The 72,089-nt window shown below is 42.8% G+C and overlaps 1 pseudogene; it reads right to left on the bottom strand.

Moving 5' to 3' along the window:
* Positions 1-41,086: 41,086 nt before the first annotated feature.
* LOC126106989 (5S ribosomal RNA) lies at positions 41,087-41,204 on the bottom strand (annotated as a pseudogene).
* Positions 41,205-72,089: the final 30,885 nt, after the last annotated feature.

Below are 72,089 nucleotides of genomic sequence, written 5' to 3'. Positions count from 1 at the left end.
TACAGTTAATTAATTGTTTGGGGGAAATAAACCTTGAATTGTAAGTCCCCTTTTCATTAACGGAATCTCATCCAAATCGTCCGCTCAGCACAGTTACTGTTTATCCTTGATGGCGACCGTGCCAGGACGTGAATACACTAACTGAAGATTCCACTTGCCGCCTTGGCCTCTATTTGCCCTACGTGACACTCGAGAAAAGGGCCCGCCTCCAGTGGAATTTACACAAGGCTTTGCGCCCAGCGAGAGACGCTACAGTGGTACTCGTAGTGTTCGGTGCCCGCGCCGCTCTCAAGGCGAGGAAACGTGATGCCGGTGGTCCACAGGACAGCCGCTCGTCACGGCAGTCGAAAGGGGCGGGCGGGAGGCGGGGCGCGCGTCCAGCGGCGGCGTCGGCGGCGCGTTATCGGGTTTCCGCGCTGTTAGCATAGCCAGACACAGTTGCTTGCTCGCCCGTCGTCCCGTGAAGGCTGCCTGCTGCCGACGCGGCCTCGCCGGCACGGACGCAGATGACCGCAGCCAGCGCGGCCCCTCAGGTGGCCGCAGTGACTGGGCGGGGCCTTCTCGAACCGCGCGCCGCCTGCAACCTTGAAACTGTTGTCAATAAAAATTCTCTATTTAAACTAGACTGAACTGCATGTGACTGCTTTAGTCTTTAATAAAACTTGCATCTGACTGCGTATTTAACTGAACTGAACTTTATCTGACTGCATGAAAATATTGTTGGAAAATTAATACTCAAAATACACATCTGACTGCATGAAAGTTTAGTGGTAAAAATTAATGAAAGTTACCAACCTGCATCTGACTGCGTCTGTGGACTCCTTCCCGTTTAGCCGATAATAAAGCATATATTCAACTCAGCCGTAGTGCAATGGCGTAAAATTGTCATTCTAGATAACATTACTCATTTTGGCCCTGTTTGTTACTTAATACAAATTCTGTCCTGATCTGAATAATTTGCCAACTGTGCAATGGCATATAGATTATTTTACTCTGATAAAATGAAATTATTAGCTTTACTCGTGGGAACTTTACTTTAATGTACCTTTTGGTTCAATGCAAGCACAGGATGCGGAGAACGACATAAGGTGTGAGATGAAACTCTAATTTTATCTAAAAAATACACTCCTGGAAATGGAAAAAAGAACACATTGACACCGGTGTGTCAGACCCACCATACTTGCTCCGGACACTGCGAGAGGGCTGTACAAGCAATCATCACTCGCACGGCACAGCGGACACACCAGAAACCGCGGTGTTGGCCGTCGAATGGCGCTAGCTGCGCAGCATTTGTGCACCGCCGCCGTCAGTGTCAGCCAGTTTGAAGTGGCATACGGAGCTCCATCGCAGTCTTTAACACTGGTAGCATGCCGCGACAGCGTGGACGTGAACCGTATGTGCAGTTGACGGACTTTGAGCGAGGGCGTATAGTGGGCATGCGGGAGGCCGGGTGGACTTACCGCCGAATTGCTCAACACGTGGGGCGTGAGGTCTCCACAGTACATCGATGTTGTCGCCAGTGGTCGGCGGAAGGTGCACGTGCCCGTCGACCTGGGACCGGTCCGCAGCGACGCACGGATGCACGCCAAGACCGTAGGATCCTACGCAGTGCCGTAGGGGACCGCACCGCCACTTCCCAGCAAATTAGGGACACTGTTGCTCCTGGGGTATCGGCGAGGACCATTCGCAACCGTCTCCATGAAGCTGGGCTACGGTCCCGCACACCGTTAGGCCGTCTTCCGCTCACGCCCCAACATCGTGCAGCCCGCCTCCAGTGGTGTCGCGACATGCGTGAATGGAGGGACGAATGGAGACGTGTCGTCTTCAGCGATGAGAGTCGCTTCTGCCTTGGTGCCAATGATGGTCGTATGCGTGTTTGGCGCCGTGCAGGTGAGCGCCACAATCAGGACTGCATACGACCGAGGCACACAGGGCCAACACCCGGCATCATGGTGTCGGGAGCGATCTCCTACACTGGCCGTACACCACTGGTGATCGTCGAGGGGACACTGAATAGTGCACGGTACATCCAAACCGTCATCGAACCCATCGTTCTACCATTCCTAGACCGGCAAGGGAACTTGCTGTTCCAACAGGACAATGCACGTCCGCATGTATCCCGTGCCACCCAACGTGCTCTAGAAGGTGTAAGTCAACTACCCTGGCCAGCAAGATCTCCGGATCTGTCCCCCATTGAGCATGTTTGGGACTGGATGAAGCGTCGTCTCACGCGGTCTGCACGTCCAGCACGAACGCTGGTCCAACTGAGGCGCCAGGTGGAAATGGCATGGCAAGCCGTTCCACAGGACTACAGCCAGCATCTCTACGATCGTCTCCATGGGAGAATAGCAGCTTGCATTGCTGCGAAAGGTGGATATACACTGTACTAGTGCCGACATTGTGCATGCTCTGTTGCCTGTGTCTATGTGCCTGTGGTTCTGTCAGTGTGATCATGTGATGTATCTGACCCCAGGAATGTGTCAATAAAGTTTCGCCTTCCTGGGACAATGAATTCACGGTGTTCTTATTTCAATTTCCAGGAGTGTATATTCAACTCAGCCGTAGTGCAATGGCATAAAATTGTCATTCTAGATAACTTTACTCATATTGGCCCTGTTTGTTACTTAATAAAAATTCTGTCCTGATCTGAATAATTTGCCAACTGTGCAATGGCATATAGATTATTTTACTCTGATAAAATGAAATTATTAGCTTTACTCATGGGAACTGTACTTTAATTTGGTTCAATGCAAGCACAGGATGCGGAGAACGACATAAGGTGTGAGATGAAACTCTAATTTTATCTAAAAAATATTTACTGTTCAAACTTTTAACTAAAAAAAACTTCTATAGCATTGATTTACGAGAAAGTTTCACAAAACGCTTATTTCATCAACAATGGGATTTCTATCTAGCTTTTAGACATTATTTAACCAAAGAAAACCTATTTTATTAATTATTCTTTCTAGTTTCCCCAGGTATGTGCCGAGTTTCGCTCAATATCTAGCTTATTATGTGCGTAGCGCCAATTCTTACATTGATGCTGTCACGACCCGGCTGCCTCCTGCAGGCATCTAGCTCCGACTCGAAACACGTCTGCTGTCTCTGCGCATCTCCTCGGCACTACTCAAACTTTTACCGTGTGCACCTAGCTCTGTTAGCTGTCAATGATCTTACTACTCGAAGATGTACTACTCGTCCAACCTTGCGGTTGGGAACTATCGACATTGTTCACTAGCTCTATCCTGATCGAATCTCAGCACATACCTTTCAACCAGAGCACCTGCCGTGCCTCCTCTGGCAGTATCATTCAACTTTGCCACGTCCCGCTGCACGGCACAAATACAGGGTGGCGCAGGGAAACGGGAAATTTCGAAATAACGTCATTTCCGTGAATAAATTCATAAAACTAGTAATTTATTAACGAAAGTGAATGTATTCAGTATGCCATTATTCAGTATGTCTTTACAATCAAAATGTCCAAAAGTGTCTCTTTACTTTTTAAAGATGACATCGGAAAGATGTGCTCCCATTCGGCGTTCACACTCTACCAACAGCCTGTTATGAAAACTCTGGAATGCGCGGTGTAGCAAATCTTGGGGAATAGCAGCGATTTCGTTTTCAATGTTCTCCTTCGGTTCATGGATTGTTGCAGGACGTGTACGGTACACCTTGCCTTTAAGATATCCCCACAGGAAGAAGTCGCACACAGTAAGATCAGGGGATCTCGCAGGCTATGCAATGTCACCGTTACGTGAAATAATGCGTCTTCCAAACAATTCCGAACTGCTGCCATCGGTTGTCGAGCAGTGTGTGACGTGGCTCCGTCCTGCTGAAACCACACGTTTTCGACGTTAAGATTAAGCTCGTACAGTTTCGGTGTAAAGAATGTTTGAAGCATTTCAACATATCGAGCGGATGTTACTGTCACTGCACTACCATCCTCACATTCAAAAATATAAGGGCCGATAACACCATGTTATGATACAGCACACCAATTGTGACCTTGGCGCTATGTAGTTGTCGCTGGTGAAACTCACAAGGATTTTCCTGTGCCCAATAACTAAAATTCTGTTTGTTCACGAATCCGTTCAGGTGGAAATGGGCTTCGTCTGATATACATAAGTTACCAAGGAAATTCGCGTCCTCGTTGATTTTAGCCAATATCTGGCTACTAAACTCCATACGTGACGCTGGGTCTCGTTCATGTAAGTGTTGTACAAATCTGCAACTTATAGGGATGGAAGTATAATTCGTGCAGTATTCTCTGTAAGCTTCGTCACTTAATCCCTAGCGATGATGCATGCTGTCGAACGGAGCGGCGAGGACTTCTCTCGACTGTAGCTCTAGCAGCTGCAATGTTCTCTGTGGTACGTACCGTTGGAATGCCACCTGGAGGTTTCTTTTTCAAGGCAGATCCTGTTAAAATTACGCACCCACGTTGTAATCGCATGCGCAGATGGGACACGTCCATGACGTCCGAGCTGGTAATGCTGTCGAAATGTTCTCTGCGCGGCAGTCGCACTATCACCATTTTTGTAAAACGCTCTCACAGCTACTGCACGTTCCGCACCAGTCCAGTTCTCCATGGTTACTAAATAGCAATGCGTTCACATCAATTGTGCAAAGTTTCGAACATCTGCCGGCGCTACAGTGCTGCCAACTGTAACGTTCAAAATTTCCCGTTCCCCTGTGCCACCCTGTATTCCTGCAGCCTGAGAAAGAAGAAGATATACAATCGCACCAAAAAGTATTGGCACACGTGCGTTTTTATCGTTCCTGGTTACAAACGACGCACAGCACATGTACACTCAGTCGCAAAAGTATTCGGACAGCACGCAACGGCGCATAATTTTGCAGTTTACCGCATGAACAAATACAGAAATTGCACTTTGTAATGTATTTGGGACTCTGGGTACGATGTCACAACGTGAAACACGCGTCAAATACGAAGAACTGTTGTTGGACATGTCTCTGTTACGTAATATTTCCTGAAAACGGCATGGGAAGGTGCAACAAAAGTATTCGGACAAAGACGGACAACGTGAGAGAATAGTTCATTCCGAGACGCACAGAGGGTGAAGCGACTGCAGTGTGTCGGACATTTCCGCGAGACGACAGCGATGATTAGTAAACACGTATCGCGAGCCTGTGCAGGTCGACGATGGGACGCAGAGGGAAGTGTCCTACGTTCGAGCAAAGGCAACTTGTTTATCATCACGCGAAGGGGAAAAGCTGGAGGCAAATTGCCGCAATAGTGAACATGGAGAAAAGTACAGTTCACGACATTATTAAACGGGTCGAGAAAGAAGACCGATTGGAATTCCGCTGCAGTACAGGACGGCCACGGACATTTTCACAGAGAGATGAACGTGTGATTGTGCGAAAGGTACAACAGAATCCGAAAATATCTGCCACACGAATTGAAAGCGAGGTGGAGGGAGACCTCGGTATAAAAGTTCATCCCGAAACCATGCGGAGAGTACTACGACGATCGCAGGACCGTGGTCGAGTGGCACGGCGAAAGCCATTCATAAATGCAGTGAACCAGAAGAAACGTATGCAGTTTGCGAGGGAATACGCCGAATACGATCAGGCTTGGTGAAATCGGGTGATATTTTGCGACGAATGTAAATTTACATTATGGCAAAGCGACGGAAAGGCAAACGTGTGGCGAAAGACCACACCAGGAATCTCAAACCAACAGTAAAGTTTGGAGGTGGGAGCATCATGGTGAGGGGATGCATGTCCGGCAATGGTGTGGGTGATTTAGTGTTCATTGATGATACGATGAACAAAGAAGCGTATTTGAATATCCTGCGAGGACATTTGAAGCAGAGTGCACGACATCTAGGTATTGCGAACACCTTTTATTTTTATCAGGATAATGATCCCTAGCATACCGCGCATATTGTACAAATGTGGTTGCCCTTCAATTGCCCGAAAGTATTGCATCCCCCTCCCCAACACCAGACCTTAACCCAATCGAACATTTGTGGGATAAATTGAAACGGACCATCCGCGCGGACAACATCTGTACGAAGGAGACCTTGAAAGAGAAACTGCGCCAAGAATGGGCAAATATACGCCCAGATTTCAGGAAAAAAACTCGTGGAAAGTACGCCTAGTATATTGGAGGAGGTATTGAAAATGAAATGTGGACCCACAAGGTATTAACATATTCGTCGTACAACTTACGAACATTTATTGGACAGTGTCCGAATACTTTTGTAGCACCAGGGTGTGAAGGATGATTCATTTTTGTCGTTAATTTTTCTGTTTTGGAAACGAAATAATACAATAATTCTTTTGTAATTAATGTTGTTACGCATATATATTGCTAATAAATATGTCTTGGTTTCATAGTCAGTGTTTCTCGAGTACTCATTGTGAAACTTACCACTGTCCGAATACTTCTGCGACTGAGTGTACGTGCTACCTCACATACTAGACATTACAATTCTGCCCACAGTGCCTACCATTAACAAAGAAATGCAGTGTTAAGGGCAAACGTGTATCTCCTCTGCACACAAAAAGTATTGGCACAGAGAGTGGCTTCTGGGTATATTGCTGGGTTTTCAGGTACCGGAACGCCATCTGTTGACGCAATAGACACTGCGTGTACGAGCAATCATTCATAAATATAAAGAGACTGGACGTCCAAAAGTGCTTACAACCCGAGAGCGTCGCCGTATCATCGCACTTGCTCGGAAGGAACCTGCTACAAGTGCATTAACTATTGCTGAGGCTGTTCAGAAAACGTCCAACAAGACGGTTAGTATTCTAACTATACGAAATGTGTTGAATGAGGCTGACATGCATGGACGTTCTCTCAGGAAAAAGCCATACATATCAGAAATTAACTGGCAGAAACGCCTGCAGTTTGCCAAGGACTTCATCAGCAAGCCGGTGGGGGTTTGGAACACTGTGATATTTAGCGGCGAATCGAAGTTCAATGTGTTCAGATTTGATGCAAGAAAGAAAGTTTGGCGCAAGCCGCATACGCACCTCGACATCAAACACATGCATCCCACAGTCAAACACGGTGGGCGCGCTATCATGGTCTGGGACTGTATAGCGTCGTCCGGCGTTGGAAATCTACCTGTAATCCACGGTAAAATGGATCATACATCGACGTGTTGCGAGGTAATTTACACGCTAGTGCACAGACATTGGGCCTTACTGGGGTGTTTCATTCCCAGCAAGACAGCGACCCAAAACATACCGCCACGAAAACCCGGGAGTGGTTTTCTGTACAATGCCCCCAGAAGGGTTCTAACACTATCTCAGAGCCCTGATTTGACCCCTTTGGGAACCTGTGTGGGCTCATCTTGACACACAAGTCGGAAAAAGGCGTCCGTCCGGTAAAAACGACTTGGAGAAAGTGCTCCTGAAGGAGTGGTCGAAAATTACCCCTGATATCACACGGAATTTAATACAAATCATTCCTAGGAGTTTACGTGCTGTTATAGATGCTAAAGGGATGCACACTAGCTATTAGAAGGTGAACATCAATGAAGAAAAAGAACACACTGTCCGATTCATACGCGTGTGCCAATACTTTTTTCGATGCAGAAGTGCGCTGTTTATTTTCATAACACTGTATGTTACTTTACGGACATGTGAGTTGGACATATTTGTAACCTGTGTAATGTAAGATGGCACGTGTGTGGGCTCTGTTCTGAAATACATGTTTCGTTTAATACAATCACTAAAATGTAACTCTGCCAATACTTTTTGGTGCGACTGTACATTTCCAACTTGTAACAAATCTTATACAGCTACGTGAACAAAACACGAGCTTATCGAGTATCTGACCAGATGTGAAGATGATGTTTGATGTTTGGTTTGTAGGAAGCTAAACTGCGCGGTAATCAGCGCCCGTACAAAGTCCCAATTTTTACACACTCCAATTTTTTTTTACACTGTCCACCCTAGCCAATGTCACGAACGATGATGACGAAACGATGAGGACAACACCCACGGATGTGAAGATCTCGGTTATATACATTGGTAAATGACAGTCGATGAGAAACAGGTTCACTGCATATGAAATAAGTTATGTGATGTGCTTTATTCGTATATTTCCATCATAAACTGACAAACGGCAGTTCCTGATCGAACGGTCGTTTCCGATTAAATATTTTTATATTTCACTCGACAATGTGCGTGAGTTTTTAAAATCGATATTTTAAAAAAAATATGTTTCTGATTGTAGCATTTTTCTCGTATTGCCGGCCGCTGTGGCCTAGCAGTTCTAGACGCTTCGGTCCGGAACCGCGCTGCTGCTACGGTCGCAGATTCGAATCCTGCCTCGGGCCTGGATGTGTGTGATCTCCTTTGGTTAGTTAGGTTTAAGTAGTTCTAAGTCTAGCGGACTGCTGACCTCAGATGTTAAGTCCTATAGTGCTCAGAGCCATTTGAACCATTTCTCATATATTACCTTTGTATGCTTTTTTTCACTGAAGCTAAATAATACGGTTCAGATGATGATTAATTATTGAGCTTGTATACCTTACACAAAAACATCAAACGCTAGTGAAACGTACGCGATAGTACTACGCGTAGCAATTCTTTTCAGCTAATTGTCCGCCATGTATGGACGCCGTGAAAATAATTAATCTAGCAGTAGAATGTAAAATGGGATCCGAAGTTGCGCCGACGACGATTCCATTCCACATTCGTTCCACTGAAGGAAAGACAATGGGTAATAAGGGAATTTCTAACTACAAAATGAACGGGTAGAAAACATTTCAGTTCTCACCAGAACAACCATATACAGGCTGAGTCACCTAACGTTACCGCTGGATATATTTCGTAAACCACATCAAATACTGAGGAACCGATTCCACAGACCGAACGTGAGGAGAGGGGCTAGTGTAATTGTTTAATACAAACCATACAAAAATGCTCGTAAGTATGTTTTTAAACATGGCTCTGAGAACTTTGGGACTTAACTTCTGAGGTCATCAGTCCCATAGAACTTAGAACTACTTAAACCTAACTAAACTAAGGAAACCACAGAGAAAGAAATCGAGTGGCGTCTCGGCAGCGAGGTGGACGTGCGACTGAGTCTTAACGGCCAATCCGCCGACCAGGAAGGCGATTTTCGAGGAAACCTCAAACTTTCGTGGGGAAATCAGATGGTGCACCGTCCTGCTGGTAGTAAACCATCCCACCCCGGTCATCTTCATCTATCTATGGAATTAAAAAGTTTTCAAGCATTTCTTGCAAGCACGCTTCGCCCCTGTGAAAGTGCCCACTGTAACTGCGCACTGAGGTGGCGCTCCTGGTGGTGAAACAGGGTACTTATGCACTATGTGAATCAAACTTGAGGCTGTTTTCTACAAAATGACACATCTACCGATTCTATAAGTTATCTCAATAAATTTCTATATTATTCCAAAGCTGTAAAGTCCTTTTTCACTCACCCTGTATTATGCGCATATGAACAACACGTGAGATTTACAAACACTGTTGAAAACACAACGTCGTGTGTCACACCAACAAAAGCAGTTGAAAATGCCAGAAGCTGTTCTAGCGCACCTTGCTTCATGTGATTCTATAAATGGTCACTAGACTGAAACACCGCTCACGAAACACAATGTGTCCCTGCGTTCACGATCCTCCAGGTGCAACACTCTCCCCTACTCTGCTAGCTATTGTGTAGTGCACTGCAGCGGGTACTTTACGTAGTAACACTTATCAAGTTTTCTTCTCGTCCCATTCACAGATGGTGTGTGGGAGCAGCGTGTGTTTGTATGCCTAATATTCCGAGGAGAAAGAAATGTCAAGCAGCGAGGAGTTTTAGTTGATACCACAAAGGTAACTGGACCTTGAAACTGTAAAACTCCATGTTTTAATTTAACCTTAGCAAGTATTTGACTCCGGTGCTAGCCCCATGACGCTACTCGCTTTTATGTGATATTTGACTGATGAATAAAGAGAAACGCCCTGTAACTACAATTAATGAATTATGAGGTTGTAAGCCAATTTTCATAGAGCAACGAAGCATGCAAAAGGGCGACTGTTGCAAGGCGTTTTTCTCAGAGTGTATTGCTGACTGCTGAATGAGCACTAGTTTGGATACTTATATACTATGGAGGAGTGCTGTCATTGGATGTGAGGGTGAGGAGAAAGGGTATTAGGACTTCACTTTGTTGGTCTTTGCATTGCGTATTGTCGTTGGCGGAAATGGGCGTTTTCCACTGGAATTTCCTTTACTGCTTGCCATTGGTGGAAATCGGTGAATGGGAAACTGAGCGGCGACTGCAGGTCAGCGTCGTTTACTAACTGCGTAGTATCGACTAGGGCGATTAAGCACTCTGTGTTCCCTCCGCCGCTGTGGCGTACCGTGCTCTGCGAGAGCTGTCCTTCCGCAAAGCTGTCACTGCTGGCAGCTAAGACGCTGGATGTGGTGCCACCGCCAGACACCACACTTGCTAGGTGGTAGCCTTTAAATCGGCCGCGGTCCGTTAGTATACGTCGGACCCGCGTGTCGCCACTATCAGTGATTGCAGACCGAGCGCCGCCACACGGCAGGTCTAGTCTAGAGAGACTCCCTAGCACTCGCCCCAGTTGTACAGCCGACTTTGCTAGCGATGGTTCACTGTCTACATAAGCTCTCATTTGCAGAGGCGACAGTTTATCATTGCCTTCAGCTACGTCATTTGCTACGACCTAGCAATGCGCCATATTCAGTTACTATAATTACTATGTATTCTGAACAGATAATATTGTGAATCATGTACCGTCAATGTACGTTCATCATTAATGGATTAAAGTTAGGTATCAAACTAATTACGTCCGCTTTCTGAATTCTCATTCCTTGTCCTGTTCCAGACCTCACGTCAGTATAGTGCTTCCCTCCTCACGCCAGCCTGCGTGACCTAAAACGCGTGCGTTTCGGCCTCCATTCGTAACACGGTGTTGGCTCTTATGCTAACACAAGACTGGAAGTCGGTACTCGTCTTCTCTATTCGTGTTGTCGGGTCGCTTGGCTATCTCTACAGCCTCTTTAATCTTCCTCCTCAAACTTCTATTTCGCCAGCACGCAGACCACTCGAAATTCGATCTTCATCCTGCACTCTTCGTTGTGATCTGCCACCGCTGATTTGTTGTATTGTTTGAGGCGGATACATCTCTCGTGTACACTTAACCTTGTGCTTATTGAACGCCCAGTCTCTAGCCCAGAATGTTTTTTTTTATTTTGTTGTTGCTACGAAAAATAGGCTCAATGCAAAGGCCAATAAAATGAACTCCGAATACCCTTTCTCCTCACCCCCATATCCAATGACAGCACTCCTCCATAGTATATAAGTATCCAAACTAGTGCTCGTTTGCCGGCCGCGGTGGTCTAGCGGTTCTGGCGCTGCAGTCCGGAACCGCGGGACTGCTACGGTCGCAGGTTCGAATCCTGCCTCGAGCATGGGTGTGTGTGATGTCCTTAGGTTAGTTCAGTTTAAGTAGTTCTAAGTTCTAGGGGACTTATGACCTAAGATGTTGAGTCCCATAGTGCTCAGAGCCCTTTTTTTTGCTCGTTCACCAGTCAGCAACATACCCTGGAGAAGGCGCCGTGCAACAGTCGGAAACGTCGTAATTTTGCAGATGACAATGCGGCCTCAAACCCAGAAGAACTTTATTGACTGTGACAACGGCCGCAGAAGCCTACGTTTACATTTAATGGAAGACAATTTGCAACAACGATCGTCAACTGTAGTAATACGTCCAATCAGCTCTGATAGATGTCTCGTTGTGGGAAAGACGCAAGCCATGAGGACGTAACGGAACTCTGGATGTCCTAATGCATAACGACAAAGAAAATCATTTATTGAAATGCAACGTCTGCAAGTACTCACTGTGGCAGAATGTGTCTTGCAGCGCTCCTCTACTTCTTGCAATTACCTTGTTTGGCAGAAAGTTGCACACAAAAAAAGAAAATACTCCCCCCGCTAAAGGCAGTTCGCGCTCGCACTTGCTGCTAGTATGAACGAAGGCTATGTGGGAGATGTGCCAGTGAGCATGAGCATTCCTAGGATTGAAAAACAACTCCAGGAAGAATATGATCCGTGCGATAGAGGTGCATTCAAGTCCTAAGGCCTCCGATTTTTTTTCTCCGGACTGGAAAGAGATAGAAACATGCGCATTGTTTTAAAATGGGGCCGCGTTCTTTGTCAATACGTCCCAGAGATGGCAGTACTGTACGACAGATGGAATTTTACCGCCAGCGGCGACAATGAGAACTGTTTTAAATACTTAAAATGGCGACGTTTTCCTTACTTGAACAGCGTGCAATCATTCGTTTTCTGAATTTTCGTGGTGTGAAACCAATTGAAATTCATCGACAGTTGAAGGAGACGTGGTGATGGAGCTATGGATGTGTCAAAAGTGCGTTCGTGGGTGCGACAGTTTAATGAAGGCAGAACATCGTGTGACAACAAACCGAAACAACCTCGGGCTCGCACAAGCCGGTCTGACGACATGATCAAGAAAGTGGAGAGAGTTGTTTTGGGGGATCGCCGGATGACTGTTGAACAGATCGCCTCCTGAGTTGGCATTTCTGTGGGTTCTGTGCACACAATCCTGCATGACGACCTGAAAATGCGAAAAGTGTCATCCAGGTGGGTGCCACGAATGCTGACGGACGACCACACGGCTGCCCGTGTGGCATGTTGCCAAGCAATGTTGACGCGCAACGACAGCACGAATGGGACTTTATTTTCGTCGGTTGTGACAATGGATGAGACGTGGATGCCATTTTTCAATCCAGAACAAAGCGCTAGTCAGCTGAATGAAAGCACACAGATTCACTGCCACCAAAAAAATTTCGGGTAACCGCCAGTGCTGAAAAAATGATGGTGTCCATGTTCTGGGACAGCGAGGGCGTAATCCTTACCCATTGCGTTCAAAAGGGCACTACGGTAACAGGTGCATCCTACGAAAATGTTTTGAAGAACAAATTCCTTCCTGCACTGCAACTAAAACGTCCGGGAAGGGCTGCGCGTGTGGTTTTTCACCAAGACAACGCACCCGCACATCGATCTAACGTTACGCAACAGTTTCTTCGTGATAACAACTTTGGAGTGATTCCTCATGCTCCCTACTCACCTGACCTGGCTCCTAGTGACTTTTGGCTTTTTCCAACAATGAAAGACACTCTCCGTGGCCGCACATTCACCAGCCGTGCTGCTATTGCCTCAGCGATTTTCCAGTGGTCAAAACAGACTCCTAAAGAAGCCTTCGCCGCTGCCGTGGAATCATGGCGTCAGCGTTGTGAAAAATGTGTACGTCTGCAGGGTGATTACGTCGAGAAGTAACGCCAGTTTCATCGATTTCGGGTGAGTAGTTAATTAGAAAACAAATCGGAGGCCTTAGAACTTGAATGCACCTCGTATTACGATTCAGGGAACTGTCGCCGAAATTCATCAGCCGTGTATAAAAATGTCCTCTAACGGACCGCATGGGTGTATAACACCACACATTTATAAAAAAAAAAAAAACAGGAAAGTAACCCGATAGTCTTTTCGGTCGGCTTGATACTATTTTTTTGTAATATAATTATTAGATTGCTGCCTAAGTTCGAAGCTTTTTCCCATAAGTTCAGTAAAAACAACAGATACAAATACGTAAGACTTTCGTCATCAGTAACACATTCTCCATCAATACTTACTTACAACAGTGTGCCAAATGTTCGAATCCGCGACTGTAGAAACCCCGTAGGTATGAGGCGCAGAACCCGTCGAGCCATGTTGGGAGCGCGTTTTCACCCGGAGAGGAAGTTTCTTGAAGGTTGCACGATTGAGAGCGGAAAAGGTGAAAATCTGAGGGCACTACATCAGGTGAATAGGTTTATTGTCAGTCTTGCAGAATGCGAGCGGCCGTTATCCTAGAGCAGCAGCACTTCACGTAGTCTTCCTGGTCATCTTTCTTGGACTGCGTCCGTAAGATGTCGCAGTTGTTGACAACAAATGCCAGCTGTGGTGGCTACACCTGTGGAGGCTAGACCTGTGGACGTAATTCGTAGTACGCGACACCGTCGCTGTTCCATCAGATGCATAACATTGTCTTCCGTGGACGCACAAAGGTCTTTGTGCTGGAAGTTGCTGCTTGGTTTGGGCTCAGTCACTCCTTTCTTCTCCTTGTGTTGGCGCTAAGGGCATTTCTCATCACCAGTAACGATGCAGAATACCATGGACGATGTAGTTCACGTTTTGTTTGCGGATGACGCTGTCGTTTATCGACTAATAAAGTCATCAGATCAAAACAAACTGCCAAACGATTTAGAAAAGATACCTGAATTATGTGAAAAGTGGCAGTTGACCCTAAATAACTAAAAGTGTGAGGTCATCCACATGAGTGCTAAAAGGAACTCGTTAAAGTACGGTTACACGAAAAATCAGTGTAATCGAAAAGCCGTAAATTCAACTAAATACCTAGGTATTGCAATTACGGACTACTTAAATTTGAAGGAACACATAGAAAATGTTGTGGGGAAGGCTAATTGTGTTTTATTGGCAGGACGCTTAGAAAATACGAGTATAACAGACTTACTAAGGAGACTGCCTGCACTACGCTTGTTCGTACTCTTTAGAATACTAATGCGCGGTGTGGAATCCTTACCAGATAGGACTGACGGAGTACATCGAAAAATTCAAAGAAAGGCAGCACGTTTTGTATTATCGTGAATATGAGAGGGAGAGTCACAAAAATGATAAAAGGTTTGGGCTGAACATCATTAAAAGAAAGGCGTTTTTCGCTGCGACGGAAACTTCTCACAAATTTCCAATCACCAAATTATTCCTCCGAATGCGACCTAAATAGGGCGGAACGATCACCACGATAAGGGAAATCAGAGCGCATACGGAAAGATATAGGTGTCAAAAAAAAAAAAGTTCAAATGGCTCTGAGCACTATGGGACTTAACTGCTCAGGTCATCAGCCCCTTGAACTTAGAACTACTTAACCCTAACTACCCTACGGACATCACACACATCCATGCCCGAACCAGGATTCGAACCTGCGACCGCAGCGGTTGCGCAGTACCAGACTGTAGTGCCTAGAACTGCTCGGCCACTCCGGCCGGCGATATAGGTATCCATCCTTTTTGCGCGCTATACGAGATTGGAATAATAGAGAATTGTCAAGGTGGTTCGATGAACCCTCTGCCAAGCACTAGAATGTGACTTGCAGAGTATCCATGTAGATGTAGAACCAGTTGATGACGAGCAAGCTGAAATGCACAAGCTGGTTTTTGTGATTTTGGCTTAGAGCGTGCGGTTCCCATACACCCGATTTTGGAACCTTCCCCATATAACATTCTGCGAGGTGTCTGTTTGTTCTATATCGTATCTCCCTACCACTTTCGCGCAACGACGCTCTGAGCGTGTTTTTTAGGGAATTGACTAGTTTGAACCTGGGACCTGTTGCTGGTAAGGCGACGCCAGACCACACATGATATGTAGAGTTCAGAAGAGTTCAGTGACACTAGCGATGATATAACCTAATACTTAATGATTTCAGCGTCAGCTCCACTGCACTCCCTGTAAAAGAATCTTAATACTAACTAAATTTAGTGGAAGGGATTCAAGGCTTTCCTATTTTTAGTTAGCTGGTAAAATAACGTCGAAAAAGCTGTTAAGTTTACCATTGGAAATTTTATTCTACTCACAAAACATTGTTTATAAATTGCACTATTGATAAAAGGAAATGTTTTAATACAGAATGGTAAAAACCAACTGCGTTCAACAAAAATGTGAACGAATATTCCCTGAATTGGTTTCCAATTTCTGCAATGGATCGAAGGATGACCTATGCCATATCACATCTATTATCTAGGTTTAAATTAAGTTTCACAAAAGAGAAAACTATCAAAATGGTCTAAATGACCCTCAATTATCTTTAATTACTTATCTAAGTTGTCGTAAATTACAGTGGCTGATGTGGCTTCTCAGTAACTATATAACAGAAAAATCATCGCGTTTCATATTTTTACTTCAAGCGGAAAATGTGAACACCATGAGCTTTAATTGACGATCGACACTAGTATTACGCAAAAAGAGGGTGTAACAGATGAGACTTCTGCAGTTCTGAGTGAAGCTTTATGCGCTGTTATGCGGCATCGCGTGCGTTCATTACCTTGTCGGTGTTCGTCAGGGGGTGGCGGGCAGCACAGCTCCGCTCACCTCGCCGTCTCGGAAGCAACTCTCTCCTAACTTCTCCTTACCACAATTTACCGAAGTTGGTTTAAAAAAACTATCTGGCTGTGTTTTCATCTGACCAATCAGGGACTCAATGTTAACCTTAAGCTCCGCCTACAAAAAGTCTGTCTATCCAATGAGAAACGTTATACTTTTCGTGGTGGGGCAATGATTTTAAAGTTTGCAACGTAACAGAGACGCGAAAAAGTCTCACGCTAAAACTTGCAGCTGGTGTGGTCCTTTTAGTGTTATCGTAATATCTATACTGTTCTTCTGGAGGGCTCTAGCTTTTAACATGGGCTGGGGGGGTGGTCCTAGCGGTTAGCTGGCGACGTGGGTGTCCGTCCCCTATCGTAGGGCCTTCCAGCTTACCACGGTTCTGCTCTCGGCTTCTGTTCTCGTTTCTCCCCTCGGAACTGCGTGTGTCTCACGGTGGGAAGGTATGACATGCATTTAGGCATTCTTGTGTTAGTCTGTGGTATTCCATTTGCTCACTCATTACTCGTATTAGTTTGGTTAATTTAATGTCACGTTTTATTCGGAGCTATGTGACATACTACTGGATTTGCTTATCATGTCAGGGTTTTCATGGAAGGTGTTGGATTTGCCTGACACCTTAGACCCATTGCACTCAAATGTCGCACAATGATGGAATATTTACAGTTAATCACATTAACCAGATCTCGAGCACACTGTAGTGGATCATTGTGGATTAATCGTTTGAAGAATCTTCATCATCGTCCGAAGGTCTTCCTGAACCTAATGTCATAACGACGCCCCTTAAAACGAGAAAGCCATTTTCTTGCCATGTTTTGTTCAATGCAATTATCCCAATAAACGGCGCAAATGTTTCTGGCTGTCTCCGCTGCTGTAAACCCTCTGCTGAACACAAACAGAGGAATATTTGGAAATGTTCCTATTTCTCTATGTGGCACTCAATTTTCTAGCGTTCACAGCTCCATTCACTATCGCCAAACGACAAAATGACAATATGTAAACTCAAGTAGTGAACTAAAAACTCAAATATTTAACTACAAATAAAAAGTGACAGACGGTGAAGAAATCCATAAGCACTGGAATACCAACATGCAGCCGGCCGCGGTGGTCTAGCGGTTCTGGCGCTGCAGTCCGGAACCGCGGGACTGCTACGGTCGCAGGTTCGAATCCTGCCTCGGGCATGGGTGTGTGTGATGTCCTTAGGTTAATTAGGTTTAAGTAGTTCTAAGTTCTAGGGAACTTATGACCTAAGATGTTGAGTCCCATAGTGCTCAGAGTCATTTGAACCATTTTTTGAACCAACATGCAAAACAAAAACGCTACTAACTCATGCACTAACCTAATATTTAACGTGAAATACGCGCTGTACCCTCGGGGACTGACTGTAATCAGATATTGACCCTCGCAGCTCGAAAGACACAAACCGGACGATGATCTAACCTTGCTCACACGCACACAACCGCTAAACCGTGTCGATCAGAACCACCTGAAAATCATGTAATATTGAGTAACGCAAAAGCAACGCAAGGAAGAAACGATCTCACCAAAAAATCCTAGACGCTGCAGTTAAGTAACGCCCATCTCCAGCACTCAAAAACACAAAATACAAGATGCGCATTCGCAAATTGCAATCACGATTAGACATCAGCTGTACACTTTATTAGTATGAAAAGCCGTGCCGGACCGGGACTCAAAACCGGACTGCCAACGGTAGTCTTAAGCATTTCGCTAACCGTGCAGGCCTCCTGCAGGATCCAGATTTCCAAGCAACACTGTGTCTACATCCCGCTGTCGCAGCCTGTCTAGGCATGCGTAGTAGTACGCAATATCCTTCAGATATCAATGTAAAACAAAATAGTTTATGAAACTTCCTGGCAGATTAAAACTGTGTGCCCGACCGAGACTCGAACTCGGGACCTTTGCCTTTCGCGGGCAAGTGCTCTACCATCTGAGCTCCCGAAGCACGACTCACGCCCGGTACTCACAGCTTTACTTCTGCCAGTATCTCGTCTCCTACCTTCCAAACTTTACAGAAGCTCTCCTGCGAACCTTGCAGAACTAGCACTCCTGAAAGAAAGGATATAGCGGAGACATGGCTTCGCCACAGCCTGGGGGATGTTTCCAGAATGAGATTTTCACTCTGCAGCGGAGTGTGCGCTGATATGAAACTTCCTGGCAGATTAAAACTGTGTGCCCGACCGAGACTCGAACTCGGGACCTTTGCCTTTCGCGGGCAAGTGCTCTACTATCTGAGCTACCATCTGAGCCATGTCTCCCCTATATCCTTTCTTTGAGGAGTGCTAGTTCTGCAAGGTCCACAGGAAAGCTTCTGTAAAGTTTGGAAGGTAGGAGACGAGATACTGGCAGAAGTAAAGCTGTGAGACCGGGCGTGAGTCATGCTTCGGTCCCATAAGATTTCACACACATTTAAACATTTTTTTAAAAGTCGGAGTAGTATTTCGGCATCTATAAGCTGTAAAAATTTCCATCAAGCGCCAAGAATTTCGTCACATAATCCACTAAAAGGCCACACTCCGATATATATGTTTTCATTCTGGGTAACTTTCGGGTCTACTGTATTACGTTCCTCACTTGCTATACAAACATAACCAGCTCTATATTCACACGAAGTAATGAGTGCTATCGACAGAGATTGTCAAATAAATTCCACATTTTTAGATTTCTAGATGGCTTTCGCCACCGTTCCTCATAAGCGTCTTCTAATCAAATTGCGTGCCTCTTTAGAATCGCCTCAGTTGTGTGACTGGATTCGTGATGTCCTGTCAGAATGACCACAGTTCGGAGTAATTAATGGAAATTCATCGAATAAAACATAAGTAATATCCGGTGTTCCCCTAGGAAGTGTTATAAGCTCTCAGTTGTTCTCTACCAACGTAAACGATGTAGGAGTCAATCTGAGTAGCCTTTTAGACTGCTTTCAGACGACGCTTTCATTTACGGTCTTATAAAGTCGTCAGATGATCAAAACAAATTGCAAAACGATTTAGATAAGATATCTGTATCGTTCGAAATTTGGCAACTGACTCTCAATAATGAAAAGTGTCGAGCCATCCACATGAGTGCAAAAAGGAATACGCTAAGTTTCAGATACAGCATAAAACACACACAAATCTAAAGGCCATAAATTCAACAAAATACTTAGGGATTACAACTGCGAATAAGTTAAACTGCAATGATTACATAGGTAATATCGTCGGTAAAGCAAACAAAAGATAGAGACTTATTGGCAGAACACTTAGAAACCACAACATGTCTACTAGAATACTACTTACACCTCGTTTGTCTGTCCTCTTCTGGTGTACTGATGTGCGGTGTGGGATCCGCATCAGTGAGGGCTGACGGAGGATATAGAAAAAATTTAAAGAAGGGTAGCTCATTTTGTATTATGGCGAAGTACGGGATAAAGTGCCACTCACACGGATACGTGAATTGGGGTGGCAATCATTAAAACAAACGCGTTGTTTGTTGCGGTAGGATTTTCCCGTCAAATTTCGAGCACCAGCTATCTCCTTAGGTATAGAAAATATACTGTTGGCGAAGACCTACACGGGTAGAAATGATCATCATGATAAAATAGGAAGAATCTAAAGTCGCACAGCAAGAAATAACAGCTCGTTTCCCTCAAGCGCCTTTCGAGAATGGAAAGGTAGAGAAAACGTTTTAAGGTGGTTCGATGAACCCTCTGCCAGGGACTTGCAGAGTAATCATGTAGATGAAGTAGATGTAGATGTAGACAGAGATCTAAGCACTTCAGTGCTGTCATCTTTCACTTCTTGTTGATCTCATTTTCTGGACGACTTTTTTCCATTTGCCTGATTCATTTGCTGCATTATTATATTTTCTCCGTTTATCAATTAGATTCAATTTTTCATTCTTTATACTAGGACTTCTACTGGCCTTTGAGGTTTTGCATATTTCATAATACGTTGCCTTCAATATTACATTTCCCAAGTCTATCCATTCGGCTTCTGTTATGTTCGTCACGCTTATTTCAGTCAATGGTTGTCTAATGCACCTTGTGAAACTCTCAGCAACCTCTGGTTATTTCAGCTTATCCAGGTTCCAGCTCCTTAATTTCCAGTTTTAACATACAAGTCATAACCAATAATTCACGGGTATCACCGGATCCATATCCACCCGGGAAACGTTTTGCACTTTGAAATCTGGTATCGAAACCTCCTTCTTACCATTACATAATCGACTTGCAGCCGAACATGGCACAACGGGAGTATAATTTGTTGAGAATAGGATGCCATGGTAGAGAGAGTTACTGTGAACAGGTCAGTGATATGTTTGTCCTTTTCAGATTCGACAGAAAACGAACGCCAACAACAATATTGCACGTAAATATGCCATCACTAGCAGAAGGTGAAGAGCTAGAAAAAGTGTGTGAGGATACTGAACAGGTAATTCAGCATGTAAAGAAGAGATTCGAAAGCTGTAGCAGGGTAGGGAACAGAAGACAGCTACAGGAGAATATGGGTCTGATAATAAGAATGAAAAAGGAGAAAGAATTTCTGCTACTCATAGCGAACATACAATTCAAATATGATAGGAATAGTAGGTATACCTGAAAAAACCCTGTAGGCACAGAAAGATTCCAACAGCTAGTTTTATATTACGACACTTGGTTACACAGGTGTAAGTTCAAAAATGGTTCAAATGGCTCTCAGCACTATGGGACTTAACTGCTGAGGTCATCAGTCCCATAGAACTTAGAACTACTTAAACCTAACTAACCTAAGGACATCACACACATCCGCCGGCCGGAGTGGCTGAGCGGTTCTAGGCGCTACAGTTTAGAACCGCGCGACCGCTACGGTCGCAGGTTCGAATCCTGCCTCGGGCATGGGTGTGTGTGATGTCCTTAGGTTGGTTAGGTTTAAGTAGTTCTAAGTTCTAGGGGACTGATGACCTCAGTAGTTAAGTCCCATAGTGCTCAGAGCCACACACATCCATGTCCGAGGCAGGATTCAAACCTGCGACCGTAGCAGTCGCGCGGTTCCAGACTGTAGCGCCTAGAACCACTCGGCCACCCAGAAGTATCTAGGGAAATCACGGAAAACCTAAATCAGGATGGCCGGACGCGGTGTTGAACCGTCGTCCTCCCGAATGCGAGTCCAGTGTAATAATCAAAGAGATGCAATCCAAACAAACGTAAACTTTCGTAAGCTAAGGCATTACGATACAAATCGAAAATCACCATGTGGCGTCATATGCATATTACTTAAAAAGAAAGAAACGATTGCGGACGTAACGTATTATGATACAGCGAATCTTACGTACACTTTTCCTCGCTCTATGCCTTAATTAAGACGCTTATCACCTCTTTGCTAAATTTAATTTCTATAACACGAAGTAATCAATAGAAATAATGCTTTCACAAACAGCTAGATAAAAGAAAGTGTGCTGGCAAAAAAAAAAAAAAAGTATTTCTCTGCATTCTTGAAAACCCTTTCTTACTGGAAAAAAACGCCGAAAATCCCCAACAAGAAAATCTGAAAGGAGCTACTAGCCACCAAGCAGTAAGCAAATAACAAGCAGAAAACACTGCGGCAGCTCCTTCTGCGCATGCGCAATGCGCAATTGACGGCAGTTTAGAACTGTTCTCTGTCCTGGCACGGATAATGTTTCGTAGTCTTACCCGTTCTACCGCTAGATGGCTGTCGTGCCAAACCTACTAGAGAGCCTGTATACAGAGAGAGTGGCCATAGGTGAAGTTGCCCCTGATTGGTTATTAGCTTTGGCGCCATTTTTCTGCCAAACGTCTCTCGCCCTTCCTATGTTCGCCGTGCTTTTGAGTTGAATTGAAGTTCAGTGGACTTTTGGAAACGATTAAAAGGTATTTGAAGTCTCTAGAGACTTGTTATGCGTTGTGCATGCATGTTCGATTTAGTTGTATATCGTTTTTAGTATGTAAATAGCGTTTGCGATCTTAAATACGAGCCCGCATCTCGTGGTCGTGCGGTAGCGTTCTAGCTTCCCACGCCCGGGTTCCTGGGTTCGATTCCCGGCGGGGTCAGGGATTTTCTCTGCCTCGTGATGGCTGGGTGTTGTGTGCTGTCCTTAGGTTAGTTAGGTTTAAGTAGTTCTAAGTTCTAGGGGACTGATGACCATAGATGTTAAGTCCCATAGTGCTCAGAGCCATTTGAACCATTTGAACTTAAATACAAGTTGAAATAATGAAACGTTTTGTGATGAAGTCGTTAGGCCTACGTGTTTGAAGTACACGCGTTAGTAATTGTACAGTATTGTTTTTGGCATCTATAGTTCATTCTGCAGACGTTCGTAAACGATGCCAGGTTCCGAATCAGAACACTAGGCATTATTTTGGTTTCAGTATTATTGCCTGACTTCTGACGCAGGCAAGTTGTAAGCACGTTTTCCGCAGTTGTCGTGGTTGCTGAAACATTATTCATAGTAAATAATTTATGTTCTCTTGAAGACAGGTTTTAATAGGCCTACTTACTGTGTGGTAGAAGGGATACGGTAGTTTTCTTGTTATATTTGGTCGTTAATACAGTAAGCTACATTTAACGTTACCTGATTTTTGTAATCTCTTTCGTTTGTTATCTACGAGAGGTATTCAGTATAAGCAGTTGTTTACTTGTGTCATGCAAAAAGTTTGAAGACGTGACAAGGAGTACTAATAGTCTCACACTTTTTACATGTCACAAGTAAACTACTGCTTACGACTTTCATTCATCTGACGTAGTACAGGTACGTTAAATCTTTAGCGTTATGCACTTCCGACACAAAACAAATGCTATACACTGTATTTTTTTATTTACGTTACTTTCATTGCAATATGTCTAGTAAACGAACTTTAAAGGAGATAAATACAAGTAATGAATAATTGTGGTGTGCATACTGTAAGACCTTCGGTACACACATCATCAGGTTATTTGACTTGTCGCTCTAACGAAGTAGGCGAGTGTCAGCAATATGTCTCGTGGTCTTATCGTGGCGTGTTTATCTTCTGCCGTTAGGTCAGACGATAGAAATGCCACTTGCACGCTTAGAGTAGCAGATTGACGGTGACCAACAGAACTTGATTAGTTTTCACACACATTTATTAAAATAATAATAATCATAAACCTTACTTAACTTGATTCTGGATGCTATTTACAATTGACAATCTGAAGTTCCTTTGGTCTTGGTACGTTAATCTTATTCTCACATATCTCTGATGCTTGACAAAGTGTCTATACATTTATCTTCATGGCTATGTACAGGAATATGATAATCTTATTAGGTGCAGACTGAAACTTGACTACAGACTGGTACAGACAAATGCAGACTGGAGCAGATAAATGCAGACTAATGCAGACTGACCAATCGGAGGTCTGTACACTCGTTATAATAGCTCGCGCATTCAGGTATAACTGCGCGAGTGTGATCCACGAGGAGAAAAGGTTCTACGTTAGCAGCAATCTCATTGGCTGCGTTACATATTAATACGCGGATCGCCGGAAGCAGAATTTGGTCCGTCTCTATGGCAGCGCCATCTCGTAGAGCGGAGACGGACGAGCGCTGCGCCTGCGCTGTTGTGCTTAGCGGGGCGCGCTCTAGTGGGAAAGTTGTGTACGCGCTGACTACGCGGAACTATGTACACAACAGGTATTTTTCTTGTTATATTTGGTCGTTATTACAGTAGCCTACATTTAACATTACCTGATTTTTGTAATCTCTTTCGTTTGTTATCTACGAGAGGTATTCAGTATAAGCAGTTGTTTACTTGTGACATGCAAAAAGTTGAAGACGTGACAAGAAGTACTGATACATCTCACACTTTTTACATGTCACAAGTAAACTACTGCTTACGACTTACATTCATCTGACGCAATACAGGTATGTTAAATCTTTAGTGTTATGCACTTCCGATACCAAACAAATGATATACACTATATTTTTTTTTATTTACGTTACTTTCATTGCAATATGTCTAGTAAACGAACTTTAAAGGAGGTAAATACAAGTAACGAATAATTTTCACAGCCACTGTATAAAATTTTTCTGTGCTGTACGTAGTAGGCTACTATTAGTGTATTATAGCTGTAAAGAAAGGCATTTAACGAATGATTTCGCTATATTGTCTTGTGCTTTTGATTCGGTGAGCGTGTACTCCACTACTGGCCATTCAAATGCCCGCAGTTTGGCAGAAAAATGGCCGCCGTATCGTCCGGTTGGCCACTCTCTCCCTATACAGGCTCTTTAACCAGTACCGTTCGCGGCGCATCGTCGTCTAAGACCCGCTTCAAAGCCGCGAAACCGGTCGCGTTTTAAGAAACAACAATTTTACCAGATGTGAGCGCAGTTTTTCCTAACATCACGTCTTTCAACAGCTGCGGTTGCCCGGAATGTAAAATAGTTTGTGTGTTCAAAGAAATCGTACATCTTTAAGACGCTAAACTACTCCAGTTTTGTGACAACCAGCCAGGAACGGAGAGAGTGGACTGGGTTTCCGCGATCAGCCGCAGCGTATTCAGGCAGCTGGCATTTCCTGCTGTGCGCCCAGAGACCGGGGACCGGGGGCTGGCAGATGACCCTGCGGCCCGCGCTTCCCAGAACAGGGCCAGCCGGCAGCGACCACCTGGCCGTGCACTTTCTCCCCAGATGCTCATCTCTCCCTGGAACGCCTCGGCCGGGGCCGGTGACACGCCTTACCCCGCCTCTCCAGCAGTTTCCCATGACGCGCTGGGGCACGACCAACTCACGCGATGGTACGTGTGTGCCGGCCGGGGTGGCCGAGCGGTTCTAGGCGCTTCAGTCTGGAACCGCACGACCACTACGGTCGCAGGTTTGAATCCTCCCTCGGGCATGGATGTGTGTGATGTCCTTAGGTTACTTAGGTTTAAGTAGTTCTAGAGGTCTAGGGGACTGATGACCTCAAAAGTCCCATAGTGCTCAGAGCCATTTGAACCATTTGATGCTACGTGTGTGTGCAGCCCTGTGAGGGTACACTACAAATCTCTCCTTGCGATCTTCCGTTTAAGATCGACTAAAACACGAAGTTGTTGTTGTGGTCTTCAGTCCTGAGACTGGTTTGATGCAGGTCTCCATGCTACTCTATCCTGTGCAAGCTTCTTCATTTCCCAGTACGTACTGCGTACTACATCCTTCTGAATCTGCTTAGTGTATTCATCTCTTGGTCTCCCTCTACGATTTTTACCCTCCACTCTGCCCTCCAATGCTAAATTGGTGATCCCTTGATGCCTCAGAACATGTCCTACCAATCGATCCCTTCTTCTAGCCAAGTTGTGCCACAAACTTCTCTTCTCCCCAATTCTATTCAAAACCTCCTCATTAGTTATGTGATCTACCCATCTAATCCTCAGCATTCTTCTGTAGCACCACATTTCGAAAGCTTCTATTCTCTTCTTGTCCAAACTATCTATCGTCCATGTTTCACTTCCATACATGGCTACACTCCATACAAATACTTTCAGAAATGACTTCCTTACACTTAAATCTATACTCGATGTTAACAAATTTCTCTTCTTCAGAAACGCTTTCCTCGCCATTGCCAGTCTACATTTTATATCCTCTCTACTTCGACCATCATCAGTTATTTTGCTCCCCAAATAGCAAAACTCCTTTACTACTTTAAGTGTCTCATTTCCTAATCTAATTCCCTCAGCATCACCCGACTTAATTCGACTACATTCCATTATCCTCGTTTTGCTTTTGTTGATGTTCATCTTATATCCTCCTTTCAAGACGCTATCCATTCCGTTCAACTGCTCTTCCAAGTCCTTTGCTGTCTCTGACAGAATTACAATGTCATCGGCAAACCTCAAGGTTTTTATTTCTTCTCCATGGATTTTAATACCTACTCCAAATTTTTCGTTTGTTTCATTCACTGCTTGCTCAATATATAGAATGAATAACCACTGCTTTCCTTTCATGCCCCTCAACTCTTATAACTGCCATTTGGTTTCCGTACAAATTGTAAATAGCATTTCGCTCTCTGTATTTTACCCCTGCCACCTCCAGAATCTGAAAGAGAGTATTCCAGTCAACATGGTCAAAAGCTTTCTCTAAGTCTACAAATGCTAGAAACGTAGGTTTGCCTTTCCTTAATCTAGCTTCCAAGATAAGTCGTAGGGTCAGTGTTGCCTCACGTGTTCCAATATTTCTATGGAATCCAAACTGATCTTCCCCGAGGTCGGCTTCCACTAGTTTTTCCATTCGTCTGTAAAGAATTCGCGTTAGTATTTTGCAGCCGTGACTTATTAAACTGATAGTTCGGTAATTTTCACATCTGTCAACACCTGCTTTCTTTGGGATTGGAATTATTATATTCTTCTTGAAGTCTGAGGTTATTTCGCCTGTCTCATACATCTTGCTCACCAGATGGTAGAGTTTTGTCAGGACTTGCTCTCCCAAGGCTGTCAGTAGTTCTAATGGAATGTTATCTACTCCCGGGTCCTTGTTTCAACTCAGGTCTTTCAGTGCTCTGTCAAACTCTTCACGCAGTATCGTATCTCCCATTTCATCTTCATCTACATCCTCTTCCATTTCCATAATACTGTCCTCAAGTACATCGCCCTTGTATAGACCCTCTATACGAACAGTAATAAATACGCTGTAGAGTTCGTCTTCTTCCCAGGAAGATTTTTTTTTAAATTTTCTACAATTTTGGTAAACATTTTTTGGAATACAGTGATCAATAGATTATTATATTTTGACTAAAGTTCAGTCTTGATCACACCATTTATGTTTCAATGACATAGGTAACCGGTTTCTGTTATTTTTACATAACCATCATTTTACATAACCACCATATAAAAATAACCGAAACCGGTTACCTATGTCATTGAAACATAAATGGTGTGATCAAGACTGAACTTTAGTCAAAAAAAAATCTCTTTAATGTATCCATAGATTCACGGTGTACAAGCCATGCACTCCTGGAGAGTCAACTGCCAACAATGGCCTGTTGCTGGACCAGCAGATCCACAGGAGTTCTGCGCCCGTAGTCTGAGGCTACCTTACGTCCGAATATTTCCGGGCGTTAGTCTTTTTGGGCCCTGAAATTCACGTCCTGTACGAATTTTAAAACCGTTCTATATTTTGTATTCATTATTGCAAATACCTACCGCATTTGAATACGAACGCCTCTTTAATAAGCTTTTAGGAAAGCTTGTTACTTCCGCGTGTGACTTGTACCACAGGATGTGTGATCACTGCCACAGAGCACGATACCAGAAGCATTCCCTCCTACCTTGCCTCCCCCTGCAGTAGTCTAGCGCTTCTTTCCCCGTTCCCTAAGCCCGTCAGAGGTCTTGCGTTAATAATAGACCAACAGTGGTTCTCAATGTAAATATTACTAAGCCGAGGTGTGGTCTCCACAAGGTCAGTTTTGGCGGAATGTTTCTATGCCCCCCCCCCCCCCCCAACCCGCTTAAATCCCCAACCATACGATGTTTTGCTGCCGGTTGCAGTATCACCTTTTTCTTTGTTGTCGGCATGTCTTACTGACACGTATTAGGGATCTCCTAAACAACCCCTCCTGAACTGTGCGTGCCTATTTTCTTCAACATAGCACAAACTGTGTTCACAGGAACGTGTCGGTTTTAAAATATCCCAACTCTGATTAAATTGTTAGTCGATGGATGTAGGAAGATGTCAGTGACTTTGATCAAGGGATAGGCAAAAAATACGAGATTTTACAGTAGCCAGTAGTCACAGGTCTGCTACCGCAGGATCACACAGAGGAAGAGCGTTAGGACAGTGGTCATTGATACCTGTCTGTCTCTCCAGTGTTAATTAAACTCGAATTGTTCAGAGTGGTAATAAAGAAGAACGTACATCCCGCATGCTAGTTTTGCAGACCATCTTTTTGTGCCTATAAAGGGCACTTTTTATGTGCAACTTTAAATCCTGGCATTAGTTTCACGTGAAAATTTGTTTGCTGGAGATTGTTATATAATTTTTCAGACCGTAAAATTCTGTTCGCTAACAATTTATATGCACTACTTAAAAAGCTGTAGAAAAATATATGTTTTTGTATGATAAAAAGGAAAATACGATAAATTTAACTAGCACAATGAAGTCAACGAAGAGAATTTAAACAACGTTCAAATAGTTGTGAAGCTAATTGTTATAATTTCAAATTATTGGAGTCTTATACACCCTTTTATACAAAGGGATCTCAGAGACCCCTCCTCGAAGTATACGTTACAGAATAGTTACCTGGTGAGTTAATGGAAAACTACATTAGATCGTGTTTTTATGTGGATTATAAGTTTTTTCCTTTCTATCTTATACCTTCTATGCTTTCGATGCTTTTTTATACAGATAGTATTCTTACGAATTATTAAGCGAAAACTACTTGTGGCGGTAAACTACGCTCATTTTGCAACTATTCCGTTCTAAATAATAATTAATGGTTATCGACTGGCTATTAAATAAAGTTTTCTCTTTTTAAAGCAAAATAAGGAAAATTCCTCTTTTTAATTTTAAAACACAGAAAATTTCCTCTTTCTTGCTGTTCAGAATTCGATAGCCCCACTACTGACAGAGCAATGCCGTACCAGGACACAGGCATATAAAGGGTGCATTCGGTGAAGGGGGGAAGGGACGGAAAGTGAGGCGGTTCAAGAACTAATCGGAGTTTAAGGCTTGTTTTGTTGGTCTCGAGTCTGGCATTCTTTATAAATGTGCTAGCTAACTTTCTCGATTGGACTTGACCCTGCCATTTTTACAATAAATCCCAGTCTCCGCTCTTATGTCTTCGTTTCTTAGTCTTTCTAGTCTTGTACAGCCCTATCAGAAATTTCATTTCTGCCGCTTGTATTCTAATTTCTTGCTTTTTAGTAATTGTCCAAGTTTCACTTCCAAATAGCAAATTCAGGGTGGCCGTTATCTTATGAAAGTTGATTTTTGTGTCTTTCCTCAATTTATTTCTTAACGTTGTATTGATCATTCCGCGTATCATTTGGTATTTCTGCAGTTTGTTGTCAGTGCAGAGTTTGCTCTGGTAGTTTATAATATTTCCCAAGTAATCGAAGTGACTGACTTGTACAGTGTTTTTTTTCTTTTGTTTTTCTCATATGGTCCTAGTTCTCAGTGCTTTTGTTCCTTTGGAGGCCGCAACTTTCGGTTTGGAATGGATATTTTCATATTATATTCTTTAGAAATTTGTATCAGTCTGTAGATGGATCATAGTAGGGAAGCTTCGCTGTCCTGTACAATTTCAAGGTCGTCATCAAGAAGTTTCAATTTAAAAAATATAGTCTCATGGCCGGGTCAATTTGTTGTTTCTATGTTTCAGTCATATTGTCAATGTATTAAAAAGTGAGGGTGATAAGCTACACCCTAGTCGAATTCCTTGGTTTATCGGTATGTCTTCTGATACAGCATAGTTTTTATTCTTATTTTTGTAACTTTATGTAGGCTATCTATTACATTTATTATTTGCTAAGGATGTTCTTACGTAAGAAGATTTTTCTTATTTGCATGGTCGAAGGCTTTCTCTATAAATGCATTGTGTGTTTCCCTATCGAAATCTCTGTACAATTCATTTAGGTTTGAGAACATTATCAATGCATGATCTTGCTTTTCTAAAACCATTTTGTTCTTTGGAAAACAGATTTTCGGCAATAATTTGCAAACGTTCTTTTATTACCTTGGCATAAATACCGGATGGTCATAATGAAACTTCCCCTATTTAACACGTTATAACACGGAAACTAATTACCGTACGAGTACCAAACTTCACCATTAATGCCGTGATCTGTTCGTCCAAGCTCATGTTGGCACCTCAACAAGTGTACTGCGACTGGTCAGGTGTATGAGACTTTGAGTCACGATGACCGTCAGGCCACCTGGTGACCGTAGTTGGAACTGGACGGCGGAGCTGTGACGCATCGAAATCACACACCCCATACTCTGGACATTAATGCTACCTAGTTTGGTACTCGTACGGTACTTAGTTTCCGCGTTATAACGTGTTAAATAGGGAAAGCTTGATTATAGCCACCCGGTATTAACGCTGTGTCCTCTAATGTTGTACTACGACAATTATGCAGTTATTTCGTTTAACTTGTTGATAAGACATCTGCAGCTGTCCAGCTTTCTCAGAAATTTCTTCCGCAAATTAAGACCTATGTTAGATACTAGCAGACTTCTCTTGGCCAGGAATGCCTTTCTTACCATTGCTAGTCTGGTTCCTATGTTCTCCTTGCTACGTTCATCGTGGGTTATTTTGCTGCTGAGATGGCAGAATTCCTTAACTTCATTTACTTTGCGATCAACAATTTTTATTTTAGGTTTTGGCTGGTCGCCTTTCTGTTACTTCTCATCGCTTTCGTCCTTCTTCTATTTACTCTCAGTCCATGTTCAGCAGATTCTGAGATTCTTCTTGACTTTCACTGAGGATGGCAATTTCATCAGTGAATCCTACCACTGACATCCTTTTGTGGTGTCACCGCCAGACACCACACTTGCTAGGTGGTAGCCTTTAAATCGGCCGCGGTCCGTTAGTATACGTCGGACCCGCGTGTCGCCACTATCAGTGATTGCAGACCGAGCGCCGCCACACGGCAGGTCTAGAGAGACTTCCTAGCACTCGCCCCAGTTGTACAGCCGACTTTGCTAGCGATGGTTCACTGACAAATTACGCTATCATTTGCCGAGACGATAGTTACCATAGCCTTCAGCTACGTCATTTGCTACGACCTAGCAAGGCGCCATTACCAGTTACTATTGATGCTGTAAAACATGTACCGTCAAAAGCGATGTTCACCTATTATGGATTAAAGTTAAGTATTCTACCAGTTGCCTCCTTTCTTCTGAAGTCTAAAATCCGTGTCCTGTTCCAGACCTCACCTGTTTAAGAAAGAAAATAAAATTTACGATGAAAGGTGTTGTGGATTGGATGTCTTGCCAATCCACAACACCTTTCATCGTAAATTTTATTTTCTTTCTTAAACATTTCTTTTATTTTCGCCATTGTTTCTTCGACGTAGAGACTGAACGGTCGCGCTACGTTCTTGGTCTTCCATTCTTAAAGTTACCTCTTGGCCCTTCTACATCTTGTACATGACCTGACTTACCCTGTACTTTACACCCATTTTTCTGATAAATTCAAACATCTTGCACCATTTGACATTGTCGAACTCTTTTTCCGGGTCGACAAATCCTATGAACGTGTCTCGATTTTTCTTTAGTCTTGCATTCGTTATCAACCGTAACGTCGGAACAGCCGCTCTGGTGCCTTTACCTGCCCTGAAATCAAGCTGGTCGTCACGTAACACATTCCCAATTTTCTTTTCCATTCTCCTCTATATTATTCTTGTCGGCAACTTTGATGCATGAGCTGTTAAGCTGATTGTGCGAGGAGTCTCGCACTCGTCAGGTCATGCAGTTTCGTATCTGTGTGGATGATGTTTTTTTTTCGAAAGTCTGATGGTATATCACCAGTCTCATACATTCTACACGCCAAAGTGAATAGTCAAAATGGTTCAAATGGCTATGAGCACTATGGGACTTAACATCTATGGTCATCAGTCCCCTAGAACTTAGAACTACTTAAACCTAACTAACCTAAGGACATCACACAACACCCAGTCATCACGAGGCAGAGAAAATCCCTGACCCCGCCGGGAATCGAATCCGGGAACCCGGGCGCGGGAAGCGAGAACGCTACCGCACAACCACGAGCTGCGGACGTCAATAGTCAGTTTGTTGCCATTGCCCCCAATGATTTTAGAAATTCCGATGGAATACTGTCTGTCGCTTCTGCCTTATTTGGTCTAAAGTCGTCCAAAACTCCTTTACATTCTAATACTGGATCTCCTATCTATTCTATATGGACTCTTGTTTCTTCTTCTATCGCGTCATCAGATAAGTCTTCCTCCAGGGTATTCTTTCCATCTATCCACTCTCTCCTCCGCATTTAACAGTGGACGTACCACTGCACTCCTAAATGTATCACTCTTGCTTTTAACTTCAACGAAGGTTGTTTTAACTTTTCTTTATTCTGCGTCAGCCGGCCGATGTGGCTGAGCAGTTCTAGGCGCTTCAGTCTGGAACCGCGCACCGCTATGGTCACAGGTTCTAATCCTGCCTCGGGCATGGTTGTGTGTGATGCCCTTAGATAGATTTAAGTAGTTCTAGGTTCTAGGGGACTGACGACCTTAGATGTTAAGTCCCATAGTGCTCAGAGCCATTTGAAACATTTTTATTCTGAGTCAGTCCCTTCGTCAGTCATTTCTTTTTCGATTTCTTCACAATTTTCCGATTTTATTTCATTCCTGAGCGACTTGTATTTGTATATTGTTGAATTTTCCTGAACGTTTTTTTACTTCTTTCCTCCAGCAATCATCTGTAGCTGCAGCGGGTAAGAACTGTAGGGGAAGACAGAGATTTGCATACATGCAACAAATAACTGTTGATGCAGATTGCAAGTACTACCTTGAGAGGTATTTTGAAGATCAGCATAAAACCAACCAGGGGACCGATGACTAAAAAACAAAAAAAAAAGAACGTTGTTTCACTCAACACGCAAGTACTACGGTGACGTGAAACTTCCTGGCAGATTAAAACTGTGTGCCGCACCGAGACTCGAACTCGGCCCCTTTGCTTTTCGCGGGCAAGTGCTCTACCAACTGAGCTACCCAAGCTCGACTCACGCCCCGTCCTCACAGCTTTACTTCTGCCAGTATCTCGTCTCCTACCTTCCAAACTTAACATAAGCTCTCCTGCGTACCTTGCGGAACTAGCACTCCTGAAAGAAAGGATGTTGCGGAGACATGGCTTAGCCACAGCCTCCGCAATATCCTTTCTTTCAGGAGTGCTAGTTCGGCAAGCTTCGCAGGAGCGTACACTCCGCTGCAGAGTGAAAATCTCATACTACGGTGATGCTTTGCGAACTGAATCGGGAATCATGGAGCGTACAAGACGTTCTTTTCACGCAACAGAAGTGAGAAAGTGTAGACAAAGAGGATTCGTGGCAGATTTCAGAACGACTCTACAACCACCTAGGTACATGTCACGTAAGCACCGCAGAGGCAAAGTAAGAGAAATCGGGGTTCGTACAGAAGCATGTAGATTGTCGTTTTTCTCGCGCTCCATTTGCAAGTGGAACAGATAGGGAATGACTAACACTGGTACAAGGTATCATATAGTGGGCTTGTGGTGTGTGTCTTTAGATGAGGATCTACTGTAAATAACACGTGCGGGGCATCTCATTGCGAGGGTGCATAAAGCAGACAGTCTGGAGCCGAACGACCGCTACGGTCGCAGGTTCGAATCCTGCCTCGGGCATGGATGTGTGTGATGTCCTTCGGTTAGTTAGGTTTAATCAGTTCTAAGTTCTAGGCGACTGATGACCTCAGAAGTTAAGTCGCATAGTGCTCAGAACCATTTGAACCATAAAGCAAAAATCAGCAGGATTCGCACATACACCTACGAAATTCTGACGTGTTTAGATCGCAGTGAAGGTCTTCCATTACCTACATTAGGCGATGATGATGTAGCTTTACTTCAAAATGCATATTGGCAAAGTGAATACGACGTTGAAAAGACAGCAGAGAGACTCAAAAACAGTTTTTCCTTTATTTCACTATCAGTTTTACCATAATATACCGTAGGTCACTCGAACAAATTTCAGTGCCCAATAGTCGCAGAATGCACACAAGTCTACAAGATGGGTAGCAAAAATGATCCTTGAAACTATTGTGCAATATCTTAGACATCCATTTTTTGTAGAATCTTAGAACATATTCACAGCTAAAACGTTATGAACAGTCTCCAACGGAATGACGTCCTCCATGCTACCCCCTATGGATTTCTAAAATAACGTTCACGGTAAACCGAACTCGACAGAACACATGACATACTGGAAGTCGTGTATCGAGGCACTAAGACTGATGCAGTATTTCTCAATTTTCTTTTATCAGAAATATGATCGTATGGAGGGGGCTCTGAGCACTATGGGACTTAACATCTATGGTCATCAGTCCCCCAAACTTAGAACTACTTAAACCTAACTAACCTAAGGACAGCACACAACACCCAGTCATCACGAGGCAGAGAAAATCCCTGACCCCGCCCGGAATCGAACCCGGGAACCCGGGCGCGGGTTATATATGAGTCACAGTTTTTATTGGGAGTTTACGCTGAATGTGATTATTATACTTATTTTTTTTTAACACTTGGTAGGTTACAGGGGGTCTCTTTTAGCGCCACATATTTTGCTTAATATCTTTCTCTCGAAGACTAGCAGTTTTTGTTCATCCGTTTTCCTTAACGTAAGTGTTTCAGACTGATGCAGAGATGCCGGGAGAATTACAGCCTGGTATCGTCTGATTTTAAAACTTCTACAAAGTGCTGTACTGCACAACACGCCATGTCAGCTCCATTTCCATTGCCTTAATATGTTTCCATTCGATATTTCGTGTTTCCCAAATATTTAAATATCTCTGTTGTTTTAAAACTGACTTTGCAAACTGACAATGGTGTTAACATCATTGGAAGTCTACCGCACGACCACGAGCTGCGGACTGATCGTATGGACTACTGAGCGAAATGTGTGACTGAGTTGAGCGTTTCTTGGTAGGGAAGATGCAGTATGTTACCTCGTATGAATAGCCATCGAGAGATACAGAAGTAACTTGAGTCGTGTGCGAGATAAGTGTATTGGGATCCTTGCTATTCATGTTGTATATTAATGATCTTGCAGACAATGTTAATAGTACCCTCAGATTTTCGCAGATACGAGACAATCTGTAAATAAGCACTGTTCGGAAAATGCTGCACAAATGTTCAGTCAGGTCTTGATAAGACACAAAGTCGTGCATAAATGGTCTTCTTCTTCTTAATTGTCACTTTGGCTTGGCAGAACGTATCCGTTTTTCAACATTTCTACAACGATGGTGTCTTCTCCTGGCTTTCGGTGTCCATTCTACTTTTCTCAATCTCTTTTTCTCGCCCCCGAACTGCTGCTGATATCACGCTTCCATCTTGTCCGTGGCCTTTCTCGGTCCCTTCTGCCATCCACGGACCCGAGAATGCTACTCGGGTTGTCTTCCGTCATCCATGCTAATCAGGTGTCGTGTTTAGGTCAGTCTCCTTTTCTTAATGCTTCGGACAATATCAGCTTACGAGTATAGGTCTGCCAGTTTGCTGGTTTTTAGACATCCTCCATTCCTGTGAATGGGTTGTAAGAGCTCCATGACTAAGGAATTTGTCACTAGCGCACTCAAGCAGATGTAATTTCGATGGATTGATCACGCGCTGCCTGCGATACGTAACCTATAAGAGAATCTAAGACCAGAGAGCAGTGTTGGCTGCAGTAAGAGCAGTGTTAGTAGGAGTAAGTAGTAGCTAGCAGTCGGGTAAATGGAGTTTGCGAGGCCATTCGTGGGGAGCGATGGCGGTGCCTGAGCGTTGTAGTCTAAGGTAAAAACAGCCTCGCGCTTGTTTAGTGCTGTTATATCGAGTCCCATGTAAATGTTTTTCTTTTTTAAAAAAGTCTCTTAGTAATAATCTTTCTTATAAAAATTAACTTTTAACAATCATTCATCTCAATTTAAAGAATTTACTAATTTCTCCAAACCATGGTCATCCCGATTATTGTAAAGAAAAGTCAGTTGTTTGTTTTTATACATGACAAATCTATCGTCCAGCATTGCACTTGGCTGCACCAGAAAAATTCCTTATAGGAGCAGATATATACGCGTTATCCGGCGACTTCATTGAGATAAGAATTTTCTATTTATTCAGTACGATCTTTGAGGGCTATGACGCAGCACTGCTGACGTCTAAATTTACGAGTTCAGATTCACAGTCAGATAATTATTGAAAGGTTATATATGAGTCACAGTTTTTATTGGGAGGTTACGCTGAATGTGATTATTATACTTATTTTTTTTAACACTTGGTAGGTTACAGGGGGTCTCTTTTAGCGCCACATATTTTGCTTAATATCTTTCTCTCGAAGACTAACAGTTTCTGTTCATCTGTTTTCCTTAACGTCAGTGTTTCAGACTCATGCAGAGATGCCGGGAGAATTACAGTCTGGTATCGTCTGATTTTAAAACTTCTCCAAAGTGCTGTACTGCACAACACGGCATGTCAGCTCCATTTCCATTGCCTTAATATGTTTCCATTCGATATTTCGTGCTTCCCAAATATTTAAATATCTCTGTTGTTTTAAAACTGACTTTGCAAACTGACAATGGTGTCAACATCATTGGAAGTCTTACTTACGACCACGCACTCAACTTTCTGCTCATTAATTTGTAACGTTGCTTTCCCTGCAATATTTCTGTAAGGACATGGCACGAGCTGCAAGACCTCTTTGCTGCCACTTACTGGAACAACATCGTCCGCGTGTGCGGGCCTATCTATTGTGTTATTACCCAGTCTTATTCCATCTGTACTGAACTTTTATTGACTTCTAGCTACCTTTTCTAAAATTAATTTAAAAAATATTGGAGATAGTGCATCTCATTGTCTATGACCAGTTCTGACTTCAAAATGCTCTAATATTCCTGTAGTGATCTTTAACCGCAACAGATTTGTTCTAAACACATCTGTACCAAAGGTATAAATGTTTGTGGTAACTGAAAGTATTTCAAGATGTTGGTGATTGTCGCCCTATGTATTCTATGAAAACCTTTCTTGAAGTAAACAAAAACTATGTGAATATCTACGTTATGTTGGCAACCTATCGCTGTTACCTGTATAAGCGTAATTATATTATTCTGTACGTATTCTTCAGTTATGTGTTCATCTTACTTATCACCATGATGTGACTACAGTCCCCTCCTCTACAATTTCGCCCATCTTTAATACAGTTTGCACATCGCTTCTGGATACATACTGATGTGTTGGCAGAAGAGCCAACACCGTATAGCTAGAGGAGGCCGAAATGCACGCGTTAAGCTCACGCAGACTGGCGTGAGGTCTGGAACAGTAAAGTAGTTGAGTCTAGTAAGGAAAGAACGTAGTTGCTGGAATACTTAACCTTAATCCATAATTGTTGTACATCGCTCTTGATGATACATAAGTGCAATCTCAATATACACTGGTAATGGCGCCTTGCTAGGTCGTAGCAAATGACGTAGCCGAAGGCTATGCTAACTATCGTCTCGGCAAATGAGAGCGTATTTGTCAGTGTAGCTTCGCTAGCAAAGTCGTCCGTACAACTGGGGCGAGTGCTAGGAAGTGTCTCTAGACCTGCCGTGTGGCGGCGCTCGGTCTGCAATCACTGACAGTGGCGACACGCGGGTCCGACGTATACTAACGGACCGCGGCCGATTTAGAGGCTACCACCTAGCAAGTGTGGTGTCTGGCGGTGACACCACACGTACCAGGTCTGTCTGGTTTATGGTTTGTCCCTCTGGTGCCATTCAAGTCCCTTTTCGTATTGTTTTATGTTGAAACCATGTACTTATATGGCGGATATTATTCTCAATTGCGAAATTCAACGAATGGATGCCACTGTCACAGCTCTCTTAACGCAGACTTGCGTTACCGATCACTGGTTCATAGATATATTCTTGACCCAATTCAGCAATAAAACCTACCAGTGTACTTTAAAATATTACGGTTCGGCAACTAGTTGTACACATAGTCCAATTGAGTATATTCGTATATGAATTCCTCCTTATCCTCGCAGGGTGCCTGAGCATCAATCAAGGTCACGTCACTATTATGAAAAGCGTATGTAATGTAGGAGACTCTGTTGTTTATGGGGTTAAACCACTCATTACTGACTCATATACATGACTTTCCAGTTCCTAATTCATGGCCCTCGATACAGTCCCCATACTGAATACTCCCATTGTTGATCTTAATCAATGCTGTTCGAAAACTACAAACTAAAACTCCGTCGAAGCAGGCCCCGGAGGCCCAACGGTACCGGCCGACCGCCGTGTCATCCTAAGTCCGTAGGCGTCATAAGATGCTGGTGTGGTGGGGCATGCGGTCGGCAGATCGCACTCCCAGCCGTCGTCAGTTTCCGTCACCGGAACTGCTACTTCTCAACCAAGTAACTCCTCAATTGTCGTTAAGGCGCGTGTACAGTAGCAAGTAAACTTCCGCAAGTCGCTTGCAGAAGCTACTTCTGCAAGTTCTTTGCATGTGGAAACACTCGCAGCAAGTTGACTTCCGCAGGTTTCGCCAACTTGGAGAAGTAGCTTCCGCAACCTAGTGTAAACGGTTCTCCGTAGCTTTCTACAATTACTTGCTGGACTTGCCAGTTGCGGGAAATTTTTTCGGAACTTGTAGAAGTGTATACAGTACGAAATGTCAGCGTTGAAGTTCGTGTGGACGAGTGGAAAAACATAATTGATTATTCAGCGAGTGGAGTGTTTCCCATTGTTGTGGGACACACAACACATGGGCTTTAAAAAAGGTTGAAAAACCAAGACGTATTGGAAATTATTGCGTCAGAATTCGACACTACAGGCCAGAAATACGGAAAAAAATTGCGTACGCAGTATAATCAAGAACTAAATAATTTGAAGGAAATAAAAAGTGGACAAAGTTCAGACGACTTACATAAAAGTAAATGGGAATTCTTTGTTTCCATGAAATTTATGTTTCATTCCTACACACCAAACGAAACTGAAGATAATATGGTAAGTGAAACAAATTTTATATTCTGCATATAGTATTTATTACTTTTATTACAGATGTATATATGTTTCCACTCTCATGAGAAACCAATTTAAATTGAAAGGCGTCTGCATTGCCAGGATTTCCCCTTCTGGTGAAATAAAGTAGTTTGTGAATTCATTTCTGACTTCCTTGGCCATCTGTGGCCAATTATGTATGTTTATTGGTTCCAGCGGGATATTCGTTTCTGCCCATATGACTTTGCGCTATTCTCCTTGTGTCTGTAAATCTTGAAAATCAAATGTGCCAACGGAATTTCTGCTTTCTTGTGTGAGTAAAACTTTGGTGAAGAGCACAAACCGCTTTGACAATTTGCCTCGACTTCTCTGGGTTTCGAAGAATTTTCATTCGTAATACTCGAAAACGTGTGCATATAAGCCCAAAAAAGTTTTCAGACACATTTCTTGCTCTAGAGAGCCGATAGTTAAACACACGATTTTGCACCGGTTGGCCTCTAAAAGAGTTCATAATATAATTTTTAGAGGAAATACATCATCAGCAACAACAGTATCTGTACAGTTCTACCAGGTAAATTTTGAGGAACTGGTACATTCAAAGAATTAGACTCAAGACATCCTGACAGTCTACAATTATGAAAAACTCCACCATCAGATATTCTACCATTACTGCCCACATCGAAGTATATAATTCTGTAGTCAGGTCCAGTCAGTGCCAATAGCACAATACTGTCGTTCCCTTTATAATAAAGTACACACTGCTTTCTTTCTTGTGAGCCTGTACGACTATATGTTTTCCATCCATAGTGCCAATACAGTTTGGAAAATCCCATCTATTCTCAAAACCAGTAGCGATTTGTAACCATTCTTCTTCTGTTGAAGGTACCTAAAATTATAGACTTCATCCCTTTGAAGATAAATACTACATTACAATGTTTATTTTAGGGATCAGAAAACGCCGGGGAAGATAATGAGTGTGAGACAGATACAGTCCAGGAAAAAGCACAGGAAAGAAAAATTTTGAAAAGAAAAAAAATACCGAGGAAAATTCAGACACTATTCTAAACAAGGCAATAGAAGCGAGGCACAAACCTGTTGATGAACATCAGGTATTTGGAGACTATGTGGCATCGGAATTAAGGTTATGAACACAAATGTCAAGCCGAAAAAAATTAAGGAGGATAACACAAAAGGCAATATTCGAAGTATCTGAGGAAGATGAAACTATAACTAATTCTTGGATGACAGGTGAAAGTAGTTTCATCTACACACTATCAGAGAAAGTAATTATTATTTCTGATACTGCCCAAGTTCATCATCCACAAGGTAACTGTTTCGTAAATTTTCTCCTTAAGCGAATTATTTGTGTGAGTTATGAAATATCAATATACTAACCTTCAAACATTCTCTTTTCAAACATACATATAGAGCCACACAGCAGTCCGAAACAACGGGAGATTGTCAAACAGGTACTTGGGAAAGGTACATCAAAGAGTGAAAAGTATCGCCTAAAAATTGAAAAAAAGTAATTCAGTGAAATAAATATAAATGTACGACTGCTGACAATAAATATTTATTTGACATTTACATGTTCTATTCTCTTACATGTAGCTAAAAATCGAAGAGTAATTAAAAATGGTTCAAATGGCTCTGAGCACTATGGGACTTAACTTCTGAGGTCATCAGTCCCCTAGAACTTCTTAAACCTAACTAAGGACAACACAAACGTCCATGCCCGAGGCAGGATTCGAACCTGCGACCGTAGCGGTCACGCGGTTCCAGACTGAAGCGCCTAGAACCGCTCGGCCACATCGGCCGGCGAAGAGTAATTAAAAGACGATCTCTTGGTGATATAGCTTGCCGCATATTTGCACCCTGTTTCCGAATATTTGATTCTACAATTGACAAGAGGTGTTCAAAACTTGCAAAAAACATTCTCAGAAACTTCAGGTTTTGGCGGCGCAAAGTTTCGAGTGTGCAGCCGCAAGAAATCTCCTTCTTCTTCTAATATTTCGGCTGTATACCGTGCAGCCATCTTCAGAGTGAGCCGTAAGACTGCCGCTCCAGTGCTCGCTTCGTCCCTTTATACTGTTGTACCGCGCGACTTCCGCAAGTACTTGCAGCAAGTTCGTGAAGTTAAATTGCCGCAGCGACTTGCAGAAGTCAGCTTGCGCAAGTTTTTGTACTAATGTAAACACCTCAGCAAGTACTTGCAGAAGTTACTTGCGGAAGTCACTTGCTAGTGGACACGCGCCTTTACAAAGGTGAGTGCATCCAGATAGTCAACAGTGCTCGGCACACGCGGATGATCACCCACCCAAGTGCTAGCTAAGCCGACAGCACTTAACTTCGGTGAGCTGACGGGAACCGGTGTTACTACTGCGGCAAGACCGTTGGCGTTTATTGCTTTGCTCTTCCATTTAATTTCCAGCGGAGCTCCAGCTTTTACTACTCTAAGTCGTGATTATATTCTGTGCACTTCCTGGCTTATGCTAGTTCCTGACACTCCAAGTTCCAAAAGGTAAGTTTGCCGTTTGTCGTCGTCATCGATTCCAGTAGCGGCAGTCCTTTTTCCGAGTCTCCTGTAGAGAGTTCTGACCCACGTATGTTTAGAGTGAGCGAGGAGATAATCCCCCAACCTAGAGAATCAGTATCATCATGTTTGGATTCCCATCCTACAGATAAAATTTTGCAGTTTCCAAAAAGAAAGAAAATGACTATAATGTCAAGGAACTGCAACCGGTCGACATATAAATCTGTCTTAGGCAAAGCAGGTGCTGACTTTGGTTCGTTGCTTGAATACTAAGAAGATGCAATCTCTCTGCAAGAGTCATTGCTTACACTCGTGTAACCCATCCTAGAAAACTGTTCAAGTGTCTGGGACCTGTACCAAACAGAACAACCAAGGGATATTGAACGTATACAGAGAAGAGCAGCACGAATTGTCATAGGGGTGTTTGGCCTGTTAAAGAGAGTCACAGATATGCTGCAAGGAATAAGCTGGCAGACACTTGAAGATTGACGCTTACTATCCAGAGACAGCCCACTTCCAAAGTTTGAAGGGGCAGCTTGAAATGATAAATGGTTCTGCGATGTTAAAAAAAAAAAAAAAAAAAAAAAAAAAAAAAAAAAAAAAAAAAAGACGCATCTCGATGAAATGGTCTGAATGGAATGTTAATCGGTAGATGTGATGTGCTTGTATAGACAAACAAATGATTACAATTTCAGGAACATTTGATGGATTATTCAAGAGAATCGGGTTCAGAAACTGAGGAAGTCAGTATCGCGTTGGTCCACTTCTGGCCCTTAGGCAAGCAGTTATTCGGTTTGGCGTTGATTGACAGAGTTGTGGGATGTCCTTCTGGGAGATATCGTGCCAAATTCTGTCCAACTGACGCATTCGCTCGTCAAAATACTGAGCTTGCTGGAGGGCTCAATCCATAATGCTCCAAATGTTCTAATTTGGGGAGAGATCCAGCGACCTTGCTGCCCAAGGTTCAGTTTGGTAACCACGAAGACAAGCAGGGGAAACTCTCGCTGCTTGTAGGGGGACATTATCTTACTGAAATGTAGGCCCAGGATGGCCTGCCATGTGTAGATTATTGTCGACATAACGCAGTGCTGTAGCTGTGAAGCGGATGACAACGAAAGGGATCGTGCTGTGAAAAGAAATGACACTCCATACCTTCGGCCTGGAGTCTCATTGAGTGGAGTAGAATTGTCTTCACTGATGAGATCCGCTTCAGATTGAGCTACGAGGTGTGGCTAGAAAAAAACCGGACTAGTACTGGTGAAACAATAAAACGAATGCAATAAGGCTGAAAGTCACGTGGCCTGTCACGTGACTCTCGCTCTGCCTACTGCTCGAGTTTCATCTGCCTCCTGCACTCAGTCTGCCCGTGGCGTTTGTTTTAAGTAGTTGACGTTTTGTCTGTGCGTCGGAAAATGTTGAGCGTACAGAAAGAACAGCGTGTTAACATCAAATTTTGTTTCAAACTAGGAAAATCTGCAAGTGAAACGTTTGTAATGTTACAACAAGTGTACGGCGATGATTGTTTATCTCGAACACAAGTGTTTGAGTGGTTTAAACGATTTAAAGATGGCCGCGAAGACACCAGTGATGACACTCGCACTGGCAGACCATTGTCAGCAAAAACTGGTGCAAACATTGAAAAAATCGGTAAACTTGTTCGACAAGATCCTTGTCAACTCCTGTTAACTCAGACACTGCTCTGATTGTTAAACGGCGATCTTGTCAAACAAGTTTACCGATTTTTTCAATGTTTGCATCAGTTTTTGCTGACAATGGTCTGCCAGTGCGAGTGTCATCACTGGTGTCTTCGCGGCCATCTTTAAATCGTTTAAACCACTCAAACACTTGTGTTCGAGACAAACAATCATCGCCGCACACTTGCTGTAACATTACAAACGTTTCACTTGCAGATTTTCCTAGTTTGAAACAAAATTTGATGTTAACACGCTGTTCTTTCTGTACACTCAACATTTTCCGACGCACAGACAAAACGTCAACTACTTAAAACAGACGCCACGGGCAGACTGAGTGCAGGAGGCAGATGAAACTCGAGCAGTAGGCGGAGCGAGAGTCACGTGACAGGCCACGCGACTTTCAGCCTTATTGCATTCGTTTTATTGTTTCACCAGTACTAGTCCGTTTTTTTTCTAGCCACACCTCGTATGGTGACGAGTGAAGACGTCTCTGGAGGCTCCCCAGACAACAGTTGGATAATAACCTGGCTATCACCCCCGTATACGGCCTGACAGTCGTCTGGGCTCCCTTTTCTTTTCATAGCAGGACTCCTTTGGCTGTCATCCGCGGCGCCCTTAGAGCACAGCGGTACGTCGACCATATTCTAGGCCTCGTTTTGTTGCCCCATCCTCGGCTTTACCTTTTGGCTAGGTGAGGCACCCAAGCGTGCAGCGAGAGTTTCTACTGCTTGTCTTCGCACTTGCCAAACCCTACCTTGGTCAGCAAGGTAGCTGTATATCTCTCCATTTGGAGAGAGCCTTAAGTGATGGGCCGATCAACTACCTCGTGATTTAGACGATGTAAAGCGCCAGATGGAAAAAAATATTTTTCACGATATCCCTCATGGGGACATCCAACAACGCTGTCAAATAACCGCTTGGGGCCAGATGTCGACCAACGCGTTACTGATCTTCTCAGTTGTGAAACCTTATCTTTCGAATAAATCACCCATTTTTTTTCTGAAATTGTAATGTTTTGGTCATCTGTACGTGTACATCACATCTACCAATCTCTGTGCCAATCGGATTATTCCTTCACAGTGCGTCGTTTTCCTTTTGTCTTAGAGTGTACAAATATCGCTCCTCTAGTCTCTGTGGGGAAAGATTGTGCTAATTACAACATGCATAGAGGCATTTAAAGTCATTCTTCGCACAGTCAATACATAAATGAAACGAAAAGAAACACTAGAAACTGCCACAATGACAAACGCTCTCTGGATGCATTTCACAGTAGGTTGCAGAATATGGATGTAGACAGAGACTAACCACAATGGGTACCACGAAAAGCTGGAAAAAAGTAATAATTTGTGTTTGCGGGATGCTGTTGTATTTCTATAACCGAAAAGTAAATGGGACAGTAACGTGCTACAATAATTCAAAAGAATTGGAATATCCGTTTCATCCCAGATCACAGACAAAGATAATGAGCCATCCGATGGGGTGGCCAGCAAGCTGAGACCGTTTGTTGATGTGTCATTACACCGACAATGGGGCACAGAAATTGTTTCACCACGGCATACAACACGCACTCTGCCCGCGTCTCCCCAAGAGACTAAAGCTGCCCTCAGGAATTGCTTCGCCATTAGACACGTGCAGCACTATTGCAAATGCCTCTAGGCCATTGTTGGAATAATTCTGCTGGAGTGTATCTATGATACCTGTGTTGTCACTTGGCTACGCTCCCTACCCGGAATTTCTCCTGGGTGTCCAGTAGCTAGTGACCGATGCGCAGCTGCCGGTTTAACCCTAGCACCCTCACATTCACGGTGGGACACAGAAATTGCTTCGGCGCTGCATACTGCAGGCTCTCTGCTTGCGTCTCTCCAAGACACTAATGCTGCCCTTAGGAATTGCGTTTCATCAGATGTTGCTGCGCTGTAGCATATACCGCGAGGACACTGTCGTTCTGCTAGTGTATATATCTGTGACACTGGCGCTGTCATTCGGCTACGGTCACCACAAGTGTCCATTAGCTTGTAACCGAAACTCTGCAGGCGGATTACTGTAACCCACGCACCCTCACACTGAGACTGAATGCTGCTTCGCCAATCCATTCTACAGTCTCTCTGCCGACGTCTCTCCTAGACATTAATGCTGCACTCAGGAACTGCCTCGCCATGTTTCGGCTAATGTGGCATTTTCAAGTGTTCAAGTGTTCCTTCAAATGGTTCAAATGGCTCTGAGCACTATGCGGCTTAACTTATGAGGTCATTAGTCGCCTAGAACTTAGAACTAACTGAACCTATCTAACCTAAGGACATCACACACATCTATGCCCGAGGCAGGATTCGAACCTGCGACCGTAGTGGTCGCCCGGCTCCAGACTGTAGCGCCTAGAACCGCACGGCCACACCGGCCGGCGTTCCTTCCCACATAACATTTACATCTAGTTTCATTCTACGTCTGTGTAATAGCACTATGAGGCTTTATATTATTCTTTCATGTAGATGCAGTAATGTCCATATATCATCTTAGAACGTAAGTTCTTTAATGTACTGTACTATGTTGTTCACTTAGGTCACGTATTTCTATTTATAAAGGAATAATACTAAAATTTTTATATTGTTTTTTGATAGTTATAAACTTTTAGATCGCTCCACTGTCACAGTAATAGTACTATGGCACCTTAACTTTTATTATATTGACGTCTAGATGCAGTGACGCACTATGGCATCAAAAGTATCCGGATACCCCCAAAAACATAGGTTTTTCATATTAGGTGCATTGCTCTGCCGCCTACTGCAAGGTATCAGCGACCTCAGTAGTCATTAGACGTCGTGAGAGAGCAGAATGGACCCCTCCGCAGAACTGCCGGACTTCGAACGTGGTCAGGTGATCGGGTGTCACTTGTCTCATACGTCTGTAAGAGAGATCTCCACCCTCGACATCTCTAGGTCAACTGTTTCCAATGCGATAGTGAAGTGGAATCGTGAAGGGACGCGTACAGCACAAAAGCGTACAAGCCGACCTCGCCGGCCGGTGTAGCCGAGCGGTTCTCGGCGCTACAGTCTGGGGCCGCGCGACAGCTACGGTCGCAGGTTCGAATCCTGCCTCGGGCATGGATGTGTGTGATGTCCTTAGGTTAGTTAGGTTTAAGTAAAGTTCTAGGGACTGATGACCGCAGCAGTTAAGTCCCATAGTGCTCAGAGCCATTTGAACTAAGCCGGGCTCGTATGTTGAGCGACAGAGACCGTCTACAGTTGAAGAGGGTCGTAATGTGTAATAGGCACACATATATCCGGACCATCACACAGCAGCTCCAAACTGCATCAGGATCCACTGCAAATACTGAAACCGTCAGGCGGGAGGTGAAGAAACTTGGATTTTATCGTCGAATGGTTGCTCATAAGCCACGCATCACCCCGGTAAATGTCAGGCGACGCCTTGCTTGGTGTAAGGAATGTACACATTGGACGGTTGAATAGTGGAGAAGCGTTGTGAGGAGTGACGAATCACGATGCGCAAAGTGGCGATCCGATGGCAGGCGTAAACATTGGACGATTGAAGAGTGGAAAAACGTCGTGTGGGGTGACGAATCACGGTACGCAATGTGGCGATTCGATGGCAGCGTGTGGGTATGGTGAATGATAGGTGAACGTCTTCTGACTGCGTGTGTAGTGCCAACAGTAAAATTCGGAAGCGGTGGTGTTATGGTTGGTCGTGTTTTTCAATGAGGGGACTTGCACCCCTTGTTGATTTGCGTGGCACTATCACAGCACAGGCCTACATTGATGTTTTAAGCACATTCTTGCTACCCATAGCTGAAGAGCAATTCGAGGATGGCGATTGTATCTTACGATCGAGCACGTGTTCCTAATGCACGGCCTGTGGCGGAGTGGTTACACGACAACAACATCCCTGTAATGGACTGGCCTGCACAGAGTCCTGACCTGAATCCTATAGAACACTTTCGGGATGTTTTGGAACGCCGACTTCGTGCCAGGCCTCACCGACCGACATCGATACCTCTCCTCAGTGCAGCACTCCATGGAGATTGGGCTGCCATTCCCCAAAAAACGTTCCAGAACATAATTGAACGTATGCCTGCGAGAGTGGAAGCTCTCATCAAGGCTAAGTGTGGGCCAACACCATATCGAAATCCAGCATAAGCAGTGAAGGGCGCTATGAACTTATAAGTCATTTTCAGCCAGGTTTCCGCATACTTATAATCACATAGTGTGTATAAATCGTCTTGGAATACAAGTTCTTTTTTGTATAAAATTGCTAACATAGGTCACATATTTACTTTCTATAGAAATTTCGTATTATATTTTCACAGGTGTAAAATGACATATCGTTCCAATGATGCTTTATGTTTACAAGTAAATAATATCGTAGGTTGTCAGAAATAATGTGTAATATGTCGATGTCGATCTTAATGTTGTCTATTGCTTTTTGTTTACCGTGCCACTGTGATCATGTTGTGTTCATACCTTTTCCCTTCCTATTACGTGAAAAATGTTTTCCAGATAGTTTTTATGTTTGAGGTGCATCTGTTCATTTAGGATGTCATTCGAATATCTATTTGTGTGTCCATAAATTTCTAGTTCTTCTAAAATGTGCACGGTTTGACCTTTTGGTTTCCAATGTAGAATGTTCAAAGCGTTTTCGATTGTGTTCGCTGTATGATTTTTATTTCTAAGTATAGGTAAAAAGTTGATGGGTTTCTCTCGTAATCTCTCATGTGTTTTACAAAAATTGATACTAACATATCGTTCTCTTTGCCGAGGTGAAAATTACTGCAGCCGTCACAGCAGATTTTGTACACACCTGGATTAGAATAGACAGGGACGTCGCTTTTTTCTCACTTCACCTTTGTGTATAAATTATTGGAAGTGCAAAATGCGATTTGTATCTTCGTACTCCTTAACAATTTTTTAAATTTTGTGTGATATAGAAAGTAAGTACGGGACGTGTGTTAACAACATAGTCCTTAAAGGAACTAAGATGTTGTACGAACGTCAATCCATCTTGACGTAAGTGCACTATTAAATAACATTTGGCACATACGCCGGAACAAACTTGTCATGAACCTATGTAATGAACAAGAAATAAACAATTTGCAGCTAATTTTATCAAAAGTACAAAGAAGGTATCGTATTTTGGCCTTATGCAAGTTTCGGGTCCAGCGGACAAGAAGTCTTCGACACCCTTCTTAACAATCGTGTCACAAATGGATCTTGCACAAAGAGTGTTTTCGAGCCACAAGAGCACAGAGATACAGTACTCAGCTGGGGCGGTCTTACGTGGCAGCGGAGCTCTATCTCATCTGACGTGTTGTTCATAATGGTTAATGCGCGATCTACGGAGGACTGGTCGTTATAGCTGATATCGGCTGCAGGGTCGTTAACACATAAGTGGAACGTTAATAGACATATTACAACTCTCTCAAGGACTCTGGCAATTACTTCCTTTGCTGTTAATGTCTCTTCATACTGGACAACATATGGCTTTCCGCCAGTTAAGAAAAACGAAAAGAAAGAAATTTAATTGCGTAGTAAACACCGCTGGGTACCCAATGCAACTGTTTCTCCGCTTTATGTATGCGTGCATTGGTGCGTATTAAGCTTCTGGAATGGCAGTTAACACAACAAGCCCTATTGCAGTAAACAGGGAAAATATATCTCAACCTGTCTACTTGATTGCTGCCTTTGCGACTACCTACTAGCTTACCAACTTCCGTTTAGTCACACTCGATGCATCTCCTGGTGGATCTTTGGCAAGAGGAATCGCAGAAAAATAATTTTCTTCTTCATCCACTAGCTATAGAAAAGCAATGGCATTCTACATTGTCACTTCCCTGGGTTGTGTTTGTAACAGAGCAAAGAAGAGCCATCTTACTTGTTCTTGTAACACTCCAGTCATAAACGCTTTTTTCCCCTTTTTTCGTGACTTGATCCTGTTTGTGGTGAAAATATGGCATAGTTACACAAAATAATTAATTTCGTATTTAGGCCATGTTTCGTCAGATAAAATTATTTCCGATATAATTTCGCAATTACCAACAATAGTATTATAATTAATTTGCCTAGATATGACATAAAGAAATAATCATTATTTAAAATTCGTCACGAACATGTAAATGTGAAATTTGCAGTGTGGCAACAGATGTTTTTGTCCAAACTGATTTAGATTTTTTAAAAGGCTTCATTTCTTCATTTCTCTCTTCTCCAAAACATTGCGTTCTTTTCCGAATACTAGATATTTGAAAAACTGCTCATAATATTTGTGTTACAGAAGATTTGAATTTTAATTAATGGTCATTTCCAAAATTCAGCAAAACTGTTTTGTAGCTTTAATTAATTCCCAAAATCGGCCACTTCTACTAGACGAACTTGTTTGTTTTTTAATTGTTTGATCTGGAAAATTTCATATTTTAGCAACTTTTGACTGGCCCTGCGAAACTCTGCTAAGCAGGAATAGTTTTCGTGAGGTAATACCTTTAATTTTGCCTTATTTCTGGTAATGCAGGTTGTAATTACACCAGCTGGCTATTTTGTTTAGCATAATTTTGTGTCCTCAGATTATAGTCTTTCAAATGTAACATCGTATTTAGCTTTTTTTCCTTACTCTTGCCTATAAGTAAGTGTGTAGGACTGTGTATCAGTCGATCCTGGTTAAGTTATCAAAAGTAGGCAAACCACATGCAAGTACTTGCTTACTCATCGAAAGTGTGAACACCTCTGTGTTGTTAGCAGCGAGTCGAAATTCAACCAATTGTGTTTATAAGGAATTTATTTGTATGCAGAGTCTTAATTCTTACCTGAACCCTATGAAAATATTTAGGTCTTACCTGAACACTACGAGGGAAGGGGTAAGAAAAGGGTGAAGAGGAATCATGAGAGAATGAAAGACACAATTGAGGGAAATCGTTGCTTTAATTTACATTTAACTATACAAATCCTCTGTATAAACAATATTTTTGGCAAATATTCTTTCATCATTCCCTAAATGTCCTTGCTCACTATGTTCACAAATATAAAATTTCTAACCATTGACTGTACTTGTAACATACAACGGACCACAAGGAAAAACTGGTTGCCTCAGTAAAAGCCCAAGTTTTTCTAATGTTTGTCGTGTTTGCTCATTAACGGAAATAAAAGCCCAAGTTTTTCTAATGTTTGTCGTGTTTGCTCATTAACGGAAATAGCAAATGTAAAAATTATTGGTAATTGTATTCTTTGATAATGGAAAGGCAAAATAATACCTAAATAAGTCGTATGTACACGTGGAATCAAAATTCACTTATTTTGTGTGATTCTCATTAAAACTAGACAATCAGCATCATTAATATGACATGCATTCTGGTTCCATAAACTAAACCCTCTTTCCTATATATATTTCTAATAAGAAGAACAATGTAGTTAACTTTTAATCGTAATTTATTTGGTGGTGAACTACTTACAGACAGACAATTCAAAAATTCTACTGGATAGTAATTATTAATTTTCACAAATTATATTATCTTAGCTGTGATAAGTTTTTGGTTACTTAGCACTCCATATATTTTTATCTATTACGACACAAACTTTATTTTTTGGTGCTAGGATAAATGAATTTACCATGGATTGCGATGAAATATTTTCTGAAATATTGTCATTAATACCATTAAAAATATTGTTTGATCACAGATTAATGGCTGTGGTATTTGTATAATACTGTCACCAAACTTAGAAAATTTCCTTGTATGGTCGTTACCAGCCTGTTTCTAAAAATCCACAAACTCTGCTTCATGCGGCAAAGCTCTCATATTTTGAGGTAAAGTAACATGATGACACTTGTGAAACTCATTCCAACTTGTCATGCAAAGAGGTTGCATACGAACTATGAGGAATAACTGGTAAAATCTGTCGAAAGCCATCACACAAAACAACAATTTTACCTTCAAGTCTTATGATTATTACATTAATCTGTACACATATCTCTACATGATCTGTCTATAAGGTTCAGTGTTTGAAGTGGACACATGGAAATTTCATGAGTAACAATGAGTGAACATGAGTTAATGTATTGACCATAGTCACTGTTTGATGTTATAGAGGGCACTGAGTTTTCCAAAATTGGAACAGGCAATTCAAATGAATTGTGCACGGTTCTACCTTCGATTACAAATACCACACCTATGCCACTAACGGTTGCTGCAATGCAATGAAATTTCAGAATATTTGATTTCTGAATAATTGGAGTTGTGTGGATGATGTATACAAACTGGCTGAGAAGTTAAGAAGAACACATCTTAGTTCGCGTCATGGTACGTCACTTCACGAATAACATGCTCAATTACAGGATGTCGTTCACAGTTAGTTCTTTCGTAAGGTTCACTAAGTTGTAGCTCTACATGGATTGTGAGCCGTACTGTGTGGTTATGTAGTGGTACGTCTTCCGCATGAAATCTTCGCCTCTTGCGGTTTTGACGTGAGCAAGTGGCAATGTGGGGAATGAGTTGGGCGGCGGCAGGCGGTGGAGCAGGAAGGCACGGAGTGTTGTCGTTGGAGAGGTGCGATTTCTCTGTTGGGCGAGTGGTCTTGGGTATTCCGCTCGGGGCCGCGTGTCCGAGGAGAAGATTTCATCCTGGCGGCTCCGGAGGATACGAGAGGTCGAAGCTCTTCCTACTCCGGAAAGTCCGTGGTTGCGGCGTCTTGATTGAGAGGGAAGCGTGCCATTTGTGGTGAAGTAACCTCACTTCTCTAGAGTGAATTCGGAGACACCGAGAGGTTAACAAAGTGTTCCTTTCTATTATCCTTCCCACTGTGTCGCCGCCTTCTGATGCACCTCACCTGCATTCGGAGCTATTGTTGTTGTTGTGTCCTGAGACTGGTTTGATGCAGCTCTCCATGCTACTCTATCCTGTGCAAGTTCCTTCATCTCCCAGTACCTACTGCAACCTACATCCCTCTGAATCAGCTTAGTGTATTCATCTCTTGGTCTCCCTCTACGATTTTTACCCTCCACGCTGCCCTCCAGTACTAAATTGGTAATCCCCCGATGTCTCAGAACATGTCCTACCAACCGATCCCTTCCTCTAGTTAAGTTGTGCCACAAGCTCCTCTTCTCCCCAATTCTATTCAATACCTCCTCATTAGTTATGTGATCTACCCATTTAATCTTCAGCATTCTTCTGTAGCACCACATTTCGAAAGCTTCTATTCTCGTTTTGTCTAAACTATTTACCGACCACGTTTCACTTCCATACATGGCTACACTCCATACAAATACTTTCAGAAACAACTTCCTGACACTTAAATCTATTCTCGATGTTAACAAATTTCTCTTCTTCAGAAACGCTTTCCATGCCATTGCCAGTCTACATTTTATATCCTCTCTACTTCGACCATCATCAGTTATTTTGCTCCCCAAATAGTAAAACTCCTTTACTACTTTAAGCGTCTCATTTCCTAATCTAATTCCCTCAGCATCACCTGACTAAATTCGACTACATTCCATTGTCCTCGTTTTGCTTTTGTTGATGTTCATCTTATAACCTGCTTTCAACACACTGTACATTCCGTTCAACTGCTCTTCCAAGTCCTTTGCTGTCTCCGCCAGAATTGCAATGTCATCGGCGAACCTCAAAGTTATTATTTCTTCTCCATGGATTTTAATACCTACTCCGAATTTTTCTTTTGTTTCCTTTATTATGCTCAATATACAGATTGAATAACATCGGGGATAGGTTACAACCCTGTCTCACTCCCTTCCCGACCACTGCTTCCCTTTCATGCCCCTCAACTCTTATAACTGCCATTTGGTTTCGATATAAATTGTAAATAGCCTTTCGCTCCCTGTATTTTACCCTTACCACCTTCAGAATTTAAAAGAGAGTATTCCAGTCAACATTGTCAAAAGCTTTCTCTAAGTCTACAAATGCTAGAAACGTAGGTTTGCCTTTCCTTAATCTTTCTTCCAAGATAAGTCGTAAGGTCAGTATTGCCTCACGTGTTCCAACATTTCTACGGAATCCAAACTGATCTTCCCCGAGGTTGGCTTCTATCAGTTTTTCCATTCGTCTATAAAGAATTTGCCTTAGTATTTTGCAGCTGTGACTTATTAAACTGATAGTTCGGTAATTTTCACATCTGTCAACACCTGCTTTCTTTGGAATTGGAATTATTATATTCTTCTTGAAGTCTGAGGGTATTGCGCCTGTCTCATACAACTTGCTTACCAGACAGTAGAGTTTTGACAGGACTGGCTCTCCCAAGACCGTCAGTAGTTCTAATGGGACGTTGTCTACTCCCGGGGCCTTGTTTCGACTCAGGTCTTTCAGTGCTCTGTCAAACTCTTCACGCGCTATCGTATCTCCCATTTTATCTTCATCTACATCCTCTTCCATTTCCATAATATTGTCCTCAAGTACAGCGCCCTTGTATAGACCCTCTATATACTCCTTCCACCTTTCTGCTTTCCCTTCTTTGCTTAGAACTGGGTTTCCATCTGAGCTCTTGATATTCATACAAGTGGTTCTCTTCTCTCCAAAGGTCTCTTTAACTTTCCTGTAGGCGGTATCTATCTTACCCCTAGTGAGATATGTCTCTACATCCTTACATTTGTCCTCTAGCCATCCCTGCTTAGCCATTTTGCAGTTCCTGTCGATCTCATTTTTGAGACGTTTGTACTCCTTTCTGCCTGCTTGATTTACTGCATTTTTGTTTTCTCCTTTCATCAATTAAATTAAATATTTCTTCTGTTACCCAAGTGTTTCTACTAGCCCTCGCCTTTTTTCCATATTTGATTCTCTGCTGCCTTCACTATTTCATCCCTCAAAGCTACCCATTCTTCTTCTACTGTATTTCTTTCCCCCAGTCCTGTCAATTGTCCCCTTATGCTCTCCCCTAAACTCTGTACAACCTCTGGTTCTTTCAGTTTATCCAGGTCCCATCTCCTTAAATTCCCACCTTTTTGCATTTTCTTCAGTTTTAATCTACAGTTCATAACCAATAGATTGTGGTCAGAGTCCACATCTGCCCCTGGAAATGTCTTACAGTTTAAAACGTGGTTCCTAAATCTCTGTCTTACCATTATATAATCTATCTGATACCTTTTAGTATCTCCAGGGTTCTTCCATGTATACAACCTTCTTTCATGATTCTTGAACCAAGTATCAGCTATAATTAAGTTATGCTCTTCGCAGAATTGTATCAAGCGGCTTCCTCTTTCATTTCTTAGCCCCAATCCATATTCACCTACTATGTTTCCTTCTCTCCCTTTTCCTACTCTCGAATTCCAGTCACCCATGACTATTAAATTTTCGTCTCCCTTCACTACCTGAATAATTTCTTTTATCTCATCATACATTTCATCAATTTCTTCGTCATCTGCAGAGCTAGTTGGTATATAAACTTGTACTACTGTAGTAGGCGTGGGCTTCGTGTCTTTCTTGACCACAATAATGCGTTCACTATGCTGTTTGTAGTAGCTTACCCGTACTCCTACTTTTTTATTCATTATAAAACCTACTCCTGCATTACTCCTATTTGATTTTGTATTTATAACCCTGTATTCACTTGACCAAAAGTCTTGTTCCTCCTGCCACCGAACTTCACTAATTCCCACTATATCTAACTTTAACTTATCGATTGCCCTTTTTAAATTTTCTAACCTGCCTGCCCGATTAAGGGATCAGACATTCCACGCTCCGATCCGTAGAACAGTTTTCTTTCTCCTGATAACGACGTCCTCTTGAGTAGTCCCCGCCCGGAGAACCGAATGGGGGACTATTTTACCTCGGGAATATTTTACCCAAAGGACGGCATCATTATTTAATCATGCAGTAAAGCTGCATGCCCTCGGGAAAAATTACGGCTGTAGTTTCCCCTTGCTGCATAGTGTATTCATCTCTTGGTCTCCCTCTACGATTTTTACCCTCCACGCTGCCCTCCAGTACTAAATTGGTGATCCCTTGATGCCTCAGAACATGTCCTACCAACCGATCCCTTCTTCTGGTCAAGTTGTGCCACAAACTTCTCTTCTCCCCAATCCTATTCAATACTTCCTCATTAGTTATGTGATCTACCCATCTAATCTTCAGCATTCTTCTGTAGAACCACATTTCGAAACCTTCTATTCTCTTCTTGTCCAAACTATTTACCGTCCATGTTTCACTTCCATACATGGCTACACTCCATACAAATACTTTCAGAAATGACTTCCTGACACTTAAATCTATACTCGATGTTAACAAATTTCTGTTCTTCAGAAACGCTTTCCTTGCTATTGCCAGTCTACATTTTATATCCTCTCTACTTCGACCATCATCAGTTATTTTGCTCCCCAAATAGCAAAACTCCTTTACTACTTTAAGTGTCTCATTTTCTAATCTAATTCCCTCAGCATCACCCGACTTAGTTCGACTACATTCTATTATCATCGTTTTGATTTTGTTGATGTTCATCTTATAAAAAGATACTGCAAGAGAAAGGCGCCGGCGAAAAAAAGATCTTGGTACATCGTAGCAAAGAATTGGCAACATCGACGCGCAAGCCCGACCAGTGGTGTAGGTGACAACTATAGCGGTGCGGGGGCATTGCGATCACTTGAGCCGTCTCAGTACACTACTGTCGGAGCTTCTACTTCACAGCAGAATAGTGTTCATTAATAGTGTCCAAAGAGACCGATCCAAGCCGGAAGATGGTTTTTGAAATGGTTGTTAAAGACTAAAGAAACAGACCCTTTATAAAAATATTGTTCGTTATGCGAGTCAGTTTCTTATATTCTCTTCTACTCGCCGTGAGAACCACTCGTCATTGAAAGGTGCTCGATAAGCAGGGTTCGATGGTATTAAAAAAAAAAAAAAAAGAAATACGGCGGGCTGGATATCATGCTTGTCCGAGCCGTTATGGCAGGCCGCAATGATGGTTTTCGCGGGCGGATGTTAGTACGAGGACCGTTGTTTGGAGACCATTGATTTAATGCAAGGAATGATAATAGTTTTTTTTCACATTTTCATTCTTGTCCAACTCTGGAGTGAACATTTTGTTTATGAGGTAAATAAATATCAAGCCTTGTGTGAAAATGAGTTGGAAATTCAAAAATACGCAATACCACTTCAGCTGATCTGACAATAACGGCCGTTCACAAAATTTCTCACTACAGCAGTCTGAACTTTTTAGTTCCAATGCGTTCCTTCATTGCCTGCTTCTATAGTTGCACTATCATATTCTTTATATACGTATTTATAAATGTGTTTAACCATTTTAACTGTAGTGCAAATTTCAGCATTCACATAGCAATCAAATTTCAAGTAAATATGGACTACACTGCACGACGTAACGACTGTCAAGTTATTGCCCTCGTACATTAACGCTAACACAATTATCAGGCAACTCTATACAGTAGGTATCCAATGACTGATTGTAGTGCGACTTCACGGAAATGTTTAGGACTTTTTTTTGGATTTACCATCTCTCAAACATACAGAATTTCGATTAGGAGCACCAAATTGTCCATGCGTCAAGTAGCTGGAATTTCTCCACATACGAATTTATCAGCATCACGAATGTTTAATATTTTGTCGATTTCACATAAAGTGATTTAAATATGGGAATACGGCAATGTATGTTATGTAAATGATTTCCTGAACTTTACAAAAAATGTTTCGTAATTAATTCATCAATTAATTCTTTTAATTTAGCCTTCATTACTTGCACAATAATTTCTGGATGGAGGTTATCAGATTCGTGTGGTTCAATGCTGTCGAAAATTTCTCGCCGGTTAGGACTGCAAGTCATGGAAACAAATAATAAGGGTTTCCTCAAATGTTGAAAAATGGACTTTGCGTGCAAATACTTTTGATACATATTTCTTAGAGCACCATTAAATAAAGAAGGCCAAATAACTCTTCTTCCAATATTTACTGTGCCATTCAGGTTTAGTTGTAAATGATGGCATAAGTTATTATAAGTTTATGACCTTAGAACTGACTTTTTTTGCCTTATCAATAATCCACTGCAAAAATAATTTTTGTGAACGATGTTAAAAGCTGAAATCATCTCTACCATCCCGTGTCTCCCTTAGGAAGTAACAGACTAATGAATCCATTGACGAATATAAAACCGAGATCCTTTTGGCTTTATCAGTGTTTTCTTAAATATAACAGTACCGTATTTCTTTCGAATGGTGACTCACCATCTGCTGCAGAAAAAATACCACCCACAACAGACATTCAGTCTCGTCATTGCAGCTACGGAGGTCCAAATTTTCACTAACTGCAACAACAATAAATGGCTCTGAGCACTATGGGGCTTAACTTCTGAGGTCATCAGTCCCCTAGAACTTAGAAATACTTAAACCTAACTAACCTAAGGACATCACACACACCCATGCCCGAGGCAGGATTCGAACCTGCTACCGTAGCGGTCGCGCGGTTCCAGACTGTAGCGCCTAGAACCGCTCCGCCACCCCGGCCGGCGCAACAACAATCAAAATTTCTCTATTTTATTCTCCACTCTTGCATAATAATGTTTCATCGAAGTGAAAGAACACACAAAAAACGCATAATATGGTGATTGACCATACGTAGAAGCCGTTAGACCTGACCTATGACCAAAAAAATATCGTGTATCTGAAACTGGTAGACTCCACGTTGAACTCTGATGAAAATTTTGCCTCAGAACTGACCATACCAAATGCTGCATTGTAGCTACGAATATTGTAGGAGTAATTCTTCGATTGCTCTTGAATTCTTGGATCATTTGCGGTACATAGTTGATAAAATGCATTTAAAAATAAATTTTATGTTAACATGGGCAAATTAACTTTTCCTTTATGGCAACACAATATGAATGCCGTTGTATCACGTGCAGTTCTCTATGGTGCAAAATGTTTTGCTTTACAAAATCTGTGTCGTAAATACATCAAACCGGAATTGTAACTGTCAAAATTATGTGCACTTACCTTCAGTGCACGTTTGGAAGTACCGTTCAATAAAACAGGTGCATTATCATCTTGAATTTCCACACTCCTGTTACTTTCTCTAAACAAAAATTGTGTCTATGTAGCTCTGCGTCTTCCATTCAAGGCTGTTAGCGTTTTCCTCCTAGGCATAGTTAAAACAAATATAGTTTCCGTATAATAAAGCAAGTCAGAAGTCTTAGTTATTCAAGATGAAGAAAGTAGGAACTTACTTCAAATTTTCTGACAACGACCTCAAATGACTACAATGTTACCTTTCAGAAAAGTAAACAAAATGATGACGTCATTTACAGGCTTCGCTATTAGAATGTTTTGATTTCCACTGCTAACATCATCGACCTAGCAGTTGTCGCATTGTAGCTGCAAAGTGTGAGTGAATTACTATATATGAACCATGCATACGTGAGCGTCCCTAGAACGCGATTTCACAAAACGTTGCTACTTCCGTGTGCCATTCCTACCTGATCGGTCACCTGATCAGTGCTCATGGCAGAATGTTGTAACACTTCAATATTAGCTGTTCACGTATTGGAGATTTTAATGCGTGATGGAAAAGGTATCACCAGAGTTACGAATATGAAAGCATCTGCTGTCTTTTACCACTCTTAACGGTTAGGTATGCACATGATTATTTTTTTCTTTGTGAACATCTATGGCGTAGTACCTTTCGAATTGTATAAATTTCACTGGCCTCCTTGTATAATTAATATTAAAAAATTGGTACTTTATTTTTCGTGTTTATATATTATTATTATGATGGTAAAATCTCTGTCAAACTGTACGATTAATGTGTCAATGCCAACATCTGTGTCAACACCTCTGTCCGCTACTGGCCTGTAACAGATACTGGTATTATACAGGGTAGTCCACTGGTAGTAACCGGGCCAAATATCTCACAAAATAAGCGTCAAACGAAAAAAACTACAAAGAAGGAAACTTGTCTAACTTGAAGGGGGAAACCATATGGCGCTATGGTTGGCCCGCTAGATGGCGCTGCCGTAGGTCAAAAGGATATGAACTGCGTTTTTTAAATAGGAACCCCCATTTTTTATTACATGTTCGTGTAGTAAGTAAAGAAATATGAATGTTTTAGTTGGACCACTTTTTTCGATTTGTGATAGATGGCGCCGTAATAGTCACAAACATATGGCTCACAATTTTAGACGAACAGTTGTTAACAGGTAGGTTTTTAAAATTAAAATACAGAACGTAGGTACGTTTGAACATTTTATTTCGGTTGTTCCAAGGTGATACATGTACATTTGTGCACTTATCATTTCTGAGAACTCATGCTATTACAGCGTGAATACCTGTAAATATCACATTAATGCAATAAATGCTCAAAATAATGTCCGTCAACCTCAATGCATTTGGCAATACGTGTAACGACATTCCTCTGAACAGCGAGTAGTTCGTCTTCCGTAATGTTCGCACATGCATTGACAATGCGCAGACGCTTGTTGTCAGGCGTTGTCGGTGGACAATTATCCTTCCTCCCATAATGCCGCACCGTACGTTAACCAGCCAAGGTCGCAGCCATCGTGGATTTTCTGTTGCCCAATTGTGCATATTATGCCGGTTTACGTTACCGCTGTTGGTGAATGACGATTCGTCGATGATTGGAACGCGTGCAAAAAATCTGTCATCTTCCCGTAATTTCTCGTGTGCCCAGTAGCAGAACTGTACACGACGTTCAAAGTCGTCGCCGTGCAGTTCCTGGTGCATAGAAATATGGTACGGGTGCTGTTGTTGACTGGCAAGACAGCCAATCCACTAGGAGGAAGCCGAAAGGCACGCGTTTAAGCTCACGCAGGCTGGCGTGAGGTCTGGAACAGAACACGGAGTTTAGACTTCAGATAAAAGGAGGAATCTGGTAGAATACTTAACTTTAATCCATAACAGGTGAACATCGCTCTTGACGGTACATGTTTTACAGCATCAATAGTAACTGGTAATGGCGCCTTGCTAGGTTGTAGCAAATGACGTAGCTGAAGGCTATGCTAACTATCGTCTCGGCAAATTAGAGCGTAATTTGTCAGTGAACCATCGCTAGCAAAGTCGGCTGTACAACTGGGGCGAGTGCTAGGAAGTGTCTTTGGACCTGCCGTGTGGCGGCGCTCGGTCTGCAATCACTGATAGTGGCGACACGCGGGTCCGACGTATACTAACGGACCGCGGCCGATTTAAAGGCTACCACCTAGCAAGTGTGGTGTCTGGCGGTGACACCACAGGTGCAATCGATGTTGATGTAGCATTCTCAACACCGACGTTTTTGAGATTTCCGATCTCGCGCAGTTTGTCTGCTACTGATGTGCGGATTAGCCGCAACAGCAGCTGAAACACGTACTTGGGCATCATTTGTTGCAGGTCGCGGTTGGCGCTTCACATGTGGCTTAGCACTTCCTGTTTCCTTAAATAACGTAACTATCCGGCGAACGGTCCGGACACTTGGATGATGTCGTCTAGGATACCGAGCAGCATACATAGCACACGTCCGTTGGGCATTTTGATCACAATAGCCATACATCAACACGATATCGATCTTTTCCGCAATTGGTAAACGGTCCATTTTAATACGGGTAGTCTATGACGAAGCAAATACCGTCCGCGCTGGCGGAATGTTACGTGATACCACGTACTTATACGTTTGTGACTATTACAGCGCCATCTATCACAAAGCGAAAAAACGAATATGCAATAAAAAAATTGGGGGTTCCTATTTTGAAAAAACGCAGTTGATATCCGTTTGACCTATGGCAGTGTCATCTAGAGGGGCCAACCATAGCGCCATCTGGTTTCCCCCTTCAAGCTAGACGAGTTTCGTTCTTTATAGTTTTTTCGTTTGATGATTATTTCGTGAGATATTTGGCCCAGTCACTATCAATGGACCACCCTGTACACTGTGCAGCATGGCTCTTCAGTAAAATCTATGCAATGATGTGTCCTCTAAAGAGATTTTTGTCGTTTTTCTAAAAGAAGTTGTAATTGAGAAGTATGTTCACTTTACTCAAATACAAATTTATGGTTAGCTGATTGCCTTGAAGTTGTGTCGTTGTCTTCTTTTCAGGCAGATGATGATCTCTAACACTTTCCGTATGGAGAAATATATTATTTTCAGGTCTTTCGAGTTCATGATTTACTAAATAAAACAGTTTCTTCACTGAATCTTCCGTATTCGTAAATTCATAGATAACTGACTCACAGAAAATATGTCACAAAATGTTCCACAAGACAGTTGTTTCAACGGCGAATGTAACTACTCTTTACAACTGTCTTTCTAACAATCTATCTAACTGTAATTGGAGCTATTTAATAAACAATTATTGCATAATTTGCTTGAGCTGTTCACAGAAACTAAAAGGAACACGTATCCCCAATAGTCAGAAATCCAAACAGGAATTTTCTCACTGCAATAGAATGACACCTGCACCACCGGACCTCATAACAGCTACAGTAGAAGAAAAGATGCAAACACCTGAATAGACACACTAAATAGTTACTCTGAATAGCCCAAAACATTTTTTTAACATCTCCTAAAACAGTCATAAGCATTATTTCACATCTCTGTATTTGTTTCTAAAATTAAGCAACTTTGTTGAACTCTTTCATGTCGTATTGCTTTCAATTAACTTACAAGTTCTAATTACCATCAAAATTTTTGAACGTAACATACCTATGTCTGTGCACATTTTTGTATAAGTTATCTGATGGTTATGCTCGATTCACATTCTGCTACCACTTAGTTTAGATCTTTTCCCACCAAGAAAACAATGATATCTTTGCTTAGTGGATAGTTTTGCTTTGTAAATAAAAACATTGAATGTAATGCACAAGTGTGAAGCCCAGATAGACGTAATACCCAGATAGACGTAATACATATTTCGAAGTTTGTTTTACGTACCACGGCGATTTGTGTAAAATATATGTAGTGTTTACAATATAACAACTAGTACATTTCCTGGACGAGTGATACGGAACCATGCCAATACGAAACACGGCAACAAATGTAACTGTATCCTTCATTCGCAACTTATATCTAAATAAATGCAGGCGTAATAGCGTGTTTTCTTTTTTACCATCAGAACAACATAAAACAAATAATCAAATATTCTTGTGCAGTGCTGGAGCTGACGACATGTTCCTGTTGACAACAGTTATGTTAGACCTGAGTTTCTCTCGCTGTGTACACTATTCAAATAACTTCGGGAATGTGGCCGGGGGACGCTGTCGACAACCACCGATATTTCTAAAGGAGCGCAGCCTGTCATTTTAAAGAAGTAATTACGTCAAGTAAGCGCTGTGCAAGGGAATATAGAACCTCGTTGTCAGAGAAGTTCCGGACAGATAAGTCACGCACACTCTAAATAGCACCATCACAAACCAAAGAAGACCCATCAGAATTTACCTATAGTGAAATTAATAATCAGCGGATGAGGTAGAATTTACTGTGTACCTCTGTTTTTGACAAGGGAGAGAGCCGGATTCCACGCAGAAATTGAGCAAGGACCACCTTCTATATTTATCACGTTATTGCTAATTTAATTTCAATAGTTTCTGGAAGTGCAAGCCAGAATCTCCATGTCATTATAGTCGATAAGATGAACGGTGTCAGGACAGTGTTCTCCAAGGGAGGAGTTGCTCGGCTGTTGTAAGCGTATGGGCCTCCAGAAAATCCGACCAATATATGACACGCCACAGTTGCAAGGAACGCGGAAGGCATCCGCATTACGCGAAACCAAAATCATCCTTTACGGAACCTGAAAGCACTCTGATCTTAGATGATGGTACAAAAATACAGTCCACCCACTTGCGTAACTGGAAACATTATCCATCTGAAAATGGGCATGAATGCCAAGAAACCGGTTATAGCCTCAAAATAAAAGCATTTTAAAATCATTTGTGGTTGGTTGCGTTCTTCACCAATATTCATTTAGAGCCGTGGAGTTGACAAGCTCCAACATGGATAAAAGAACAAGTATAAAATCAGTTGCGTAGTTTTATTTTTCCGAGCTGATAATAAAATCTTTATGACAAACCCTCTTTTCCTTGGGACACGGATGCAGTTCTCACGCCTGTACATCTTCCCTGGTGTTATCAATTACAAAGAAAGCAGCGATAATCACAGATGGGCTGGGAACAGTGACAAGACGTCTTCCAAACGGAATCAAAATGTCACGTTCCCACAACAAGTGCTACATATAACGGCAGATGGTTCAGTTGCAAACGTAAGGTTGTCAGTTTCGACAGCTCAGAGAAGTGGGGAACCACTGGCTGGGACCAGCTCCTTCTATAACGCCGTGGCTACTGCGCTTGTTTGCAGCTGCCTTATGAGAATGGTATGTTATCACCCACAAAAAAGCAAAAATAATGGGTAGAGAGCTTCCGCTCGTGTTGCGCTCTGGAGGGATGGGCCTCGGCACACGTGTTGGTCACACACGTGTGGCCGCCGTGGCAGAGATTTAAGGCGGGACCTGACACCGACATGTGGACGACGTATAATGTATGTCTCAGCAACCCTTCCTGCAGCTGACGCTAGTTACCATGTCGCTGCCGAAGGATCGCATCAGATCCTTTTTCTGCCTTCAAAGATCCCGAGGAGGACTTCTCCCTCAAAGCATATGAGGCCAGAGCTGGATTTTTGCAGAGATGTATGACGCATTTACGACACTTCTAAATAAACATCTATTGGAACACTGTTCCTGGGAAACTCCAATGAAAAATTAGATTAAAAGCTTTTAAAAAAAACGGTCTAGGTTCACGTATAAGTTGTTAAAATTTAAAGTTTATTAATAAGGTGACCGGTTTCTATCACGATACGATCATTATCATACCATTAAAACCCTGCGATAAAAGTTATACATCTAGAACTACATTTATACTACGCAAGCCACCCAACGGTGTGTGGCGGAGGGCACTTTACGTGCCACTGTCATTACCTCCTTTTCCTGTTCCAGTTGCGTATGGTTCGCGGGAAGAACGACTGCCGGAAAGCCTCCGTGCGCGCTCGAATCTCTCTAATTCTACATTCGTGATCTTTTCGGGAGGTATAAGTAGGGGGAAACAATATATTCGATACCTCATCCAGAAACGCACCCTCTCGAAACCTGGACAGCAATCTACACCGCGATACAGAGCGCCTCTCTTGCAGAGTCTGCCACTTGAATTTGCTAAACATGTTCGCAACGCTATCACGCTTGCCAAATAGCCCTGTGACGAAACGCGCCGCTCTTCCTTGGATCTTCTCTGTCTCCTCTGTCAACCTGACCTGGTACGGATACCACATTGATGAGCACTCAGTTATAGGTCGAACGAGTGTTTTGTAAGCTACCTCCTTTGTTGATGGACTACATTTTCTAAGGACTCTCCCAATGAATCTCAACCTGGCACCCACCTTACCAACAATTAATTTTATATGATCATTCCACCTCAAATCGTTCCGTACGAATACTCCCACATATTTTACGGAAGTAACTAGTACCAGTGTTTGTTCCGCTATCATATAATCTTACAATAAAGAATCTTTCTTTCTATGTATTCGCTATACATTACATTTGTCTATGTTAAGGGTCAGTTGCCACTACCTGCACCAGGTGCCTATCCACTGCAGATCTTCCTGCATTTCGCTGCAGTTTTCTAATGCTGCAACTTCTCTGTATACTACAGCATCATCAGCGAAAAGCCAAATGGAACTTCCGACACTATCTACTACGTCATTTATATATATTGTGAAAAGCAATGGTCCCATAACACTCCCTGTGGCACGCCAGAGGCTACTTTAACGTATGTAGATGTCTCTCCGTTGAGAACAACATGCTGTGTTCTGTTTGCTAAAAACAGCCACACAGCTGGTCTGATGTTCCGTAGGCTCTTACTTTGTTTATCAGGCGACAGTGCGGAACTGTATCGAACGCCTTCCGGAAGTCAAGGAAAATGGCATCTATCTGGGAGCCTGTATCTAATGTTTTCTAGGTCTTATGAACAAATAAAGCGAGTTGGGTCTCACACGATCGCTGTTTCCGGAATCCATGTTGATTCCTACAGAGTAGATTCTGGGTTTCCAGAAATGACATGATACGCGAGCAAAAAACATGTTCTAAAATTCTACAACAGATCGATGTCAGAGATATAGGCCTATAGTTTTGCGCATCTGCTCGACGACCCTTCTTAAACTGTGACTACCTATGCTCTTTTCCAATCATTTGGAACCTTCCGTTCCTCTAGAGACTTGCGGTACACGGCTGTTAGAAGGGGGGCAAGTTCTTTCGCGTACTCTGTGTAGAATCGAATGGGTATCCCGTCAGGTCCAGTGGACTTTCCCCTGTTGAGTGATTCCAGTTGCTTTTCTATTCCTTGGACACTTATTTCGATGTCAGCCATTTTTTCGTTTGTGCGAGGATTTAGAGAAGGAACTGCAGTGCGGTCTTCCTCTGTGAAACAGCTTTGGAAAAAGGTGTTTAGTATTTCAGCTTTACGCGTGTCATCCTCTGTTTCAATGCCATCATCATCCCGGAGTGTCTGGATATGCTGTTTCGAGCCACTTACTGATTTAACGTAAGACCAGAACTTCCTAGGATTTTCTGTCAAGTCGGTACATAGAATTTTACTTTCGAATTCACTGAACGCTTCACGCATAGTCCTCCTTACGCTAACTTTGACATCGTTTGGCTTCTGTTTGTCTGAGAGGTTTTGGCTGCGTTTAAACTTGCAGTGTAGCTCCCTTTGCTTTAGCAGTAGTTTCCTAACTTTGTTGTTGAACAGCGGTGGGTTTTTCCCGTCCCTCACAGTTTTACTCGGCATGTACCTGTCTAAAACGCATTTTACGATTGCCTTGAACTTTTTACATAAACAGTGTCGGAACAGAAATTTTCGTTTTGATCTGTTAGGTAGTCTGAAATATGCCTTCTATTAATCTTGCTAAACAGATAAACCTTCCTACAAAGTGTCCAACTTAAAGTACGATTCTGTATGTACTCATTGTGGTGTCACCGCCAGACACCACACTTGTTAGGTGGTAGCCTTTAAATTGGCCGCGGTCCGTTAGTATACGTCGGACCCGCGTGTCGCCACTGTCAGTGATTGCAGACCGAGCGCCGCCACACGGCAGGTCTAGAGAGACGTCCTAGCACTCGCCCCAGTTGTACAGCCGACTTTGCTAGCGATCGTTCACTGACAAAACACGCTCTCATTTGCCGAGACGATAGTTAGCATAGCCTTCAGCTACGTCATTTGCTACGACCTAGCAAGGCGCCATTATCAGTTACTATTGATGCTGTAAAACATGTACCGTCAAGAGCAATGTTCACCAATTATGGATTAAAGTTAAGTATTCCAGAAGATACGTACGTTTTTTGCTAGTCTCAATTCCTTGTCCTGTTCCAGATCTCACGCCAGCCTGCGTGAGCTTAAACGCGTGCCTTTCCGCTTCCTTATAGTGGGTTGGCTGTCTTGCCAATCCACAACACTCATGATAACAGCAAAAGAGAGTGGCGAGTAACTGGCCGCTATGTGGCGACTATAAAGATTGCTGAACAACGCACGACCACTTGTAGTTAAGTAGTGGGACTCCTCGTAATGTTGTTTACAGCCAACGGTTACAGAATGTGACATAATTTCATAACAATATTACAGTAAACTGTAACTGTTACACGTGTAATAGCAAAAACAGATAAACACCTTGCCGCAGGGGTACCTACAGCTCCCGTCAGATCACCGCAGTTAAGCGCTGTTGGGCTTGACTAACACTTGGATGGGTGACCATCCGGACCTGCCGAGCGCTGTTGGCAAGCAGGATGCACTCTGCCCGTTTGAGGCCAATTGAGGAGGTGTCTGGTTGACAAATATTGGCTCTGGTCGCGAAAACTGATATACGGCTGGGAGAGCGGTGTGCTGACCACATGCCCCTCCATATCTGCATCCAGTGACGCCTGTCCGTTGAGGATGACACGGCGGCCAGTCGGTATCGTTGGGCCTTCCATGGCTTGTCCGGACGGAGTAATAGAAAAAAAATATAAATATGAGACAATTACTATTTTTTGGCATTGTCGCTGGGGAGATACGCCATGTTTAAAATATGTGCGGATAAAAATCCTACGTCAAGATCTCAAAGCGATAAAGAAAATTTGCGATCTTGACGTGCAGTTGATGTATAATATATGCAACGAAAATAAATTTTTCTTACGACAGAGCATCGAAGGGAAGTAATCTCTCATAACGTACGGTATTTCAACATGGCCTTCCCTCTGTAAATAAGTCGTCAGATAGGAGATGAAATCTGTATCGGTGCACATTGTTATCGAGAAGCGGTTTTACAGAATATTGCATTGCCCTGTTACCTATAAGGTTGACCAATGTCCATCCAAACCTTACTCCTATGATTCTATCGACTGAAGATGAAGCAGTTCGATTATACCTTGTTGCTGGATAACCAATTGGAGTTCATTTGATGTTACGCTCTCTACATTTGTACAAACATTTGTAGCCATTTAAATTACAAGAAATAGTGCGTCGATTCCATTAAAGTTCTGGTGATTTCTGTTACTGCCATTTTTATATAATCTTGAAATGTCATAAAAATGTAAATGTCGTGTGGCGAAGGCCTCCCGCCGGGTAGACCGTTCGCCGGGTGCAAGTCTTTCGATTTGACGCCACTTCGGCGACTTGCGCGTCGATGGGGACGAAATGATGATAATTAAGACAACACAACACCCAGTTCCTCAACGGACAAAACCTCCGACACAGCCGGGAATCGAACCCAGGCATATACAGGGTGTTTCAAAAATGACCGGTATATTTGAAACGGCAATAAAAACTAAACGAGCAGCGATAGAAATACACCGTTTGTTGCAATATGCTTGGGACAACAGTACATTTTCAGGCGGACAAACTTTCGAAATTACAGTAGTTACAATTTTCAACAACAGATGGCGCTGCAAGTGATGTGAAAGATATAGACGACAATGCAGTCTTTGGGTGCGCCATTCTGTACGTCGTCTTTCTGCTGTAAGCGTGTGCTGTTCACAACGTGCAAGTGTGCTGTAGACAACATGGTTTATTCCTTAGAACAGAGGATTTTTCTGGTGTTGGAATTCCACCACCTAGAACACAGTGTTGTTGCAACAAGACGAAGTTTTCAACGGAGGTTTAATGTAACCAAAGGACCGAAAAGCGATACAATAAAGGATCTGTTTGAAAAATTTCAACGGACTGGGAACGTGACGGATGAACGTGCTGGAAAGGTAGGGCGACCGCGTACGGCAACCACAGAGGGCAATGCGCAGCTAGTGCAGCAGGTGATCCAACAGCGGCCTCGGGTTTCCGTTCGCCGTGTTGCAGCTGCGGTCCAAATGACGCCAACGTCCACGTGTCGTCTCATGCGCCACCTCTATCCATACAAAATTCAAACGCGGCAACCCCTCAGCGCCGCTACCATTGCTGCACGAGAGACATTCGCTAACGATATAGTGCACAGGATTGATGACGGCGATATGCATGTGGGCAGCATTTGGTTTACTGACGAAGCTTATTTTTACCCGGACGGCTTCGTCAATAAACAGAACTGGCGCATATGGGGAACCGAAAAGCCCCATGTTGCAGTCCCATCGTTCCTGCATCCTCAAAAAGTACTGGTCTGGGCCGCCATTTCTTCCAAAGGAATCATCGGCCCATTTTTCAGATCCGAAACGATTACTGCATCACGCTATCTGGACATTCTTCGTGAATTTGTGGCGGTACAAACTGCCTTAGACGACACTGCGAACACCTCGTGGTTTATGCAAGATGGTTCCCGGCCACATCGCACGGCCGACGTCTTTAATTTCCTGAATGAATATTTCGATGATCGTGTGACTGCTTTGGGCTATCCGAAACATACAGGAGGCGGCGTGGATTGACCTCCCTATTCGCCAGACATGAACCCCTGTGACTTATTTCTGTGAGGACACTTGAAAGACCAGGTGTACCGCCAGAATCCAGAAACAATTGAACAGCTGAAGCAGTACATCTCATCTGCATGTGAAGCCATTCTGCCAGACACGTTGTCAAAGGTTTCGGGTAATTTCATTCAGAGACTACGCCATATTATTGCTACGCATGGTGGATATGTGGAAAATATCGTACTATAGAGTTTCCCAGACCGCAGCGCCATCTGTTGTTGAAAATTGTAACTACTGTAATTTCGAAAGTTTGTCTGCCTGAAAATGTACTGTTGTCCCAAGCATATTGCAACAAACGGTGTATTTCTATCGCTGCTCGTTTAGTTTTTATTGCCGTTTCAAATATACCGGTCATTTTTGAAACACCCTGTAGAATTGACATTCTGTCGAGCTGACCATTCAGCCACGGGGGCGGACGAAATGGTATAGACCCATGGTGTTTCGTTATACATATATTATTAAATTGCAGAAGGATTTGTAACTTGCACTTCTGCTTATAGGATGTAGCTTACATTTAGCTTACGCAAATTGACTGTCACTTTTTGATGCATCATGTATTTTGACATATAATTTAAGTTTAACGTTCGTTATTAGTAATGACATACTGTCATAAAATATTGCGACGCATTTTCCTGTTTACTTTAGCTTGCGTTATGCCATCACTGATTCTATGACATCGCTAATCGATGACAGTATACACTAATTTCACAAAAGTCCTGGACATTCATATATACAAATGGCGGTATAAAAGGAAAGTGCATCTGCGGAGCTGTAATTTGTATTCAGGCGATTCGTGTGAAAAGGTTTCCGACGTGATTTTGGGCGCACGATAAGAATTAACGGAAGTTAAACGCGGAATGGTAGTTGAACCTAGACCTACGGGACTTCCCATTTCGGATATCGTTATGGTATTCAATATTCCGAGATCCACAGCGGACGGCTGTAGAGGCTGCACGGTTCAGTACCTCTGCCGGGGACTTCCAACGACTTACTGAGTCCATAGCACGCCGAGATGCTGCACTAGCCGGGGCAAAGTGGGGTCCGATGCGGTAGTAGGAGCTATCCCTAGTCTTTTGTTACCTCCGTGTAAATTGATTTAGGTTTCACTTCTCCTGTCACCCAACCTTGGATTACGTGTAAGTACTACAGCCTGCTACAGAGGACAGGCCACGTTGAAATATCGTATGTTACAGCCCATTCCTTACTTTCGATCCTCTATTGTAAATTAAGTTTCTTATCGTTCTATAATTTAAATATCGTATGATATCTATATTTTTGCTACTGAATCTATAGTAATTATACTTTAGTGTAATCTTGTTATTAGATTACATCATACTCTAAAATTCTGCGTGGTGTCTGTTTGTTCTAAGTCGTGTCTTCCTACCACTTTCGCGCAACGACGCTCTGAGCGTGTTTTTTAGGGAATTGACTAGTTTGAACCTGGGACCTGTTGCTGGTAAGGAGCAGCCAGACCACACATGACATGTAGAGTTCAGAAGAGTTCAGTGAGACTAGCGATGATATAACCAAATACTTAATGATTTCAGCGTCAGCTCCACTGCACTCCCTGTAAAATAATCTTAATACTAACTAAATTTAGTGGAAGGGGTTCAAGGCTTTCCTATTTTTAGTTAGCTGGTAAAATAACGTCGAAAAAGCAGTTAACTTTACCATTGGAAATTTTATTCTACTCACAAAACATTGTTTATAAATTGCACTATTGATAAAAGGAAATGTTTTAATACAGGATGGTAAAAACCAACTGCGTTCAGCAAAAATGTGAACGAATATTCCCTGAATGGGTTTCCAAGTTCTACAATGGATCGAAGGATGACCTGTGCCACATCACATCTATAATCTAGGTTTAAATTAAGTTTCACAAAAGAGAAAACTATCAAAATGGTCTACATGACCCTCAATTATCTTTAATTACTTATCTAGCTTGTCGTAAATTACAGTGGCTGATGTGGCTTCTCAATAACTATATAACAGAAAAATCATCGTGTTTCAGATTTTTACTTCAAGTGGAAAATGTGAACACCATGAGCTTTAATTGACGATAGGCACTAGTATTACGCAAAAAGGGGGAGTGACAGATGAGACTTCTGCAGTTCTGAGTGAAGCTTTCTGCGCTGTTATGCGGCATCGCGTGCGTTCATAACCTTGTCGGTGTTCGTCAGGGGGCGGCGGGCAGCACAGCTCCGCTCACCTCGTCGTCTCGGAAGCAACTCTCTCCTAACTTCTCCTTACTACAATTTACCGAAGTTGGTTAAAAAAAAACTATCTGGCTGTGTTTTCATCTGACCAATCAGGGTCTCAATGTTAACCTTAAGCTCCGCCTACAAAAATTCTGTCTATCCAATGAGAAACGTTATACTTTTCGTGGTGGGACAATGTTTTTAAAGTTTGCGACGTAACAGAGATGCGAAAAAGTCTCACGCTAAAACTTGCGGCTGGTGTGGCCCTTTTAGTGTTATCGTAAGATCTATACTGTTCTTCTGGGGGGCTCTAGCTTTTAACATGGGCTGGGGGGTGGTCCTGGAGGTTAGCTGGCGACGTGGGTGTCCGTCCCTTATCGTAGGGCCTTATAGCTTAACACGGTTCTGTTCTCGGCTTCTGTTCTCGTTTCTCCCCACGGAACTGCGTCTGTCTCACAGTGGGAAGGTATGACATGCATTTAGGCATTCTTGTGTTAGTCTGTGGTATTTCATATGCTCACTCGTTGATTGTATTACTTTGGTTAATTTAATGTCAGGATTTATTCGGAGCTATGTGACATATTGCCGGATTTGCTATCATGTCGGGGTTTTCATGGAAGGTGTTGGATTTGCGTGACACCTTACAAAACTCAGTAACCATTGGGTGTAAATCTGTTAATGACGTCAAGTGGGTAGAAGAGGGCAGGGCCTCTGTTACCTATCCGCTAGGGGCCATGCCTTGCTGTGCGGTGCTGATAGTCGGCAGATAGCGGGCTGCTTCGCCCACTCTCTCCGTTGACACCATTGGTAGATATGGGAGCGAACTTTAAATTACTTGCGTTATACAGGGTGACTGAGCAGCCATATGGTTTTATGCAACCGGCTACAGCTGCAAATGTCTCATACACGATTTTCAGTTTAGCTTTATGTGGGTTATTAGTCCCACAGAAAAACATGAATGAAGCCTTTTTATAGGAA

The sequence above is a fragment of the Schistocerca cancellata genome, chromosome 10 (genome assembly GCF_023864275.1).
Source record: "Schistocerca cancellata isolate TAMUIC-IGC-003103 chromosome 10, iqSchCanc2.1, whole genome shotgun sequence".
Classification (NCBI taxonomy): Eukaryota; Metazoa; Arthropoda; class Insecta; order Orthoptera; family Acrididae; genus Schistocerca; species Schistocerca cancellata.
Note: the sequence above shows the minus strand (reverse complement) of the source record. Positions and strands in the feature narration are given on the sequence as shown.